This window comes from Centropristis striata, chromosome 13 (assembly GCF_030273125.1).
Source record: "Centropristis striata isolate RG_2023a ecotype Rhode Island chromosome 13, C.striata_1.0, whole genome shotgun sequence".
Classification (NCBI taxonomy): domain Eukaryota; kingdom Metazoa; phylum Chordata; class Actinopteri; order Perciformes; family Serranidae; genus Centropristis; species Centropristis striata.
Window position 1 is genome coordinate 6473121 of NC_081529.1, and position 54528 is coordinate 6527648.

Consider the following 54528-nt stretch of genomic DNA (forward strand, 5'->3'; position numbering starts at 1 on the left):
GAAATGAGAGGATTAGCTGTGCGTCATCGGCATAGCTATGATAGGAGAAGCCCTGCAAGTGGATGAGGGAGCCAAGGGAGTTGGTGTATACCGAGAAAAGGAGCGGACCAAGGACAGAGCCTTGAGGGACCCCGGTGGTGAGTGGACAGGGTTCTGAAACAGAACCTCTCCAAGTTACACGAGAGGTGCGGTCCTTGAGATAGGATTTGAGCAGAGAGAGGGCAGAGCCCGATACTCCAAGGTGGAGAAGGGTGGAGATGAGGATCTGATGATCAACAGTATCGAAAGCTGCAGAAAGGTCCAGTAGAACCACCACAGATGAGAGAGAGGCCGCTTTCGCCTTGTGAAGCTGTTCTGTCACAGCGAGAAGGGCAGTCTCTGTTGAGTGGCCCTTCTTAAAACCAGATAGCCGCGCCCCAAATCATATGATTTTTTATCTTCTATTTTCTTTTAAATTGGACCATTATTTACACTGTTAACATCATCTTGTCTTGAAGAGTATTTTTTACAAGCGTTTGAGACTATAGTGTTGTCTTAAAAAAAAAAAATTCTGAGGTAATTAATCAAGTGAGAAGTTTTCTCATTTGGTATTGAAATGAATGAACCCAAATGCTTCTGCAGCCGCTGTCAGCGCCCCCTGTTGGATTTTTTTGTTGAATGCAGCTTGAGGCACTTCCTGGTTTGCCTCCCTGCTCAGACCTGAAAGTTGCCGTCTGCTTGTTACTCATTAAACTTGCCTGGAAGAAAACATCTCACCTGCCTCTCAGGGCTTCCGTACTAAAACGATTACTGTCAACAACAAAAAAAAAATCTGTACATTTGCCAACAAGGCCATGAACAGGATGCACAGTGGTGCACAGTTGCTGTTCGTTGTATAAAGAAAAGTTTCCTGTCTGCTCTCACTAAGGCTTGCAAACCATGTCATCTACTGTATTACTTGAAAAATCAGCTTAGCACTTCAACACTAAAGCTATTATTGTTCCTTAATCAAGTTTAACTGTTATAATTTCTGGACATTTTTTTAAAAACTGCCCCTCTTAAGAGAGTGTTTCTACTTAAGAATGGGTGTTTTTGATCAGCACTCTGTCTAGATTCTCACAGATCCCAACCCTAAAACAAACGTGTAGGTTTCTTACACACTTGAAACATGTTTTATGTGTCCAGGTTGTGGTGTGTGTGTGTGTGTGTGTGTGTGCGTGTGTGTGTGTGTGTGTGTGTGTGTAAATACTCTGTGGCCGCTGTTGACATTTCATTTGCAGTCTCTGTGCTGGATGTTATTTACCATTTGTTAAAACAGAGAGATAGAGTCATTCAAACAGAAAGTGATTTGAAGCCCCAGAGGTGGTTGCATAATTAGATAATCCAAACCTCTGGCACTCGGCACTGCTGGATGTTTTGGCTGTCCTGTGAATTTGTCCAATTCAATCCAGTCTGCAGGAATTAAAGGCTTTGTGCACTCAAGACTAAAGACAAACGTTTCGAATGAGGGTTTAAATAAAACTCTACGACCACGTCTTTGTGTTTCACTCCTTAATTATCATCCACTTGTCTGCAGCAGAGGTGTGATATTAAACAGCGGCTGTAGTTTGTGATCACTAGGTGGCAGAGTGAGGTTGGGATGGCACTGCTGAACAGCCTGCTGTATTCAAAGTGACATTATTATCATGCTCAATAATGCTACTGTTGTATTACTGCATGATTAACTCAGACTTGTACATGTACATTTTCATATGACCTGTGCTGATAAATTACATACAGTAGTGTTCAAAATAATAGCAGTCCAATGAAACTAACCAGATTAAACCAGGTTTTTAGTATATTTTTTTATTGCTACATGGCAAACAAGGTACCAGTAGGTGCAGTAGATTCTCAGAAAACCAACAAGACCCAGCATTTGTGATATGCATGCTCTTAAAGCTGTGCAATTGGGCAATTAGTTGAAAGGGGTTTGTTAAAAAAATAGCAATTATATATTTAGAATATAAGAATCTGAGTGGACACGGTCCATTAGCCACGAGCTAACATTAGCTAGCAGTTAAAGTTGTTTTAATCACACTAAACTGTGACTAACTTCCTTTCGCTAAACGCATGCAGCTTTCAAAATAAGAGCGCAGTGTGTTAACAGAATCGACCACAGAATTTACAAGAAGACTGTCCAAATAAGATGCCTTAAATAAAATATACAAGAACCTTTATTCTCCTTTAAAATAATTCTTAAAATTTACAATGATTAAGATGAGTGTATATGATGGAATAGTTGCATTAGAGTGAGAGGCACCAAAGCTTAAGCTTTTATGGAAAAAATTCTAGACAGCTATTTTTCCACACTGGCTGTCTCCTCCATGTCCTATAGTGGAAAGCATGTTGACAGCAATTAAAAATGACACAGTAGGATAACAAAGATTCTATAATATGGTATCACCCGACTGTGAAATATGTTATGTGAGATCAGGGCCGGTTCTAGCCCATTGGCTGCCCTAGGCGATATTGAGATTTTGCGCCCCCCCCCCCCCCCCCCCCCAACCACATCCATTCCATGTATTCATTCTGATATAGGTACACTATGTTATATGTATTATGCTGTACACTAATATTTGATAGCAAGGTAATGGTCTCAGAACATTTTTATTATGCATATTATACACCGTTAGCGTGATCTAGTTCTAGTGTTTTGTGACTTGCAACTGCATCGTCATGACGAGTGACGACACCCATGCACGTATCATATTTTATATAATATAATATTACATTTTCATTCGAAATATGGGTTGGGGCATGTTCATTTGATTCAATGAGGGTTTTATTGCCCATGCTTTTTAAAAAATGTTTCGTTAATCAATGTTGTTAAAACAAAGATGTATGCTTAAGGGCGCCACAAGGGGGCGCCCCCTGCCAATTTGACGCCCTAGGCAGCCGCCTTGGTGGCCTGTAGGAATAACCGGCCCTGTGTGAGATGTTTGCTCTCATTTAGCTCTCAAAGAGCACAAGATTGATGCATTTTACTTCACAAGGAGATGTGTCTTTACCTGCTTGACGGTTTCAACTGAGACTCCAATCATCCTCAGAAGTGTCATTAAATAGTATAATAGTCCTTAAATTAAATTCATTATAGACGTGGACTTAAAATCATTTTTTTATTTCAAGGCCTTGCTTTCAAGTGCCCTGGCTTTTGGCCTTTGTGCCCTCAAAAAATTGACAACACAAAAGACCAAGTGGCCCCTAAAATGATGAAATTCCAGGCCTGATTACAGCAGTGTTATAATTTTGTAAAATCAGGGCTCATTTAATTACTTAATATACTGTTATGAGATTTAATTAAAAAATAAGTCTAATCACTTCAAATTGATTATATTTTATTTTAAATCTCAACCTGTAAAGTAAGTAAAGTTGTCAGCTAAAAATGCCTAAAATGTAAAAGTTACATAAAATGCAAATGTTACCTCAAAAATGTGCTTAAGTAAATGTACTTAGTTACTTTCCATTCCAAAATGGACACAATGAGTCGAAAATGAATTATTTGGTTGAACCTAACCCTAACCCTAACCGAGGGGAAACAGCGATTTACATACTATTCTTTTACTTTACTTTATACTTTTACTTATTTACAGACACCTCATGCTGAAATGTTTTATAAATATCTATACACTTTATGGTTACACTATGTATTTCTTGAGAAAACCAACACCACCCTGTTCTGACCATGTGTCATCTTCACACGTAGAAACCTTATGTAGGAGATCTGTACAGATCAGCAAGACGATTGGCGAGTTCCTCATAATTTCTGAGAACAAGAGGAAGGGTTTTTGTTTTTTGACAGGTCTCTAGAGAGAGCAGCTATTCTAGTCATATCTGGACTCTTGCCAAACCCACTGTGACATGCTCATACTGACAGCTCTGCAGCAACAGTTACCCATTGTTTGATATCTGTTTGGATTGCAATTGAAAAGAATGACAACCTTTGCATATTTTTAGAAGAAATAGAGGATGTGAGCCCCAAAGAATATGTTTTGCATCTATTTCGATGCAATAAATAGTTTGTTTATGACTGATTCTTGCAGATTGCTGCTCCACCCCACAGTAAAGACTTTACAGCAACGACCACTGGATACAGTTTTTCTCAGTCGCTTTGGTGCATTTCTCACATCAAAATTAAAATTTGCACAGTTAGTTCAACCTCCACAACATTTAGTCATTTGTGCTCATCATAGTAACAGTCTCTCATTCCTTACAAGAAATTACAAATGCTTTTGGACATGCATCAATTGCTTTCATACAACTCTCTGCTGTTTTATAACTTTATTATTTGCTTATGTCATGTCAGTCAAAATTAACTATACTTGTGATAGACAGACAGACAGACAGACAGAGAGATAGAGACAGATGGGCGGACGGACAGACTATCTCTATCTCTATCTTTCTGTCTGTCTATCTGTCTGTCTGTCTGTCTGTCGGACAGATGGCAAACGGAAGGACTATCTCTATCTCTCTATCTGTCTGTCTCTATCTGTCTAACCCTAACTCAGACAGAAAGAGAGTAAGGGTCAGTTTTTAATAACAAGTGGTGCAAATGAGGAAGTTGAGCTGGCACGGACTGGCTTTACAATCAGAAACAATAAATGAGTTCTAGTCTTGCACATCTGATGCGTGCATGTTTCCAACATGGCCTTAAACTGTCCTTTACATTTTTCATCTGAATCACATTCATTTTGCTGTTTTTTTTCTTCCCCGTGACTCAAAGAGCATCGAGACAAGTACACTGCAGGACCTGTCACACAACATCAAGACTAACTGAAAGGACAAGTGTGTCTGTAGCATACATGTAATGCACAGTGAACCTCAGACAGCCAAACCACTTTGTAGAAGAGTTAATGCTTCAGAGAAAGAAGATCTGAAAGGCGCGCATGACTCAAAGTCCCAGTTCAGTTTCTAATCTGTGTTTGAGGAATTAATATTGACAGGAAAGTGAAGTGCTGATGAAAAAAAGAACATTTTTATTTTAATACTCTGCTCCTTTATAATTGCTTTATTTATTTAAAAATATATTTTAAAAAGCATTAAACAGACGAAACAGGTGACAAGAGCAAACAGCTTTTACATTATTTACTCTGTTAGTGTGAAGATGTACTGTGTGTGATACATGTGTGTATCTGGATGAGTGTAATGAGTAGAAGTCTGGTTTAGTGAGAATGTAACCAACATGGCTGTTCTGACTCAATATGACTTTAGCTGAAAGTTTAGTAGAAAGCATAGAAGCACAATGAGTCAGTATCATGAACTACTGCTTTAGATTAACACTTTCCAGTAATTTACCAACATTTACAGTAAAAATGTCTTATTAGCTATTATGCTCATGGCTGGTATTCTGTAAAAATCTGATAGTGTAAGTGTAATATTGTTAACATAACGTGTGTGTAAGTCATATGAACTTAGAATTTAACATTTAACAGCAATTCAGTATTACATAAGTTATTTTTAATCTTAAATAGGACATAATAATAATAATAATAATATAATAATAATAATAACAATAATAATAATAATAGGTTTTGTATTATCATTAGTCTGCTTTTTATTATGATATATTTTTATATTATATTTTTTCTTTCTCTCCTCAATTATGCCACCAGCCACCGGCTATCGAAACGTGGATTAATACACCGATACACAAGACTTGTGTCTACTGTTTAAAGTTTAAATGGAGTCTAGGTGAAATTATGCCGGAGAAGTAGACGTTTGAAAATCTCCAATTATTGTTCTTTTTTGCTCATTTTTTTTCGGCCGTCCCATTCATTTCAATGCAAAATTTTGGGCAGTTTTTCGCGACTTATGTCGCGAAAAATTTGTATTCCGTAGAGAAAACTAATAGCTCACCGATCCCGATCAAACCGCACGTTTTGATATATAAATTGTCCTGCCCTTATTACATCATATTTTAGAAGCTGGCCATATGCAGTGGTGGAATGTTACTAAGTACATTTACTGGATTACTGTACAAATTTGAGGTGCTTGTACTTTACTTGAGTATTTCCATTTTGAGGCAAATATTAATATTAATCTTTTTACTCCACTACATGTAACTGCCAGCTTTAGTTACTTTTCAGATCAAGATTTAATATAAAAAAAATTACAGTGATTAGACATTTTTTTAAATGAAACCTCGTAACATGTATTAAGTAGTTAAAATAAAAATGGTGCTTACATAAACGCATCGATAATAACAATTTGAGTGGGGACACTTGTAAAGCACTTGGCACTTGGAGTGTTGGTTTGCATTTATATGTATGAAAAGCGCTATATAAATAAAGTTTGATTGATTGATTGACTCTGCATAACAAGTAAGTAATTAAGTAGATTTTGATGCCGATTCTTGAATGCAGGACTTTTACTTTTAGTGGAATAATTCTGCAGTGTGGTATTAGTACTTTTATTTAAGTAAGGGGTCTGAATACTTTTTCCACCACTGGTCGTATGTTCTAAATCTGTAAAAAGTACAATATTTTTCTCTGAAATGAGGTAGAGGCAGAGTAAGTACCTTAAAAAGTAAACGTACTAACTTTCAAGCACTGCAAATGTGCTGTATTATTTAATCATTTATAACAATTTATTGATATAAATCAGTTAATTTTTGTTCCACCATGTAGATAATTAACACCTAAACATATGAATATTTAACTTGTATGCTAAATTGTTTTACTGTCTTGTCAATCAAATGTAATGTAATGTAATCTAATGTCATATAATCTAATGTCATCTAATCTAATTTTATCGAATCTAATTTTATCGAATCTAATTTTATCTAATCTAATGTAATCGTATCTAATCTAATCTAATTGTATCTAATCTAATCTAATTTTATCTAACCCAATCTAATCTAATCTAATCTATTGTAATTTTCTTTTAAATGTAAAAAAAAAATTGTACATTTTACTATAATGGGGTTGTGAAAGTGTTCCCCCTCAAAAGAAGTGGGTGAAGCCACGTTCACTACACCCACCTGTAACTGACAGCAGCAGGTCATGGCACTCTGTGGGACGTTTAGAGTAGTTTATAGGTAAATGGAAAGTTTCATTTTAAGGAAAACTGGTTTAACAATAGTTTAAGGGACTTTACCTTAACACAACAATACAAATGGATAACTAACAATGTGTTTCAAAATGTAAACAAACATCCTGAGCGTCACATCCAACAAACAGGAGGTTTTAGCTGCATGTGGCAGAGCGACATAAAGGAAATGTGTAACTGCTGTTATCTCGAAGCGTGCAGTAGATTAACCACTGATACTCATGTTGAGCTGGCAGAGCTGGAGCAGGTAGCACCATGAAACCAAAATATATGACCTCTGTGACACCGGGGATTAAAAAAAATTGTTTGATTTATTGAATTCAAACAGGAAATGTAACAATAATGTAGTGAAATATGTATGATGAAGCCCAGTTCAGTAAAACTAATTATATTTACAGCTTTTATCATAAGTGTTTCCACCTAATTTGCCAAAATATCTTGATCTGGCTTCTGGATGATTCTAATATAGGTTCTTGCAGGTTTCATTTTTATACTGTATCCAAAATAACTTGGGTTTTCACATGAGCTTTTCAAAAAATGATCAGCTGATGGTGCATGAAAGCAAATATGACATTAAGTGTCACAGTGGACAGAAAGGGGAAACTGAAGTTGTCAGAGAGGAAACTCCCACAGACTTCTCGACAGTGTTGATGCTGACAAGAAGGAAGCAACAGAGACAGACGGACAGAGAGACAGACGGACAGACAAAGGAAATCCAGTCTTCATTATGTGAGGTAGGGAACTGGGACATTTACTGGTTGTTACATATGGCTCACTGTTCTACTTTGTTTTGTTTCATTTCAGATTGATTTTTTAGTCTAAATTCTGTAGATATCACTTTATAAAGGAGTTCATGTGTTGTAATATGTTGAGCAATACTTTTCTATGATGATATCAGGATATGATCATTCATCTAAAAGGTGGAAGTCAATGGCAGCTTCTGCAATAGAGCCGATAGACGTCATCACACGAATTACTGTGAATTTTCTTAATCAGACAAGAATTCAAAAAATCAGACTGTAATACCATTTCCTTAGATGCTTTTATAATAATAATAATAATACATTTTATTTGTAAAGCACTTTTCATAAAGAAATCCCAAAGTGCAACAGAAACCAGAAACAAAAGAAAACAAAAGACGAAGAGAAAAGTCAGACACGTTAAAATCGGCAGTAGATAAAAAGACACAGGGAATAAAGTACATTAAAGAAAACATGGATCCTGTCGTTTGCAGACACATGCAGGTTTTCATCTGCTTATATTCATATTTTAGTTGTTGTTTTTTTCATGTCAGCATCATTGACTTTTACCGTTATGCTCTGCTGTGTGACCCACTGCGCAACACATTATTTGGTTTCAAAGTCACTGTTGGATTCCCACATTCTCCTGACGGGGTTTCCCCCTTAAATCTGCTACAGTAAACGGCAGCTAAAACACAGATGTGGAGCCTGTCAAGCCTGAGTGGTCTTTAAAATCCCCCTTTGGTTTATTGTAATTTTACTGCTCTGGAATAATAACGCCTCTTTGTTATATTTCCTACTTTTTCTCACACCTTGATATATTTTTCACATGATTTCTCATTTATTTGATGTGATATATTTTAAAATTGTATTACTTTTGTTATATTTGAACTTTAAAAAGGGTTCTACACCCACAATGTTGCTTTAGTTTTCTTTTCTTTTTTAAATTAATTAAATTTTATATTAGTTGTTATTATTATTATTATTGCCTGGAATCTATTAAATATATTTAGAAATCATCATAAAATAAAGATATATTTTGAAATGTTCTTAAGTTTTATTTGAAGATACTTTACTGTAAAAAGGTCTCTACACTTGTGATTTTGCTCAAGTTCTGCTTTTTATATTCTAATTAATTTAATTACATTTTTTATTATTCATTATTATTATTATTATTGCCTGGAAACAACAGGAGAATATAAGAAATATATTTTAAAATCAGCATACAATAATTTGTATTTTTTTATTAGGATGCAATAGAGTTGAAAAAGTATTGCTGTTAATAAATAAATACAATAATAAAACCTTTCACTAAATATGTGTTCATAATATCTTAAAATAGTTTTGTTGTTACTTATTTATTTATTTGTTTCTGTCCTTTCAATTTCACTCTCTGGAGCACTTCAGCGCTGCATGTCTGTATGAAAAGTGCTTTTAAAAAAAGTGATATTGAAGTTTTAATATGTTGTTTAAAGTTATTATCAATTCCAATTCAGAAGTGTAAAATTGTTGTTATTCGTTTAAAAGATGTTATATTGTTACTATAATAATCAGAAGCCTATAAAGGATCGTATTGTATTCTTAATGAATATTTAGCATGCATGACTGATTTACATTTAAATGAGTGGGCCACTTACGGCTGCTTTTGGGTAAACATATTCAGATTTTATGGAAGAAATCAATATTAATTACTTTTAAAAATTGTACAAATGATATTTGTTTAAAGGGTGTTGTCTTTATATTATAATTATCAGAAGCCAATTAAGAATCTTAATGTATTTATTTGTATTTTTGTAGATCACGTGACAGATTTTCATTTAAATAAATGTGACACTTACTGGTGCTTTTGAATAAAGATAATCAAATTTTATGGAGGAAATCAATATAGCAAAGCAAAATAACAATAAATTGGACATAATTAAATGGAGACAGAAAAACATTATACTTTTGCAAATAATTTGATTTTTTAAAAGATCATATATCGGACTCAGACAACATGTTTAATTTTAAAATAATGAATTAGTGCATGGAAGTTGTGTAAAATGAGAGAATGTTTTCATATTAATAGTTTGAGGATCACTTTGGCCCCAGAAATCAAAATAGGCTTTTCTTAGTTGGTGAAGCTGTTTTAAGTGTTATATTATTACATTTGGTGTTTTATATACAAATATCAATGATTGCATGATTGATTATCCTTCAGCCAGGTTTTCAGAGACATTTTAAAACTGTTAAGACTTGCACAGTTTCTAACATGGAGCGCAATTGAGTTTCAATTTTCCAACTACTTGGAATGAGAATGGTGATAAATTTGGTGGAGCAATCACCTCTCTTTGAGGCCCTGGGTCCCCTCACATCGTCCCTGCAGAATGACACACTGCAAGGTTCAATTTGTACATCAAGTACATGTCAGCAAACCAGAGAAAACTGTCAAATGTCGACAAGTTGTGTTTTTTTATAATGGTACGGTGGTGGTATTTTCTTGTTTTTTTATCAGAAACTTTCACAGCCTGTCTGTAAAGGGTATACAGAGGTTGCAGCGTAGTGACACCTGCCTGGGACCTGCTTGTACTCTGTAAAAGATGATTTTAGTAATTGCAGTCAAACTGTCAAATTGCATCAGAAATAGGGCATAAAATTAAAAATTGTTTATCACTGTAGTAGACACTTAATTACCGTAAATCAAGGAATAGTACAAAACTTAAACTGAAAAAAAAAAAACATATATGTTATTGAGAAATACCATAATGTCACAAAAAACCACTCGCTGTGTTTTTATGGTGAAACAACCACAGCTACCGGTATTTTGCCGTAAATTAAACAGATTTTTTTTTTTTTTTTTTACAGTGAAGAGCTATAGGATAAACGTGAAAGAATCATTAAATGCATGAATAGTTTAGCAGCATGTATGGGTAATTGATTTCTAATATGTCTAAAATGAATTAAACTAGCTCTGACATTTTTTAATATCTTTCTAATATGTTTTGTTAAAGTAAGGGTTAGAATCAATGATTATGCCCAGGTATTTAAGATTGTCAACAATTTCAATCACCTCTCCCTTGACAGAAATATCAGGTTGTTGTTTTGCATTTCCCATGATGGAGAAACTGTTTTACTATACATTAAGAGTCAGACGGCGGTTAGTTAGCCAGTCTGAGACTTTGTGTAGCGTTTTGATGCAGCCTGTTCTCTATTTTAGCATGTTTATGAATGACTGGACATTCCAGAAAAATCAGAGGCAAATAATTAACATATAAACTAAATAATATGGGTCCTAAAATCGATCCCTGTGGGACTCCAACGGTACTATCGATGTGTTTTGGTCCCTGTCAGAACGTGTATTTTTCTATCACATGTGAGAAAGAGAGATAAGAGGCAGGCGGATGTGTGGTGACATCCCACAACATGTAGACTCTCAAAGAGGAAGTAAGGGCTGGCAATGTGGTCTGACTCATTTCTGCATTATTTCTAGTAAATGAGCTCTCTCTTTCTCTCTCTCTTGCTCACTCTCTCTCTTTCTGCCTGACCTCTCATCTACTCTTCAGACTTCTGGATCATGTGAATAAACACACCAGTTTTACTCAGAAGAAAAGGGGCTCCTGGCCCCGTCCATCCCCAGGTATGACGCCTCTTTTCTGGTTAATGTTTTGGTCAGTGCTCCCTCCCTCGACTCTCCTCTGCTGTCCAGACTCCTGTAACGTCGACGACAGCAGCAGCTTACACAACAGTACGTCTCAGCAGTATTCATCAGGCACAATCAGGATTTTCAATTAAAATAATTATTTCGATTTTGAGATTATACATTGGATTTATTTGCTCAGCTATCTTTTATTTTATTTTAATAATTTGTTTGGAAGTAGTCTTCTACTTCACCACATATCAGAAGATAATATCGTCTTTTTCTACTGCGGTAAATTTATCTGACAAGAAGTCACTTAATTTGCATGTTTTGCAAATAACAATCATTTCCCACACAAAGCATGTTTTCTGCCTCTAAAATATGATCACTTCCTCAAAGTCTTTCAAGTTTTCTTTCCTTATGAAAGTGGAAAAAGTGGGTTGTAGGAATCACTGCAAATTAAGCACCTGACACATGAAAGAATAAAGAAAAAGTCAACTTTTTCTTTATTCTTTCATGTGCCAGGTGCTCTGTAATTGAAACTTTTAAACAAGATCATTAATTTAGAAACAGGTTTATACGGAAGCCCTGAGATGCAAATAGAAAAAACATTTGGGTGATCCATTTTCTCAGTCTGATCTAAATTGTCTCTCCTGTGTTAAGGACTTGAGAACAAAAATTATTTTGCCATTATAATCTTTTTGATTTCTCCGTGCACTCTAAACATAAGCTATATAATACATATACCTCGATCTAACATCACTGTCATAATTTGATTTCAACATCAGTATTACAACAACAAACATTGAGAAAAAAAATCAAACTTTTTTTTTTAACCTAGAAAAACTATCTTTGCAAAACCTTTTTTCAAATATAACAAATGAAGAAAAAAGTGTATCATTAGAATATTTCCCTCGCTTGCTTCTAAGGGCTTCCATAGATGGATTTTTTTAATGCACAAATATGTAGTGGACATAAATTCCCCAAAACTAAAGTAGTTAACTCCAAACATGCTGTTCACACATTAAGACATACATAGTTATAATCTATTTATGCTTCTACTTGAATAACATTTTGAATGCAGGACCTTTACTCATGATTGAGTATTTTTAAAGAATAATGTTCCACCACTAGTAAAGTATATATTCAGCTCAAAACAAGAACATTTAGACTAATTTAGCACAGTAATTACCTGACAACACTTTCTCCTCCCTACTCAGTGTCTCCGCCGCTGAAATCAGTGCAGTGCCATAATGACTACATGTCTTATGTCCACTGCAAGTGGAGGGAACACAGAAACACAACACTGCAGCTCTGGTTCGATGGTAACAATGGTGACAACAGGTAACAACAAGATTAAAGGGAACAAAGAGGATGTGGAGCTAAAGGAAGGGGGATATAGGATTATGGATTTTGTGTCTTTTTGGCACCAAAGTTGTCCGTTCCTCAACTCTGTGATCATGTCCTTGCAGGGAGCAGTGTGTGCGTCACGGTCCTGAGGAGCTAGACACAAGTGAGCACAGGACTGTCCACTGTAGACATAAAACAGATGTCTTTGCCAGGACCATCAACCACACTGTCTTCTTCCTCAAGAACGGGACACTGAGCCCCTGCTCAACTGTCCCACACAAGCCTCTGGATCTGTCTCAGCACTGTGAGTTTATCTGTCAACCGTAACTGCCACCTTTACTGTGAAGATACTATCAGAAATATTCAGTAGCGTCATCATTGAACTGTTAGCTGTCTGTTTTTGTGTTGTACAGTGAGAGCACGTCCACCACAGAATTTGTCCACACATGGTGCAGGTGATGGAGGCAGACGGCTCAGGTGGTCCAGCCCCTACCCGTCCTCCTCCTCCCTGAGCAGGAACATCACATATCAGCTCAGCTACAGGACGGACAGACAGGACAACTGGACGGTTAGCATCAAATATATTTCGATCACAAGACACATTACTGGCATACCAAATTATGGAGTGGGTATTTAAAAGGTCATGAAATGGACGGAAATGTCAAAAATAAAACCTGAAATTGGATTTGTCTGTTTTTAACTGGACAAGAGAAGCTTTAATGGAAGCTTGTACAGTTGGAGTCCTCAACACAAAACAATTTAAAGAGCTTGCGGCTTTATATTTATTCTCTTCATTCATTCATTATCCTTAACTGCTTGTCCACACTCGGGTCGCTGGGGCTGGAACCAAACCCAGCTGACATTGGGCGAGAGGCGGGGTACACCCTGGACAAGTCTCCAGACTGTCACAGGGCTGACACATAGACAATCACGCTTTCATTCACTCCTATGGACAATTTAGAGTCACCAAGTACCCGGTGAGAACCCACACTGACACGGGGAGAACATGCAAACTCCACACAGAAGAGCCGCAGGCCGAAGTTGAACCGGTGATCCTCTTGCTGTGAGGCAAGAGTGCTAACCACTACACCACCATGTAGCCCGGCCCGCTTTATATTATGTAGCCTAAAACTAACAAAGTACTTATGGTGGTCTGTAAAATAACATCCATGCGCGGGTCTACAGCCATGCTAACAGCTCCGTGAGGCTGTCAACACAGGGCTGCTTTCAAGCTAAATGCTAATATTTGCATGCTAACACGCTCCAACTTTAGCTATCTAAAGTTAGCTTACAAGCAGATGGCTGTTAGCAAGTTGGTTAGTTAGTTAGTTAGTTAGTCACTAATTCCACCATGCTTTAATGCTACACTGGTTATAAAACTGGTTAGAAAATGAGCCAAACATAGTTATCACTCATCTTTCCTACACTGTGACAAGAATGTGTGGATGAAGCATATAATGTTTATGTGTTTAATGCCGTTTAGCAGCTGGCTCTCCATATATCATACTATTACACTGCTCATTTGGTCGTTACTGTGAAAGCTTAGTTACCTCACTTGTCTACAACTGTTGCAGTGGCAAAGGTACACATAAAAATGGCTGCTACGTTTGGTAATGTCTTTTCTAGTCCTATTCTAGATCTATGTGTTTACCATGTACATCATCTTAATTAATAGCATGTTAGCTTGCTAAATGTTTTGGCTGTCAAACAAAAAATATTTTATCATATATATATTTATGATAAGCATTGAAGACTTTAAAGAAGAATAAAAGTGTACTTTATTCTATATATCACCACACATTGAAGCAGAAACAAAAGTACTACTACCCAAAGTATTTATTTGAGAACCTGGTCTCACAGGAATCCGTGAAATAGACACGGATTCGCTTAACTCAAAATCCGTGGAATAGCCACGGAATCACCCAAATTTCTGTGACTATTCCACGGATTTTGAGTTAAGCAAATCCGTGGCTATTTCATGGATTCCTGTGAGACCATGTTGTTATTTGACCTTGAATTAAACTCTCTCTTTTCATCTTTTCCGGTCTCTCCACAGTCTGAGGACGTCACAAACACCAGTGTGAAACTAGAGAAGCGATTGTTGCTCCCGGGCTGCAGGTATGAAGCCAGGGTGAGGGCCCGGGCCAGCGTGGGTCAGTGGAGCAACTGGAGTCCTGTGGTGACCTGGCACACTGCAGCAGGTGAGTCAAAGAAGCATTCAGCATCATTTAAACCCATTAACACAATTGTGATTACTTTTGTGAGTGTGTACAAATTAACTCTGACATTTCTGAGTAAAACTATTTGGCTTGAATGTTTATTGTCCTGGATCATTTTACTGCAGAAGGTCTTTTCTTCTGACACAGACCGTGCTCCTTATCTCCTGCCCTCACATTTCTAATCTTCTCCCTCTGAAGATTTTCATGGGAAAGTCTGCAGCTGTTGTCATTAGCGCTCTCTCTCTCTCTCTCTCTCTCTCTCTCTCTCTCTCTCTCTCTCTGGCTCTAGACACTGGGCAGATTCCCAGTGTGCACTGTGTGCTGGATGGAGAGAAGGAGGTGACGTGTAGCTGGGAGGTGAACAGAGAGGTGGCTCACTTCATTACCTACCAGCTGGCCTGTCGACACAACCAGGCGGCCCCGTAAGTCAACAGTAATACCACCTGGTTGATGCTGAAAAATGCATCCAGTTGTCACCAATTCATTTCTCTCCCCTCCTCTCTTTTTAATCCCTGCCCTCAGGTCTGAGAGATGCTGTGTGAATCCAGCAGTCAGCTCTGACCACAGCAGGGCGGCACTGAAGTACAGCTGCTCCATGACTGTCGCAGACCCTGCACGGCTGCTTATAGAGCTCCAACCAGCACACGCTGCCAAGACTTTTGTTGCCTTCCAACATGGTGAGTGGACACGAGACTGAGGGCACAACATTATAGGAGAGACTAGGGGGAGGTTTGCTCTGAGCAGAGTCAGGAGTGGAGATAACGTGTTCTGCCAAATTAAAAACACAGTGGGGCGATATAACTGCAGGGAGCTGTGCAGACAAACTGTGATGTGATTGAGTGCCCCCACCTAGTGTTTGAATGGCACAACTGCATCACTGTCTGATTATCACCAGGCAATAAGATAACATCAGACGGTTTGGTTTGGTATTATTATTTCATAAAAATACACGGTCGGTCGCCCATAAAGTTGGAATAAAATAATTTTTAACTCTTTCCATTCTTTATTCCTGACAGATAAAGTGTATATCTTCTCAAAACTTTATTAATCTCTTCCAAACATTTCACAATGAAAATGAAACTACAATTAACTGAGGATTGTGTCTGAAAACACATTGATTCCAACTTTATGGGCAACATCAAACGAAAATACAAATAGAATTTTGACAGAATTGTTTAACCTATGCTGATCTTTATTATGCCCAGACACACGACCCTGGTGCTTTAGTCATACATAATTAGTCATACAAGTACAACCTCAATAAATTAGAATATGATGAAAAGTCTATTTCCAGTAGTTCAAGTCAAATAGCCCCAACCAAGTATTGAGTCATATACAGTAGATGGACATACTTTTCAGAGGCCAACATTTACATATTAAACACACTTTTTAAAATTGGTCTTTTGTAAAATTATTTTCTTTTGAGACACTGAATTTTAGGTCTTCATTAAATGTAAGCCATAATCATTATAATTAGAAGAAATTAAATAAATTAAGACATGAAATGTTTCATTCTGTGTGTAATGGATCTATATAATGTGTTATTTCCACTTTTTTAATTGAATTACTGACATAAATAAACTTTCTATGATATTCTAATTTATTGAGATGCACCTGTATATTGCCCCAGCTGGGCTCTTGAATATGAATATTATGCTAATGTAAAGATGTAAACATTACGAAACTTTTTTTTTCTATTTAAATTAGACACATATTGGAATTCTGGACATTTTTTTTAAACACTGAGTTGCTAAGTAGACTCATTCCTCAATAAGATAAGATGTTACTGTGGGGAAAGAAATGCTGCTGCAGAAAAATGGGGGAAAAAATTAAAAGTTTTCCATTCTGACTAATTTAAGCTCTTTTGTTGCACAGTCCATCCTAAACCACCGCAGCAGGTGAAGGTGAGGGAGGAACTGGATCGTAACTGGATCGTGGCATGGACTGAACCAAGCAAAGCTTTAGAATTAGGACTGCGTTATCAAGTGTGCTATTACAGGATGCAGGATCAGGTGAGCTTTTATTAATTATTAATTTGTGGGGTTTTTTCCCTGTCTGACTGTACACTTCATACTAGCAATGAAACAACATTTAAATGATTTTATATGCTTCCCTTTTTTTCAGGGATCTTCTGTCCTGCTGAACACGTCACAGGTGTTCGTGGGCATCCTGGGAGCCTCTCTGGCCCCGTCCCAGCGCTACCAGGTCATGGTCAGGTCGCTGGTTGGCCCCGACTGTGGAGGAATCCCCTCTGAATGGACCGATCCTGTGGAATGGACCTCACATGAGGGTACTTCACAGTACAGCATGCACACAGATACAGACAGCGTTGCTGCAAACCACACATGCATGATCTCAAACACACAGAGCACTAGAGGTGGGGGAAAAAATTGATACAGCATAGTATCGTGATATTTTGCGTGGCAATATAATATTGAGCCCTGCGATAGTCTGGAGACCTGTCCAGGGTGCTCAATGTCAGCTGGGATCAGCTCCAGCCCCCCACGACCCGAGTTCGGATAAGGATAATGAATGAATGAATGAATAAATGAATATCATATTGATTCATGGCTGCCAAGTATTGATATTTAGCGTTCCGATTTTTCACCGTTTTTGTTTTTATAGCGGGCTGGGGAAGTTGTCGAAATATCGCTGCAAAGTTAGGCTTTTTTTATGTTTCATTCGAAAAAATTCAGAGCAATGAAGATTAAAGTTGAGGAAAGTTTGATAAAACGCTGCAGTTGTTGTCGTCCATACATGTTTGATATCAGTTCAGTTTGACTGAATACTTTGTTGGTCAGTCTGTGGGTTTGACTCTCATTGTGGAGAAATAAAGAGACTGAAGTGAGATGAATAGACTGAGAATTTTCTCTTATTTGACAAAACAATTCTTGATTGAATTTAATTTTGTGAACACAAAATGCAGTTAAACAGTGAAATCGCAATATATTGTATCACAATACTCAACATATCGGAAAATGCTTAAAATCGTAATAATATCGTATCGTGACTCAAGTATCAGGATAAAATCGTATCGTGGGGGCTCTGCTGATTCACACCTCTACAGAGCAGGTTTCACCTGTTTTTGTGTGTCCAGTTTATTTAACATTATTTATCTATCTATCTATTTATTTATTTATTTATTTATTTATTTATACAATATGGAGCAAAACCAGGAGTTATCATCATTAATTCTGTTTTCTGTCCCCCGACAGCCACCTGGTCCCTATCAACCCTGATCTATTCCTCCATCAGTGTGTTTGTAGCTGCAGTCTTCCTCACACTGTACTGCACCATCCCAGCCTGTCAAAGGTACTTTATTTATTTATCACTGTGTTTGTGCTTCTTCCTTTCTCTTTGAATTTGAGATGGTCTGAAGTCCTGTTAAACCGATTAGCAGATTTTACTTAAAAGCCAGAGAATATTTTATAATTTACAGGATGTTTGCTCTTTTATTTCATTTTTGGAAAACTCTCTTTTTACATGGTGTGTTTTGAACAAATAGGAGGGCAGTTCTGTGGGTGGACTCTGTTCCTTCTCCGGGCAAAAGCAAAATCCTGTCTGAGATCAAGGTGAGACTTGATAGTTCGCTTGAATAATTTCTATTTGTGACGCGTAATGAAATCATTCTGCATATGTGTGTTTATCTGAGTGTGTTCTGTGATGTGTAAGTCATGATGAATGTTTTGTGGCCCAGTCTACCACCAGCAGGTGCCTCATGCAGAGTGAGAGCACCACTATCTGCAAAGTGCTGCGTATGGACAGCGTGTCCACATGGTAATGCATTTCACACTTGACATTTCAAGATAGATAATAATATTTTTTTAAACTTCTATCATAGATAGATAGATAGATAGATAGACTGACTTTATTTATCCCAAGCTGGGAAATTACAGTGTAGCAGCAGCATTACACACAGAGACAATGACAACACAATAAAATAAAAAAGAACAACCTAGGCATACTTCAAGCAATAAAATATAAAAAATACAATAAAATACAATAAAAAATAAAGTGTCTAAAGAAGGAGTATGTATTAAGGAGTAGAATAGAATTCCAGTGCAGAATAAATATGAATATACAGTATTCATGGAAAAATTCATGGAAGAAAAGATGGAGAATGTGAAAAATGAACGGATACATTACAGACAGATTCCATCGTCTGCTCTCTCAACTTCGCAGCTCCTCTGATGCTTTACTTTGGCCGACCAAGGACACTGAAAAGAAATATCTGGAGCAGGACGAAGGCTGCTGGACGTGTGATAACCTGCTCTCCCCCGCTAAGAAGGTCAACGTCTCTGACACGTCCGCCTTGAGCTTCAGCGGGCCCTACATCTTCTGTCAGGTCAGTTACTCACAATCACTGTCATTTGTCACAAAAAAACACGAATAGGTCATCTGTGCAGGCAGCTAATTATGACCTCTGTGGCCGTAGTAAATTGTGACGGAGGAAAGGAAGAAGTGAGGTGATGTAGTCAGGAAGGAGGTCAGGGTGGATCGAGGGATCAAACAAACACAGGACTTTGACCAAAGAGACCACTGCTCGTGTCCGGTGTAAAAGTCAGCGCTGGATAACTTTAACAGTTACGAATTAAGTTAATAGAGTATCTGACAAACAAGTCTGATGCACTGCAGAGCACACTGTAGACAAGATTTACTCATAGGAATTAGAGATAGACCGATATATCGGTCAGACGATATATAGGGCCGATATTTTCGTTTTTTACTCGTATCGGCATCGGCCGATGCGTGCGTGCGTTCGCCGATCAATTAGCCCATTTCACTGAGCCAACAGCAGGCAAGGCTCGGTGCAACACCTGCCATTCTCTGGTGAGCTGCTGCTGATACCGGAAAAAAGAAAATCACATCAAATCTGTGGATCATCTGAGGCGCCACCACCTCCAGGCCTATAACAACATACACATTGTTTGCTATCCAACTTTTAATATGTTTTGTTAATAAATGTTTCTTTTTTGTTTAAATTGAGACTTGTTATCATTGTGTCATTTTCTATCATGTAAATGGAGGGAGAAAAGGCAATATCGGCTTTAAAAATCGGCCCAAAAAATCAGCAGCACATATCGGGGATTGGTTAAGACTGATGTCAAAATAATTGGTATCAGCATCGGATATCGGCATTGGATATTTGCATTAATGGACAGTTAAACAGGTGTACCTAATAAAGTGGTGGGTTTATTCAGAAAATTACATTGAGTAGAACGCTTTATTATGGCTTGAGTACTAGAGCAATATAGTGGTAAAAAATAGCAAATAACAATAAAAATATAATATTCATTAGTTTTTCAGGCATTAAGTGTCACATTGTTTCTATCCGACAGTCACCAGAGCCGGGTCCCAAGTCAGTGGATGTCAAGTGTGAAGAGAACGAGAGAGAAGAAGAACCACCGTCAGATGACTGTGCTTCTCATTCATCTGAGAAATTCACCCTTTTCGGAGACGGATATGTGTGTCTCCCTGGCCGCAGCGTCTCCAGGTCCACACAGGATCTGACCTCTCACAGCGACATCAACACAAACACAAACACACAAAGACACGACGACATCGCTGAGCAGGACCAGCAGTGCCCAGAGAAGATGGCCGTCCAGCCAGGGCTCAGTGAGCCCACAAGCAGCCACCAACTTCCAGCCAATACCTCAGGACCTTTCACTGCCTGGCCTCAAGGGGGCGCCACGCAGGCCTCGGGGTACTGCCACCTCCCCCCAGCCTTCATGGGAGCAGCAAAGTGACCTGCAGCATGCAAATACCAAGGGGGACCTATAAGGCTTTTACAATCTTTGATTTCTTGTTTTTATATAAGCTTTCCACTTATTTTAAGCTACTTATACTTCCATGTGGAAAAAATGTTTATTTAAAAATGACAAAGAAACCATCTGCTTGGTTTTATCCAGTGGTGGAAAAAGTATTCAGATCCTTTACTTAAGTAAAAGTACTAATACCACCCTGGTAAACTACTCCACTACAAGTAAAAGTCCTGCATCCAAATCTTACTGAAGTAAAAGTAGAAAAGTATCAGCATCAAAATCTACTTAAAGTATGAAAAGTAAAAGTACTCGGGTTATGCAGAATGGACCCACTATGATTGTTTTATATATTCTAAATATATTATTACATTATTTGTAGTGATGATTTAATGTAGGCAGTGTTTTAATTTTAAAGATAGGGCTCATTTAATTACTTAATATACTGTTAAAAGATTTAATTAAAAAAACGTCTAATCACTTTACATTGATCATATATATTATGTTAAATCTCGACCTGAAAAGTAACTAAAGCTGGCAGCTAAATCCTAGAGTAAAAAGTACAATATTTGCCTAAAACTGTAGTGGAGTAGAAGTAAAAAGTTACATAAAATGGAAATACTCAAGTAAAGTAAAAGTACCTAAAATTGTACTTAAGTACAGTACTTGAGTAAATGTACTTAGTTACATTCCACCACTGGTTTTATCTGACCGGGTCAGGTAGAGGTCTGACCAATAGAGGGCAGTAGTGAGCTGAGCCTATGTGTCCAATACAAGTAGATCTAAGGGATGGATGTCAGAATGGCAAACAGAACAATTCTCTATTTGAGCTTTTGTTTTTTTTTACACATTCAGGTCAGAATTAAGTAAAAAGAGCAGCTTGCAATCTTATATAATGCAATTTAACATCCCTGTGTGAGACTGTTGTCAAGTTCAGGTTCTTTTATTTTGTGGTCAGAGAGCTTTTCAGAAAATTAATAATTTCCTTCCTTGTATATTCATCAAGGATTTGCACAGAATGTAAACGTCTAAGCACAGATTTGTAAGAACTGTTGAAATGCTGTGCTTTTTATTACTTCCTTAAATGTCCTGTTTCTCAGAAAGCAGAGTTATGTAAACTGAATTTCATGGGAAAAGTGTGTAAGTTTGCTGACTTCCATGTTCGCTGCGGTCATGTATGCACGTTTGCACAAAGGTGTGTGAGTTAGGACCTTGTTGTCAATGTTGAAGCCTATGTGTTGCTGAATGTATATATACAGTATGTGTGGGACTGTCACTGTGTGCAAGTTTTTAGTTAATAGTTTTTAGAAAAATGACAAGGTACTGAAAATATGTGAAATGTTATTAAATGAGACTTCCTGAAGTGTGTTACTTACAATACAGGCTTATATTGATGTCATGTTATGTTGATAATACATTAATTCATGAATGGCACAGTCATAACCGTGATTTTAAAGTTTTTAGGCCACCTGGCAAACTGTGTAACATACAGTCTTACACACTTTCCAGTTTATTAGGTACACCTATACATAGCAAAAGTGAATGTAACCTGAAATAAATCCTTCCTTCTTGCTACTTCAGCACATCAACCAGTGTGATCCTTCTCTTTTGTCCTCTCCACACAGACTGTTTACCTTCAGGCCATATTACTTGACTACAAACAGAAACCACAAAGCTTCTAATACCAATATATTGTTGCGTTGATTCTAAATTGCTATAGAGATGACAGAATTCAACGGTCCTAGTCTAGTATTTTTCCCCCCCAAAAAACACCATAATATAGTATGTCAAAAAAACGTAAAGAACAGTCATTGTCTAGATTGTTCAAAAATGCCAAAATACGCTTTAGAATAGAATTTTGATCATGGTAATAGAATAGTATGTCTAAAAAAACAAACAAACAAAAAGCCATAATGGAGTATATCGAAGAACTGTCACAGAAAAGTTTGTTCAAAAACACCAAAAAAGCCATTGACTAGTACATTCATCATGGTAATAGTACAGTTTGTCCAAAAATGGGGGGAAAACACTATCGGATAATTTCAGTGGTCCAGTCCATCTGTTTAATAGCTTGACTTTTTTTGAGGGGTCAGTTTTTTCGCAATTTTTGGATAAACTCCACTACTACATGTATTGAGTATAATTGGGCCATTTGAAGCATTTAAAAAAAAAAATTTGACCTCATGACAAAAATCAATATGACTTTTTTCAGTTTTTGGACATCCCATAATATGGTGTTTTCTGTCATTTCTGGCAATATTATGCTCTAATATGTATTAACAGACTTTAATTGACCTATTTGAAGCAGTTTGGTCTATTTCTGGAAAAACTCTACTACTAAATGTATCAACAGACTATAATTGACCCAATTTAAGCATTTTTAGGCATTTTAAAATTTGACCATTTTTGACAAAAGTCAACATACTATATAGTATAGTATAGTCTGTTTAATGGCTTGCAACCGTAAACGTCTCTGTCTAGCTTCAAAAAGCGTCTTTGACAAAAGTAATCGATATGAATGAACACCAGGCTTTATTAAAACTTTTTCTGTTCTGACATCCAGCAGCACAGAAAGACATCGTTACCCCTGAAACTCGTCTGTTTTCCTGTTTCCTTATTGTTTTTATAGATCACAACTGTTTTCCTCTGAGTTTTTTGTCCAAAAATGGCCAAAAACCCACCAGTGAATAGTACATTCACCGTAGTAATAGTATAGTATGTCCAAAAATGAAAAAAAGAACACATCATCAAAACATGTCTAAAAAAGTTTAATTTTGCCCAAAAAATAATGGCATGTTGATGATCAACATGCTATTATTTTTGGATATATTTGGATTTTTTGATATATTTGTCCAAAAATATCAAGAAAACACCGCATTAGACTCTGTCCAAAAATGAAAAAAAAATGCCATGTTGAAAAAAGTTCTCAAAAAAAACAGTCAAAGTGCAGTTTGTCCCAATATGCCCCAGCGTACCTCATCATTCACACCAAATCTATTTTGCTCTTTCCGTCTCTATTCTATACAGACTACAGACAATTACTACAGTAATTTGGCAGCAGAGTTCCAGTCAGAAGGTGAATATCACTGTGTCTGCAGAACTGTGTATAGTTAGACTCACACTCACACTCACATGCACACAGGCAGACATTCACACTGTTACCTAATTAACTGCTCTGTTTATCTGCACATCTGTCTAGCCTGACAGTGCTGTGCTGAGTATTCAAGCCTGGCTGTTTCTGGAACCAAGTGTGAGTGTGTGGTGAACATGCATGTATGAGGGTGCAGTGCATTATTACTATAACACATTTATATCATGAACATATTGTGCGTAAGCGATGCACAAGTCTTTCTTGTCTCTGCGGAGAGAACACAATGCTGGAATTCTAGGCATGCTGATATCAACTTCCTGTGTTTGCAGCCCATCGCTAGGTGCAACTTCCTGTCTGATGAGGTTGAGGTGCAGTTTGACACACACCAACTGAGTCATGATGCCCGCGAAGCCGCTAACCCACTCCTCTATTTGGCCTTGACCGTGGTAGTGGAAGGCGAGGGGAAGGTGATTTGATGTGTTTTCCCAGCATTCCTGGCTTTTTCTGATGCTCAGGCCCAAAAAACAGTCACATTCCTCACAGTCTCCGTCAGTCGGCTATTGTTCCCTGAGAGGAGAGGGTGCTTTGAGTGAGTGAGTGAGTGAGTGAGTGAGTGAGCGAGTGAGTGAGTGAGCGAGTGAGTGATTCATATTGGTCTGCACCGATGAAAAGAGCAAACAAAGGCCAAAGGTGTGTGTTGATGGAAAGTGCTTGATGACAGAGTAGCTGTGTGGCCGTCTGTGTACAGCATGTCCCTGTCCTTTGTCGTACATAAAAACAGGAAAATAAAAGCGCTGGAAGGTGTAGGGAGTGCGTGGCGCCACACGGATGCTTGTGTAACCTCCTGTTCAAAGGCCTCCTGTTTCCTCACTACCGTACATCAGGGAATCCAGGTCATACCGAAACACAGACAGTTATGTCTTCGGAGGAAGTTTGTCAGGGCACTATGTGTGTCGTTGTTGTTTACATACTGTACATTTGTTTTTCTAGAGTCTGAAATCTGAAAACAAAGCATTCTTTTAATCCACAGATGAATACTCAGTAGAAATTTGGGTAACGCTTTATATTAAGGTCCTTGTAAGAAGGATTAATTAACAAGTAATGAGGCCCTTGTAAGATGCTTATTAACATTATTGTGTGTTTATAAGCTTATATAAGTGTTAATAATGGCATTACAAACACCAATGACTCACCCATTATGTATTTGCCATGTCTTTATTAATCTTATTTTGTTTGCTTTTTGATATTAAAATATACTTTATTGCTCATCTATTATAAGTTAACTATAAGTTAACTATGCTTTTTGCAACTACCAGATCTAAAGCGAGAACAATGCCTTATTACTTGTTAATTAATGGTTATTAAGGACCTTATTATAAAACGTTACCGAAATTTGTATACTTCAGAGTTATTTTTTTCTTTTTCTGTGTGTGTTTTTTTTTTTTTTTGTTTTTTTTGAAAGCTCGGCTCCTTTTATCAGTGTATAATAATAATAATAATATATTGTGTATCCAAAATTCAGACACTCACTCGGGACAAAAATGTCCCCATTGAAACACATTAAAACTAAAAATTTTGATCACATGACCATTACAGCATTAAATAATACAATGTGTTATATCAGGCTTTAAGTCAGAGCCCTGGCTTCAAAATTTTATTATTATTTTTTGTCATTTTCCACCAGATTAAGACATTTTCTTATGTTTGCCCTATGAGGCAATACATGCTATTTTCTTGGTTTCCATTTGAGTTGTTGCTGCTGTATAATGTAGCTCTGCAGCATTTGATGCAATGCATCAAAAACATTGTTGTTGCTGATCACTGACAAATCCCACACTGTGTTTTTAAAAGAGAAATAATATAAAATCACACCTAGCAATTAGTATACAGAAAATACCTTTTTATTTAACAATTAAGTGAACAAACTGCCAAGGGTTAAAATGTATTAATATTCGGTAGGGATGATCAATACTGAAGTAAGTTGAAAAAATCAACTCAGTGAAAACGAAAATAAATATTTAATATATACTTTTATGGGGGTTTTTTTGGACGGAGACTTTTTTGTTCTTCTAAGGTAACAAGAGGGCGTTTTTAAAGTCTTGCACAAGGAATGATGCTCAGTGACATTTAACTATTCACTGTGACTAAAGAGATGTTTTTTCTGATGGAAAACACCTAAAACAGAGGCAGTATTTTATGAAAACAACAATGATTCTTCCTCAGTGATGTTGGAAGTGAAATGTTGGTTGTCCCACGGCCTCTGTTCAACGAGATAAGAGAAAAGAACAAAAGTTTAACAAGCTTTTAGTTAAGTAACGTAAGAGCTTCTGCTGTTCTGCATGGATGCACATTCCCAGAGGCCCACCACATGTTTCAGAGCCTGATTTCACACACACAAACTGGTTTCCATCACTTAGGAGGACATTGTTAATTCTCTCAGGACTCAGCAAGACTTTTACCCAAATCCTTATCCTCAACTTACAAAACTTTAAACTAACCCTTAAGCCTTTGGGGGGGATGCTGTTTGTCTTGAAAATGGGATGAGTCCCCACAATGTGACTATGTGACATACAGTCATGGAAAAAATTATTAGACAACCTTTTTTCTTCAATTTAAGAGCAGATATCAAGCCATTTCTTAATGGAAAACCATGCTAATGGCTAGATATCACCTCTTAAATTAAACTCTCATGAGCTTTTTTTGTTGTAATCATTATATTTGTCCAAACGAATGAACCTTTAGTTGTACCAGGCATTAAAATGAACAAGAAATTGAAGAAAACAAGGTGGTCTAATATTTTTTTTCCATGACTGTGTGCCGCCACAACGTCAGCAAAGACCAAACCACCAATGAATCCCAACACAGTTAATATAATGGAAAAGGCTTTGATTGGGGCTAACTAATGATAACGGTTGGGTCATGGTTTGTAATCAGGTTGTTAAATTGTTCGTCAGGTTCTGGTCCTGATGGGTCATTATATTGTTCCAGTGGTTGTTTGCTGGTTAGGTAACAGCGTTGTTGAGACCCAACAAGCCATATCATCCTTTAAGGTCAACCAGTGAGCTATGAACCGTCTCATGTCTTTAGTCACAGTCTCTGGTCCGTCAGAGACCCTCCCACACTGTCATGGTGGTTGACCCCTGTGTGTGTTTGTCACAGTCAACAAGCCTCCACGCACTCTTCTTTCCCGCTCTTGTTTGAAGTCCGTGGGGGGTGGGGAGCTGCTCGGACACCCGCTGAAAAACAGCCATCCCACCTCCGTGCTGAATTTGGAGATGGTCTGCTGTTTAGAAGTAGTGCGTCTGTGTGAGATTGACAGGAGGGCAACGGGAAGTAATGCATGAACACCAGAATACACATTGCATTTTAGGAGTCACGTACAGGGGGATTAAGGGTGAGACGCAGATGCTAGCACCTTTCTGCAAAATTGTTATTTTGTGCAAACATTGCACCTAGTGATTTATGCACATTATGTCAAGTCAAGACAAAAAGAGCAACTCTTTAAGCCTTAAATGTATAACCACCATAATTAAAACAGCCTACTGTACATGTGAGTGAGCCCCCTTTACTATAAATATGGTTTAAATCTGAGGTCATTTATCGTGCTTCAAAGCCATTCCTCGTATGATTCCAGTTAGACGGCAGAGCAGATGACTTCTGCACCAGATAATTAGCAGACATGGCTGTGCGGCTGGCTGCTGAGTTGGGGAGTTTTTGCAGCCAAGAGTCAAGTGGGTAAATGTGAAAAACAAACCAGCAAGCGTGTGCCAGAGTTCACCTACAGCACATTGACTCCCACTCTTTTTTCTTTTCTCCCTCTCCTTTGTCAGATGGAACAAACCGCGTTGTGCATCTGTGGGACTAACGCTCGATACCAACTCATAAGGAGTCAATATGATGTCTCTGGGCAGATGCTCTGAGTAGACACAACACGCCAAACAGGCTTAGTAAATAAATCCATCTGGGTTCACAAGGTGAGAGAGAAGTCAGAGAGTTCATGGTGGCAAAGGAAACTTTTTAAATCTGTTGTCTGTTTTGATTTAGACTTCTGAATATCTCAATTATTGGATTAATTGCCGTTAAATTTGGTACAGACATTCATTATGTGTAGAAAAAAACCTTAATGACCCTGGGGATCCATTGACTTTACCTCTATTGACGTCATGAGGTTGATTTATTAGGGTTTTAATTAAAAACCACACAGGCCATTTGAAAATGTATCCCTATTTTATGATATTATGTCATTATTTTTGAGAGACTGTCACACTATTTTAAAATATTATGTTGTGATTTTGTAATACTATTTATTTTAGGAAAGTTTATTATTATTTCAAGGGTTTTTTTTTTTACAATGTTCATATTTTCAGTTATTATTCTTGTATAAGACATTATTTTAAGAAATTGTCTCATTATTTTTTAGATACTTTTAGTTATTTTTCTAAGGTAGGTTATAATTTAAAGAAATGTTCTCATTATTTTTAAATACTATGTCATTATTTCGAGTTAAGTATGACATTATTTTGAGAAACTGTCACACTATTTTGAGATAGTATGTGATGATTTTGTATTTCTACTTATTCTAAGAAAGTTTTTAGATGAGTCATTACTTTAAGAAATTGTCTCATTATTCTATAGTTACCATGTTAATATTTTCAGTTATTATTCTGAGATAAGTCATTATTTTAAGAACATTTTTCATTATTTCAAGATACTATCTTAATATTTTCAGTTATTATTCTGAGATAAGTGATTATTTTAACAAAGTTTTCCATTAATTTAAGATACTTTGTTAATATTTTTAGTTATTATTCTGAAATAAGTTGTTGTTTTATTAAATTTCTCATTATTTTGTGATATTAAGTCATTGTTTTGAGATACTATGTCATTATAATGAATTACAGGATCTGTTTTTGATCATATTGGTGTAAATGTGCTTCCATAGAAACTGATGAAAAGGAATAAAAACACAAAACAAAATAGATTTTAAGCACATTAGCTTCTTATACCCATATGGAAATAGCATTAGGTGTCAAAGTTATCACAAAAATTCTTTCATCATATCTCATAATAAAACAGACAAAATCAGTAACAGTTGTAAGTTGGCATGAGGAACGAAACAAGCCGTGTTGTTCAATAACTTAAGATGTTTGGCTGATTATGGAATATTGGACACAAATAGCATCACCACGTTGTTACTAATGGGAATATAAAGGACAGAAAAACTACATTTGGTGACTTGTTTTGACCCTTTTTAGTTTCATAAAATTGAAATGTCAAAAACAACATGTTGTAGATTAATAAAAAAAACAAATTCATTGGGGCACATGAAGAAGAAAAAAATGTGTTGTAAGTATGGGTTTGTTTAAAAGGAATGTGACTGTTTCAGCGGAAGAGAGCCATGTCTTTATCAAAGAGAAAGAGTTAAATGCTTCTACATGAGTTGCATGATGGAAGTGCAGGTGTGGGAAAAGCACTACATCACACTCATAGATGAACAAAACAAACACACTTTTCTGACACAGAAGTTAAAAACTGCATGATCCTGAGAGGACTCAGAAGGTTTGATCTTATGTGAGAAACTTGTTCTTTCTGTTTGAACCACCCAGCCATCATGAAGCACTGTTACACATCTCACCCACATCTTGTTTGCAGTATTTGTATAAAAAGTTAATCCACAGTAATGGCAGAGATAAATAAATAGGAAACATAGCACAACATGAGGTCACAGGTGTAACGCCGTCACCTCGTAGTCAGATCTTTTTCTTCACACCTGTGGTGAGACTTGCAACAATTGACCTTTTTGTTCTTTAATCACATCTGTGTAAATCCAGTGTTTGCAATGAGTTAAATATAATTAAATATGGTTAAAGAGAGACTGTTTAACAGAGCTAATAAATGATATCAGGCCCTATAACAGCTTTATGTTCCCTCAGTATGTGAGTCCAATCACACATGGAAATACTGCTTGTTTTAGTCAACATCACTTGTTGCAGTCTATTGATGATTGTCTCTTGGATTATACAATTACAATACAACAGATTGCTCAACGACACAAAAGAGTTATGTCCATTTGTCCGTCCATTCTTCCACCAAATGCACTTTGTCGTCCGTCTGATTGTGGTTATCAAAAAAGTCTTTCAGCAACAATCTCTGTCATTTAAACCCCATGTAGACTCGGTTGTGTCAGCATGTAAGTGCAGTTTCTCTCTGTTGATATCAAACGTGGTTTCAAGAAACGTTTTGAAATTGCACCGTCGTCCACAGTTCTACAGCGATGCAGTTTCAGTCCCCCACAGGTTCTGTGCTTTCACACAATTTGTCCCATTGTTACTTCACACCAGCAACTGTCGTCGTAGAGGCAAGCGTTCTCTTGACACCTTTTATTTATATTCCATTTTCTTCTTACCCTCCTCTTACTCCACATAGGTGTAGTTACAGGTTCACCAGACAGTCATTAGTAGTGTTACGGAGGAGATCTCACAGGACGAGCAGGTTACTGACAAGTGAATAAATACTTAAATGAGGGGAGTCACTCAGCTTCACCTCATGATCCACCGAATACACCAAGATCACTTTGTGTCCCTGAGGGGGGAAATATAGAAGACGTACTTTAGGCACAGTGGCATAAATATACATTTATATTCAGAAAATAGAAAATTACTTTTTTCATTCACTCATTTTTCTTATATATTCTGTGAACTCACCTGGCTTTATTTTCGCTCTACATTAGCATTGCTCTCATAGCTGCCTTGCTGATCCGTTTGCGATTCTTTCTCATCCTTTTCTTTGGACGGGCTGGAGGTCTGGGGCCTGCTGGAGCTGAGGGCGGCCGCGTGGTAGTCGTAGATGTTGCCGCTGTGGGAATGGGATTTACATATTACTAAATAGTAGCTCTGTGGTGTTGTGAGTTAAAAATCTACAATAGTTCATTGAAAAAATGGAGAAAAGCTTCCCCTTCCTTTAAAAGTTCAATAGGTAATTTTTATTTAAAAAAATATTATTACATTTGTTTTTTACAACGGAGTATTAGGGCCACATTTAGAAAAATAAAATAAAATTTAATTTGGAGAATAAAGTTGTAAATATTGAATTAATAACGATAATTAAGTCGAAAATATTGAATTAATTATGAGAATAAAGTCATTAATATTTAATAAATTAGATTTAATAAGGCAAGCATGGCGTCTCCGATGTTGGCAGTACACCGTTTAAGTAGAACAGTCTACCAATTATGTAAGACTTTATTCTAGTAATTCATTAAATATTTTCTCAACTTTATTCTCGTAATTAATTAATTTTTTTCTCAACTTTATTCTTGTATTTAATTAAATATTTACAACTTTATTATCAGAATTTTTTTTTTTTAATCCAAAATGTGGCCCTACTACTCATCGTAATTTTTAGAGTAATATATATTATATAATCCTCATTATTATTATTTATATTATTATATTTTTTCTTTTTTCTTTTCTAGTTTTTCCAGAAACGCTCATTATTTCCTGACAGTGATATGAAACAGAAAATCCAGTCCCTCTGGCCCCTCTTAGTGCCGATAATGGCATTTGCTAGAATCCAATGTGTAAACAAAAACCCCCAATCAGAGTCAGGTGTCTCTCAGAGTAGCGTGAAAGTGTTAGACTCCCCCTGGCTGTTTTCATCCAGACGCGATGGATTCTTGCAAATTATTTCACAGATTATCCACCTCATACTACTGTCAGGATATAGTGACAGTTTCAGCAAATATGACAAAAGGTTACTCTAGGAAAAGTTACCTACTGAACCTTTAACGTAAGGAAGCAGAAGTATTCTTATTTGCGTTTTTATTAGCCCAAGGTAGCATACCTGGTGTTGTTGTTTGCAGATGATGATGATGTTTACCATGCGGGTGGTGATGATTATCCCTTTCCTTTTCTTTCTGCCGTTCTTCCTCTTCACGTTTCATCTGCTGCTGTCTCAGTATCTCCTTCTCTTGGTCCAGCCTCTTGTGGAGAAGTAGAAGCTCCTTTCTCTCCTGCTCCAGTTTTTCCTCCTCACTCTGTAATATCCTCATCTCCTCAGGAGTCTCATTGTCTCTCCGTCTCGCCTGTTCTCGAGGTTCTGGATTTGGTTCTTTGGTCGGTCGGAACCTGGTCCCGACCCTGTCGCTGGGCGCCTCAGTGGGACTGAACTTGGCTTCAGGATTGTGAGTAACAGAGTGAGATGAACCACTCGTGTGGCTCTTTGACAGTTTGGATTTGTCGTCTTGCCATATTGGACTGTGTGTTTGCGTGCCTTCGTCCCTCCTTTCCTCATTAACTTTCCCTTCCGTGCTGTTAAGCAGCAACCCCTCCCCACCTTCTACCAGCTTGTTCTTTACATCAACATTATCCACTGAGGAAACAGTCCTGTTGCCATCTGAGATCCTTACATTCTTCCTCTCCACATTTTCCTGATTCTCAGTTTGGTCTTTAGTCCCAAGGGGCCTGCTGGAGTTATGTGCCCAGTGTGGAGCAAAAAGAATCGCCTCTGCAGTGCGGGATGTGTCCTCCCCAGCCAGGCTGTACCCTTCTTCAGGCTGAGTGAAGGTGTCTCCTCGGGGGCTCCAGTGCTGCTCCAGGAGGTCCTCCAGGTGGGCCCTCTGGTTGTGCTTCAGCTCATCCCACTGGTGGAGTTCATCCTTGGAGTGCACCTTGACCTTTCACAATAAAATCAATAAAAAATTAAATTCAGCTAAATCTAAGCCGGATCCATTGATGCTCAAACAAAATCTTTATCCAACACATTTAAATTAATTCAAAGTTCCAGTCACGAAACTGTATTATCTCCAAAAGTAAATCAACCTCCATAGAATGCCATGTTAAAATTTTCATCTTTACAGCAGAAATTAACACATTTACTAGAGGTGAGGGAAAAAAACGATACAGCATAGTATCGGGTTATTTTGTGTGGTAATATTATATCGATTCATAGTCGCCAAGTATCGATATTTAGCTTTTTCACCTGATTTTTTGGAGTAGCAGGCTCACTTTTAGGAATATACTGGAGATAGTTGGGCTTTTTAGCTGTTTCATTCAAAACAATTCAGAACAGTGAAGCTAAAAGTTCATTGTGGAGAAATGAAAAGACTAAAGTGAGATGATTAGACTGAAAATGTTCCCTTATTTGACAAAACAATTGTTGGTTGAATTTAATTTTATGGACACAAAATGCAATTAAACAGTTGAATTGCAATAATATCGTATCGTGACTCAAGTATTGTGATAAAATCACATCGTGGGGCCTCTGCTGATTCACACCTCTAACATTTACATCCTGGTATGAAAAAAGGATTTTTTTTTCAAAATGCCTCATGTTTACAAATGTCACAAACAAAAAATGTTAAAGATTGATTAAGCTAAAATCATAAAATGTGCCAAGTGTTGGGGTATATACAACTAAAACTTAAGGTGTGCAGTAGATATACATAATTATTACTCCGTGTGGTTAAAACACAACATCCAACAGCACGTAGCATGCAACAGTATTCATACTGTACCTGTCCGTGTCCGTGGCTGAGTGTCTGGTTTCGATGCTGGTGGTTATGCTGTCTGCGAGATGATTTTTTCTTGGGCGCAGGGGGGCGTGGAGCGGGCTGACACCGGCACTCCACGTGATCAACCACTGACACCACTGCTTTAGCGTAAGTGGGTCTTTTGTTGATGTACTCGATTTTCATGACCTGGAGAGGTTCAGAAGAAGATGAGAGTGAGAGGGGATAATACAAATACAGTACTCATGTGCTATAAATTTCTGTGTGTGTGTATTTGTTTACCTGCAAGTATCTAGTGTGCGTGACGACGGGGACACACTGCAGGCTCTTGGTGTTGCAGCATCCAGAGCAGCGCTGCACCTCGACACAGGGCGGCCATAGCAGGAAGTTAGCGTTGCTGCGGTCCAACATGGCCCTGGTGACCTCGACCACCTCGGTACGAACCTTACACAAAGCCTGCTGAGCTGGCTGGGCATCTGATAAATGAGATGTGACTGAGTATGAGCATGGAGGGATTAAGTAACAAGGTGCACCTGGGCACCAACTCTAAACCTCTAAATATCTCAAACATAGCAAAATAATCAAAAAGAAAAAACATGTATCATCATTCACTTCCGTCATTTTGTGTTCTTTTTTTAGGCAATTTGCATCTCTTTGTGGTCGCTTTGTTTTTGTGCCAATTTGTAGTTGTTGTTTTTACATTTCTAGAGATTTTACAGGTCTTTGCAGATGATGCGGTCATTTTTCAACACTATGTAGTTGTTTTTACACCTCTATTAGTTTTGCATCACTTTGTAGCTGCTCTTTGTCTCTTTTTGGTGATTTTGCTTCTCTTTCTATGACATTTTCTAGATGAATCCTAGGGTGTACCCTGACTCCTTGGCCCCTGGGCCTCATTAATCCATCCATAAGTTTCAATATGACTGGTTGTATTTATGTCTGTTTTCACGCTGGTATTCAGAAAATACGGTATTCGAAAAATGAACTTTTACTCTATTTAACTCGACAACTAGCAACTGACTTCAGAAAACCCTTCCCTTTGTGTATGTTATGTCATAAGTGAAAGACAAATCAAAATGCACAGGGGACTCCTCATGATTTCCCACAGAAATCTAAACCCTCCCAAGTTGCTAAGAGAGGAGCATCTGGCAAACATGAGAAGCCTAATTACTCCCAATCCCATTAGGATGACTCATTCATGTACAGTGACTCACCTAGCTTGTTTGCTTGAGTATTTAGAGCGATAAGAAGCTCTCATCATTTAAGCCCAATTTGTCCTTTTATACAATTGTAGCTTTTGACTTTTGCAGTTTACTGACAACTATCCCTCATTTGCACCACAGCATCCATTTCTAGCTACTGTGGATTATACTGTGAAACTCATGCATTTCAAATGAATAGATATTAGAGGAAAAAAAATCAATACGGCATAGTATCGCATTATTTTGTGCGGCAGTATTATATAGATTCATGGCCAGAAAGTATCAATATTTAGCGTTTATTTGGCTTCAGTATTTTCACAGTTCTTTTTTTTTTGAGGCGGTAGCGTGCTCACTGGAGAAGCTTAAAGTTAAGGAAAGTTTGATAAAACGCTGCAGTTGTTGTCGTCCGTACATGTTTGATATCAGTTCAGTTCAGTTTGACTGAATAATTTGTTGGTCAGTCTGTGGGTTTGACTCTCATTGTGGAGAAATAAAAAGACTGAAGTGAGATGAGTAGACTGAGAATTTTCTCTTATCTGCCAAAACAATTCTTGATTGAATTTAATTTTGAGGACACAAAATGCAGTTAAACAGTTAAATCGCAATAGATTGTATTACAATACTCACCATATCGCAAAATGCTTAAAATAATATTGTATTGTGACTCAAGTATCAGGATAAAATCGTATCGTTGAGCCTCTGCTGATTTACACCTCTAGTAGATATGCTACAACTTCTTCTAGTCAGGCTTCTTTTTGGATTATTTTATCATATTGGTCTGTCAAAACACAAAGGAATTTAATTCCACTTTGCCTCTCAAAGGTTCAATTAGATTGTTCTGTCTGAACATACAAGGACGAATATAATATCGGGCGTAGTTTACTTTATATGATGATTAATGTAGGGCCATTAGTATCTCCTCATGCTAGAAGAAATCTAACAAAGTCACCTAAACTGTTGTTGATTGGTTTCTAGTAATTCAGACATCTGCTTTATCAGGATAGCGAAAAAAGGTTAATGGGAAGGATTTTACCGTGTCACCAAAGCCATACTTGTCACATTAATCAACTCCCGGGAAGGCCGACTGAACAAACCGGCAGTCCTCCACTAATGAGGATGGAGTACTTTTACATTCATGAGGAGAATCAGGAATCCTCCATGTCAGCACTGCAGCCCTCTATTAACCTATTTGTACGTATGAATACATGGATATGGACCCGTCCTATCCAGCACTGGCATCTCTGTTTTCCATGGAACCTGGTCTCACAGGAATCCGTGAAATAGCCACGGAATCCCTCAAATTTCCGTGAAACTGACACGGATTTCGCTACAATGCAAGTTAATGACAGTCATATCCCGTGGCTATTCCATGGATATTTTTTCCTATTGGTTTGTGTCCAAGTCACGTGACTTTCAAGGTCCCGGCGGTCAGAACAAAAAAACATGGCGGACAGTTCTCTCATTTTTAGTGAAAAAATCAATATTTTGACTTAGTTTCGGCATAAAAATGGATTTTGATCACATTTCTAGCGAGAAATGTATGTTTTATTTTCTAAATATTCACTCAGTGAATGTACATAATCACTTTGTATCTTGTAATAGCCACGGGATATGACTGTCATTAACTTGCATTGTAGCGAAATCCGTGTCAGTTTCACGGAAATTTGAGTGATTCCGTGGCTATTCCACGGATTTTGAGTTAAGCAAATCCGTGGCTATTTCAGGGATTTCTGTGAGACCATGTTGTTTCCATGATATATAATAAATGTATATCTTAAGTCAGTGTGCTGGAATGAAGGAAGGAGGGGGCTGAGCTCACCGAGGCTCCTTGGTAGTCTGTGACCTCCATTGGCTGCAGAAGTCCCGTCCTCCTCCTCATCTGAGACAAAACAATAAACAAACTTATGTAAACATGGCAACTGATTTATGAATGGCATGTATATTTTATTCTAAGGCCTTCTAGCGCCCTCTGCATGTATAGAGATAAAACATGAGGTCAAGAACTCGCATGTGGGCAGAGGAGGGCGAAACAAAGAGGGTGTGGGGGGAAGGTAACGTCACATGTGAGGCTGCTTATGAGCATGCACGTGCAAACAGAGAGAAATAGAGACTTAGCTTAAGTCATGGTTGCACTGTTATAATTCTTACTTTTACTGTGTATGTGCATGTTTTGAAGATCGTCTATTCTCCCTGCTTCCTGTTTGTCCATTTGTCTGAGTTGGTTTTATTACTGTTGATGTTTACAGGTCGCAATTAGGGTAGAAAAGTAGCCACTTGCTGTTGTTTTGTTCGTTTTCAGTTCATCATCGCACACATTTTATGTGCCATTAACTTTTTATTAGAATTCACTGCCATTAGGATATCATCACAAACTATAAATGGCAAAGTCAGCAATTATGAGAAAGCGTTTTACGTAGGTCAGCATATTGAGTTTGTCTGTGCATCATTGGCCTTGATTTCAACGCATTTTGCACTGGGTAAGGATCAATACTGAGACTGGTTTCAGCATGTGTATCAACAGTAATATCAGAATGCGCTGGTCTTTACCTACGGAGTCAGAGAGCAGCAGCAGCTGGAGGTCCTCTATGGACGAGATGGGGCTGTTTCTAACCAGCTCCACCAGGGCTGCAGGCAGAGGTTCCCCCTGAAACACACAAGTGTTTATAAATTAGTATACCACAGCTTATAAACTAGACACACTGAACTGTTTTAGAAACATGATTATGTGAACAAAAGGGAAAAGTCATGCAATCATTTGGACATTTTTTCAGCAGTTCACATGAAGAACAGTTGTTTGAGAATTTCCCACCCTGCATTAGACATGACGACGTTTTTCTCTGAGAAAAAGGAATGACGCTGTTTCTGTGTCGGCTCGGCTGAGGCACAATAGGTGATTGAAATATAAACAAAATAGTATCCCTTCTTTAGATAAACAAAAAAAACCATGCAACTAACAACTAAACTAGTTTGTAATGTTTACACTGAAATCTGACCGCTGTTAAACACTAACTTGTTCTGTTTATTGTAGTGGTAAAAGATTAATTGGGCTGATTAATGCAATTTGGAGATAATTGTCAATATATATATGTCAATATATATATATATTATATTATATAAAAATTATAATTTTTTTTATTATATTAAAAAATGTAAAATTTGTAATAACTAAGAGCAAATACATATATATATATATATATATATATATATATATATTATTGCATTAATCATTTTTTTTGTTTAAAAAAGGTGTACTGCAAACACCTTTTCTACTTAAGCAAACATAGGCAATATAGTCAATAAAAGTGTTAAAAAATGTGTTTAATTTGTGGTTATTATTACAATTTTTGTATTATATAAGATGAAAAAAAGTATATATTGGCATTATGTACCCTGCCCTCTGAATATCAACCACTAAAAGAAGCCATATCTGTTGCCCACTAGTTTATAGCAATGAAGGAATACATTTCTTCGTGCAACAGTACGGCTCTTTAATGTGTTTTAATAGTTTTGAAGACAATGGAGGCTATAAACAGTATCAGGTTGTGGCTCCACAGGAAATACCTGATAGTAGGAAAATTCATTTCTGGTGTAGATTTTTCTTTGTTGATAATAACAAAAGGAAAACCCCACTCTTGTATTTAAACAACAAGCATTTTACCAAATACTTCCATATAACCAGCAACCTAGCAGCAGCTCCACATTGTGATTCCATGGAGTGACTGTGGGTTTAACCCCCCTGGTCATTAATGGGCTGAAGGGGTGAAGGGGGGAGTATTAACCAAAGCGGACACACAATGGTCACTAAGAGCAGGGTGAATGACTATTGGCGTTGTGTCTTCTCATCTGCTAACATTTAGGGGTCAAAGGAGCCAGGAAGGAGTCAGGAAGTGGGGGAAGGAGTGATATGGATAGGAGGAGAGAAGGGAGGTGCATCTAAAAAAAAGAGGGATAATAGATGAATAAAAGACGGGTTTAAATGGACAAAGATCAGACGTGGGTCGAGACACTTCCTCACATCGGTTTAAATGCTGTGGATGGGTTTCAGTTGCTTTGCAGTCTCATTGTGAGATGGAAGATGATCCCAAAGAAACCAATGTGATCACTGTCTTATAATTAATATATGTCAGCAAATACATAATACGTGACATGTTGCACATCCTTTTAGAAGTACAGTTTAATTATACAGTCTAAGTTTAGTCCAGCAAACTGTGTGTACAGTTCCATTCAGGTTGTGGAGAATATAATGAATCCCTACGGGAAGCAGGTTTTAGCCAAAGGAAGCAGCCATCCCTGCATGGACATGTATTCTCATCCTGCCCGTACTATACACCATTGACTTTCCCCCATTGTTGGCCGGCTTTCAGAGAGTCAAATAATACAGCAGGGAAATGCCTGCTGTATTACACTTACATCTCTGCTGCAGAGCTGTCGATGCCCCTGAGGAGTCATCGTGATGATTTTCTTCCCTTCACCAAACGGAGCAAACCGGCCTGCTCGGCTAATTGTGTCTGATGTTAATTATAGCATGTGCGCCTTTGTTCACAGTGGTGCCTGCTGTCATGCCGATTTGTGTCTGAGCAGGAAATACTAAATAAACACTTCATTTCTGATAAACAAAACAGATGTAAACAGATTGAAAAATCCACAGATAGAACGTGTAAACACACAGTGATGATGTGCAACATGCAGCCATGGCATGACGACGACGATACGTTCAAGTAGGGATGTCAATGATTAATCGATTATTAGCTGAACCCATTTTTAACCGTCAGAAAGATTAGTAAACTATCAGAAAATGTTGTGTAGATTTGCTGTAATATGCAGCTGCACCACTAGGTGGAGCATCTTACTTTTTGTGCTTGGTGAGCAGCGCCTAAAGTGCCACACCAACTGTAAAACAAACGCACCGCCCTGCCCTCAGAGGAGGAAAATAAGTTGCAGTGTGCCTCATTATATCGATATATATTCGAGATGGTCGAGTTGTTGTTTGATGGTTGTGCGGTTTAGCTATCTGAGGCAATCAGGGCAGTGTCGCTCATTCAGTTCAACACAAGTGTGGCGAACTAAATCAGCGGCACTGCCCTGGTCTCTTAGTAATTGTTTTTAGAGGTGGCGTTAAATGGAAAGATAAAGTCGGCAGTCGTCCAATGGACATCGTGAACAACAGTCAGTCAGCAACACATCAGTCCATCATGTAGATCACATATGCAGATTATTTTCGCGGCATTAAATTGTAAGTGTGTGACGCAGGAGTTTTCTCACTGAAAGTTATTGTAAACACTGTAATTGGTTTTATAGTTGAGTTTCATATTAAGGCTGTGTACTGGCAAGAATCTGGAAATATCATGATACAGGAGTCACTAGGGCTTTTGGTTATCGTAATAAACTGTTGTCTTCCCCTGGTTTACAGTAAAATTATGACATTTTCTGAACAGACTATTCTAGCTGTTCTATGTTTTACCTATATGTTGTTAACCCTAACATATCAACTCAGCATCAAGGTATTTGGTCAAAGATATCACGATCATTGACTTTCTCCATATTGTCCAGCCGTGGGGGGTAAAATTCAATACACTATATATGTCACAATACCATTCCAAATTAAGTGTTGTGGTGTTCATATTCTACAGACTTAAGAAAAAGAATTTTTCTAAGAAAAAATTTAACATAGTTTCCATTACAATTGGAATAATGATGCAAATATAACTATTCCCTCAAATAAAATATTGATTAAAAATTGATACTGTGCTTTTGAGAATCGATACAATATCACAATACATGTGACAGCATCATGCCAAGTGACCTGATACTCTATTACACTCTATTACATATTATCTACACTTACAAAAGTGTAAAAGGATGATATCAGCGATGATATGATAACAGCAGCTGCCTATTGATCATGAAAGAGACAGCTGTTAGGCATCACAAGGTAATGTTGGCAAACTGTTATTCTACAGCAGCACAGAAGACTGTCAGCAGCACAACTACACAGAAACTGTATCGGAAAACCAAACTGCTCCCTATATATACATACAATAACATTCCACTTTCAATATCATAAGAATTGAGTTTGTCCTGTAGACTTTTTGCCATCGTCTGAGTTTGACATAATCCAGCACTTATCACCTGGAGCGTGCTCCCATCCCCTGAAGGTCTGTTGGACATATTGAGGAATGCCAGGTACAGGCAGCGACTGCAGTGGGCAGGCAACAGAGGGAACATCTAATCGTACATAATTAGGGGGTCAGGTTTGCTGCCGGCACAGCAGCAGCAGCAGCAGCAGCAGCACACGTGTGAAGTTTCACATGTAGTCTCTGAAACTGCGCCTACACATGCGCAATACTGGAATGTGTGCATAAATGTGACTTTAATTAATTCCTTTGTCATAACTTGATTTGGAAAGTCGCCTGATGCAATAAGGATAATGATGAGTTTGTGTTCCTCTTTGGTGGTCCATAATTGAATGTATATGCGCTTCATATATAATGCTTTAAATTATATAGACTAGATCTGTTTTAGAGCCATTCTCTTGTGATAATGTTGTTTTTATAAGGGACGTGATTGAACCTTCCACAGACTCCATCATTTCACAGCTGCCGTACTATAACTTTAACATGAGACAGGGGGAATTCCTGGTTGTATACCTCAAAGCCTTTGTAACTTTCTCCCTCTAAAACATGTGGCCTGTCAAATTTGAGTTTTCTTTTACATGTGGTGCCTACAGAGGCCATAAAATGAAAAGACAGGTTGATGACAGGAACTTAAAGCAATCCATCATAGCTGTGTGTTTCACCCTAAATCTACATTTATGTGAAGTAGTCATGGTGACTTTAGATGCGTGCGTATACACTGAAATGTATGGGCTCAGCAAATTAAAGGAGGAATGAAAGATGCCAGTTCACATCCTGCTGAAAGTCTTTTGATTTTTGTTTTTCTCTTCTTTTGTATAGTTTAATTGAAAGCTAATAGTTTCCAACAGGAGTTACTCAGTCCTGGGTGCAGTATTGAATACCACCCCCCCTCCATCTGTCTGGATGAAAAAAGCAAACCCACAAAAGGTTGTGCCCTCGTTTTGACTTGTTTAAGTATCCACTTCCCATGACTGACTTGTTAACTTTTGTGTTTTAACCCCATTTAGTTTTACAAGTGGCTGACAGTGGTGTTACATTGTGGATATGGATTTCCTGTGTTGGAAACAGAGATGAAATCTCAACAGAGGCAGAAATACAGATCTGAGCTACTTCTCTTGCCTTCATTTAGGCATAAAAAAAGTTTTGAATTTTTTTTTTTTAAATGAACATAATGTCAGTTATCATGGAGCATCACTTGACCTAGATGAGACCCCCAGTTAAGTTTCGTCTTCCTGTTTGACCTCAGCAGACGGTCAGAATTTGCCCATTGATCTTGCAACCACACAGAACTTCACTATTGTCGGCTGATTTTCACAAGTTTAAAGATTGTTACTCAGACAGATATGTATTAAATGGAGCAGCGGTGCTTCACAGGAAGTGGAAATGGCAGTAATTAGAATGGCACTTAGAGAGCGTAAACCTCCGCCAAGGTCAATGGAGTATTCACATGCTCCGTTTCAAATGGTCCAACTTCCTGAGCTGGGAATTTGTTCTTCCACCATAAAGTGGAAACAATATGGACGCTTCAAAGATGCGTTGTTTTTATTGCTCAGAGCATTTGAATGTTTCCAGTTTATTCCAAGTATTTCAATATCACATGACTGCAGCACAAAAGTGAAAAATAATTTGTGTATTCGCCACCGTGATTTGGATCCGCCCCAAATTCAATCCGGATTTAATGAGTTCTTCCTTGGACCATGCTACAGCCTTCCACTAAGTTCCATGAATATTTGGCTAATAGTTTTTCTGTAATCCTGCTGATCAAGTAGTGCATCATCTGTTTCTAAATGGCAATATCCCTAGAACAAACCTATTAACGCAATATTTTCAACTGAAAATGTAATAGAGTCTCCATTTAAATATCAGTTATCTATATGTGTTTGTGTATTTAGACACCCAACATTTGGCAAGACAAGTGATTTACATTGAGTTGATGCATGACAAATAATTGACACCACAACACATCATCTTGCCTCCCAGTTATATTTCCCCCTGGGTGTCTTAATTTAAAAAAAAGGAAAATGTGACACTACAACTGAGGTCTCCCCTGGTTGTCTCCTGTGACTAACATGTGGCCTCTGCAGCATCCTGTCACAGCTGACTGATTTATGGACTCCCTCCACATCTGGAGCAGCATCCATGAATGCATCACTTCACCACGTGGAGCATCCAGCTGTAACGGAGCCTATCATGGCAGCCTCTGTTTCCTGGCTCATCATCACCCACAGAGGACGACCTCTGCATGTGTGTGCCCCTGGGCATCCATTCATAACGCCAGTTAATGGGAGGAATAACAGTTATTTTCTGCGAGGATCATCCCACCCCTTTTAGAAGCAATAAGGGAAAGACTGGGTTTTATTAGGAGGCTAGACTGGAGCAGGTGCACTAACTTGAAAGCTATAAAAAAAATCACCTGGTGTTTTGTTTGTGAGGGAGGAATAAACTATTGAAAGTTGGTTCAAGCTGCTCAGAGTTTTATATTAAAAATAATAATAATACATATGTGTGTTTAGTGTCACAATTTTGGTAATTTTATGTATTTTTTTAGTCATTTTGTGTCTCTTTTGGTCCTTTTGTGTCTTTTTTGGTCATATTGTGTCTTTTTTTAGTCATTTTGTGTCTTTTTTTGTCATTTTGTGTCTTTTTTTAGTCATTTTGTGTCTTTTTTTGGTCATTTTGTGTCTTTTTTGGTCATTTTGTGTCTTTTTTAGTCCTTTAGTCCAACATTAAATGTGATTTTGAATCTTTTTTTTACTTTCAAAACACTATCATGCTCAATACAAAATGTTAAATGTTGCAAATGTGAACAAAGGTTGCAAATATAACATATAAGAGGGTTACATCCAGTTCTATAATTTTATACAAAATATATTTGACCTTGTCTCCAGTTTTACTTGGTATATCATCATCAAACAGAAACTGGCCTCGTGGAGTTTACAGCCAGGACTTTAGAGGTAAATTTACAGTAGGGCTCCACGTTTTTCTAGTCTGAATGTGATGAAGAAGTCATGCTTTGGTGCTTTTGGAGACTCCAGAGGTTAAAGGTGAAGCATTAAAAGAGTTGGTCAAACTGTGACAGAGCAGACTCACCTCGGTTACGCCAAACTGCAGACACGCCGCCAGCACCGCGAGCAGCAGCTGTACCCACGAGCTCATCTTGCTGCCCAGCCTCGAGCCTCGGACCGGGCATTTATGGAGGCGCGAGGTCCCTCTCTGCTCAGCACTGCGCGCGGGGGGAAAGCGGCTCGCCCTGTGGAACTGCGCGCGCGTAGCCGGTCTGTCCACACTGTGTTTCTGCAGCAGAGATATCCGAAGAAGAAGAAGAAGGAGAAGAAAAGCGCTCGTGTTGGGTCAGCGGCACGCAACTTTGAAGTCCCCCTTGTTAAAAAGAAAAAGTAGTAGAAGAAGAAGAAGCTCCACCGTCCTGGACAAAAAAGAACCCTGAGTTTTAATTAATTTCTTCAGTCTTCTCTATTTAGTTCACCTTGCGCACAAGCGTGCATTTCGGCTAAAAAGCGCAATACATTTAATTAATTTACATTTCCAAGTCACAAACTTCACCAAACAAAAGCTATCCAGGACACTTAGAAAGTAAGTAAAGTTTCAATTATTCCAAGGATGTCCATTAAAATCCAATCCAATTGACGTGTCTTTTTCCAGTGGGTCTCTTTAACCGTGACGCGTCCCTCAGCCCAGCTCACAGGCTGCACGTCTGCAATAACGTCGCAGGTCCTCTTCTTCCAAGGAGTCTTATCAATAAGCACAAAGCTCTGTGTGGCTCGGTGCGCCTCAGCCCTGGACCTGCCTGATTACGCAGCGGTGGTGGTGGTGGTGAGGGGAAGAGCAGATTTCCAAGAGTCTCTCTCCCGCCCCCTGCCTGAAGAATGGGCGATAATCTGCGCACAAAGAAGCGACATTAGTCCACAAACGACCGCCTCACAGCAGCAACTCTGAGCAATATTTCCTCTGCCGTGAATCATTTATGCAGATATTCCTGAGCCCGGGCCAAGTCCTGTGGGTTTGTCTGTTGATCTCAATTCTGTTTCTGCCACGTGATCGGGTTTGAAATGTTAGTATTATTAACTCTCAGGGTGTAAAAATATCAGCCCAGTGTCAGTGTTTATGAGCAGTGGTCATACTAGTTGAGTGGTCTTCACAGGTATTTGATGTAGTTTACTCAAGTGGGTCTATTTCTACTCCACCACTTTTATTTAACAGCTTTAGTTGGCCTCATCTCACCTCTTCTCAGATTAAGCTTTTATTAATAGTAGTGTATGCAGTGGTGGAATGCAAGTGTACTCAAGTACTGTACGTACACTGTAAAAGAAAACTGTTGTTTTTATGGTTAAAAAAACCGGCAGCTGTGGTTGCCAGAACTTTACCGTAATAAATACGGTGCACCTTTTTGTAATATTACGGTAAAATTATATTAGCATTTTTGATTTCCCGTTTAAATTGCCATTTTATTCCATATTTTACTGGAAAAAAATAAAAAGTTTTTCCATCAAAAGAAACGCTGTTCTGCCATATAATTGAAAAGAAGGAGATTTTACCATTAAATATTACAGTATATTTCTCTGATATGGTGTTTAGTACATTTAACAGTGAGAAAAAGTATTTTTTCAAAAAATAAATGCAAAAAATGATGGCTTGTATATAAATTACAGTATATTTTTGCTACAAACACGGTGCCAGTGTATTTTACAGTGGAGTAATGTATTTAAATAAAATAAAAAAATTAAAAAATAAATAAATAAATGTGTACCTACAATTTTTGTACTTTACTTTACTTGAGTATTTCCACATATGTAACTACATCACTACATTTAAGGGGCAATATTGTACTTTTTACTCGACTACATTTTGCCGACAGCTTTAGTTACATTTCAGGTCAATATTTAACATATATTTAAAATGATTACACATCTTAATAAATTAAACCCCTTAAAAGTATAATAAGCTAGCCCTACCTGGACATCAGCAAAACGCTGCTTACATAAATGCATCTAAAATAATAATACAATAATATTTGTAATGTATATATAACAATCTGAGTGGGTCCATTCTACAGAACAAGTACCTTTACTTTTGATACTTTAAGTACATTCTGATGCTGATACTTTTACTTTTTAAGTTTCGAATGCAGGACTTTGTAGTGGTAGTGGAGTAATTCTGCAGTGTAGTAATAGTTTTACTTAAGTAAAGGATCTGAATACTTTTTTCACCACTGATTGTATGCACGGTACATGAACAGTATACAGGGCAACCTTCCAAATTGATGAAATAAAATAGCTAAAATGCTACGTGCACATTAATTAATCTGTACAATAACCCAGTAATATATGATCATTTTAAAAATATTTTTGGGGGCAATTTTATGCTTTTGTCGTGGCAATTTCTCAAGAACTGAATTCTCTTTATTAGACAGTGACAGAGAGAACCGGATAGAAACCCGGGTCAGCTGCAACAGGGACTCAGCCTTAGTGATGTGTGCTGTACCAGTGAGCCACCAGGACACGCCAATATGATGGTTAACACTGTCTTCAAAAGATAATGATAACAAAACTCACATTTATGAACAGTGAGAAATTTTACTGTGTGAGTTTTGAAGAAAGAAACCCAGGCATGTTGCATTTCTGCAAAAGGGACTTGATAAACCTGCATCAACTGTTATAATTCATGAAATTTATGTAAAACAAACAACACTTTAAGCAAAGTGAACACTTATGAATAACCCATGACCCTAAATTCAGCCTATTGCATAACAGACCTTTATGCAGCGACTATTGCTGGAGAGGTCACGGGGATAGTTGCCATGCCAACTGACTCCTCTTGTTACCTCAGCATCGCGGCTAGCTGGACTATCAGGAAACAAAAGGTGTTTCTAAATATCACAGGAGTTATTCTCAGAGTCCTGACCTTTGACGGTCGCTCATGTTTAGGGAACATTTTTGAACAATGCCCGTCGGTGAGTCTGCATGTTCAAACTGAGCTGACCCAGGCCCAAAAATAGTATATCAGCCAGCCAGCCTCATGGATTATAATGATACGTGACGGGGGAAAGAGCAACAGAGTTTTTATCAGGGCAAAAAATATTTTAAAGGTGAAGTGCATTAAAGAACAAAACTGCTCAATAAATTCATACATTGTTTCTGACTGGAGGTATTTCAGACAGTTTTCTCAAACACCCCTGTACTGCAGCTATGAACAATGTCCCGACAGTTAGTCAAGTCTTTTCTTCCAGTTCAATCATGGCCCGGTGAATAATAGGATGCCATTGTTTTTCTAACAAGAGTCAATGGAGGAAACAGCATGAGCTATGGAGCTATATTTACACTCTGTTTCATATTCGCACGTTTGGCCAAGGCCGCTGGCAGTATGGGGTAACAATTGTGACTTAGGATACCGGTGCATTGCAGCACTAAGGAAATGTAAATGCTGATGTAAAGTGAAATGATCAAATTGTGCGGGAAATCTTTTTTTGTAGCTATAGATTTAAAATGTTGCCTATGTTGCCATTTGACTAAAATGACAAAGACACTTCCAATTTTTAAAAATCAAAATATTTTTAAAAACATAACATCATGGGATCGTTTTTTACTCAGTGAAGTCTGTGGACAGTGACAGACTCAGGCTGTCTGAGGGGCAGGGGAGGGGAAAAAGGGGGCACCAATGTGCAGGAAGCTTTCTAGCAGTCTATATGGCATCATATTTTCTAAATTTTAGGGAACTTCAACACATTTTCTCCACCACCCTAAAGCACATTATCGTGTTTTCTCCAATGGAAGGGTACCTTTGAGGGTACTTGATCAAGAATTCTCCAATGGATTGGCACCCTCAGGCACTTCATCTTGTTTCCCGCTAGAAGGATACTTCTTCACGTTTCTCCAATGGAAAAGGCACATTAGGGCACTTCATCAGGTTTTTTTCATTTGAAGGGAACCCTAGGGACTTTATCAGGTTTATTCACCTAGAAGGCCACCTCATCGTGTTCCTCCACTAGAAGGGCACCTTGGGCACTTCATCATGTTTTCTACACTAGAAGGTCACACTAGGACACCTTATCATGTTTTCTCCACTGGAAATGCAACTCAGGACTTCATCAGGTTTTCTCAACTAGAAGGGCAGACTAGGAAACTTCATGTGTTCTCCACTGGAAATGAACACCGGGGTACTTCATTGTGTTTTCTCCATTCAAAGGGGACCTTAGAGAGCACTTCATCATGTTTTCTCCACTGGAAAGGCAGACTAGGGAACTCCATGTGTTCTCCACTGGAAATGTCCCCTAGGTTACTTCATTGTGTTTTCTCCACTGGAAAGACAGACTAGGGCACCTCATCAGGTTTTCTCCACTAGAAGGGCACCTCATCGTGTTGCTCCACTGGAGGGGGGCTCCTGAGAGAACACATTATCAGCCCCACTGAGTCTACCAGTGTCTGCAGATATGACCACAATTTGTAAAATGTGGGTTTGATCTCCATCACTTACACAACAATCTAATCTAATCTATAGTTAAATCTTTGAAAAAGAGAATATTCTTCCTATTAGATGTGCTATCAGTGTTGCCGGTTTTGCGACCACGTACACTGCAAAACATATTTTATCACATGTTCAGGTTGTGGCTCCCGAAACGTGAGTTTATGGTGTGTTTAGTTTCTAAGGAGAAGGAGGAGGGGAAGGAAGAGGAGGAGGAGGAGGAGGAGGGGGAGCAGGTTCTTGACTAGAGGTAGGGATTTTCCCACCAAGACCTGCGTTTCACTGAACACTGTAGCTGACTTTCTCACACAGACACATGCTCACACCTGCGACTGTAACATCTCACCACAATCCCACAGGGAGAAGACCATCCATCATTTTATAGAGAGAAGAAGAATCATTCATAAAAATACTGGATATGCACCTCAAGATAGTGTGTGTGTGTGCACACTTTAGTTAAATTCTTATACAGGCATGCAGATACACTCTTTCACACACAAATACACACAGACTTAATGAAATTGCACATGAAGAGCATTCACACATGTTAAATCACTGTTGTGTGGAACAGATCACACCCCCACATATATTGGCTCACACGCACACATGCACACTGTCCCGAGCTGACAACTAATTTCACCATGAACCGAGGACAGAGGGCCCTCTATGCTTAACAATTGAGTGAGAAATGACAGCACTCGCTCAAATATTTAAGAGCTTTTCAGAAGATCCGGAGAAGGTCACAGCACCCTGAACTAATTTCCTATTGAACAATGATGCCATTTGATTTCATGCGTTTTTTCCGTCGTTGGCTGAAAAGCTTCAGTGGTTAATTTGACGCAGTAATCGCATAGCTGGGCCCTCTCCCCCTCAGTCAGCTTTTCTAGATGAAAAACATGAATGTACTGTATTTGTGTTGTACAATGGGACCATGGGTCTGTGCGCATGTGTGTGCACTTTGGGCTGCTGTCACATGCATCAGAGTTAAGAGGGGAGACAATTGACCCTCGATTAGTTGTGGGGATAGACTCTCTCCAGCGCGTGTCTCAGAGATAATAGAGGATCATGTAGACCAAATGGACTAATGGGAAGTCATTAGTTGGCCCCTCGAGCCTCGAGTACGGCCACTCACCCCAGCTCTCAGGTTTCCCAATCCCAGGAGGAGGAATGTGGCTGAATTGGATCAAAAGACGAAACTGGGGTAGATTCAGGTGCAGAGACCAGCGGCTGATCTATTTATTCATATTCAGCAACAGCATAAGCACAACAAAATGCAAAAATGAAATACTCTCTCTGAACAGTCAGATCAAAGTACTAATGCAGCTTAGATGTGGGATTTTTATCATGATTGACCAGTGATGAGTTCAACAGAGTTAAATCTGCTTTATGTCTCAGCAAGGATCTGTCAGCAGCATCTAACGAATGGGTCTGAATGAGAGAGAGAGCAAGAGAGCGAGAGAGAGAGACTGACAGAGAGGAATTGCTGGAATGTGCTCTATTGAGACAAGGACGGAGCAAGAGGACGCTGTAGAAATTGAAAGACAGACAGAGACTGAGATATGCAAAGTGACAGAAAAGATTGAAACCCATCAAAAAGAAAGAGGAAAAAAACGGCTGATAAAAAAAGTCACAGTGAATCTATGTGAAAATATATTGGGGTGCATGTCTGAGAGAAGAGTTTCTCTCAGGGTGCCGCTGGATTAGAGCCAACTGCAGTTTCTCTCATGTTTATAGCCCAACTGCTGCAACGGAGGTTAATTTACAGTCATATAACTCTCATAGCTGATATAGACTCTGCATCCCATGCCCGTCTGAACTCTTCATGCACTTAAGGTCACGGTTGACCCGACATAACTGTTCCAAGTGGTGCAGTAAACATTTGTCAAGTGCAAAGAGGATACCTAAACTTCTGCAGCTTATTATTCCATACACAAATGCCTGGATTACTGAACAGGAAAACCTGGCACAAAAAAAAGTCACTCAAACAGACACGTACCAACCAGGACGAGACTCAAAATGACTGCAACAGATGCAAAAAGACAACAAAGACACCAAAACTACGAGATATAAATGCAAAACAATTACAAAGAGACATAAAACTACTGCAAAAAGACATTAAACAAATAGAAAGAGACATCAAACAACTAGAAAGATACTTTAAACAACTAAAGAGACATTAAACCACAACAAAGATATGAAAAACAACTACAAAGAGACACAAAATAACTTCAAAACGCAACAAAAAAAACTATGAGACATAAAACAACTACAAAAAGCAACAAAAACTACTGCAAAGAGTAATAAAACAACTGCAAAGAGTAATAAAACAAGTACAAAGACATGTAAAACAACTACAAAGACACAAACTACATAAAAGGAACAAAAACAACTATAAAGAGGGATAAAAAACTACAGAGATGAAAAACAACTACAACGAAACACAAAACAACTACAAAAAAGGCACACAAAAAACAATTAAAGTTGACAATAAACACACAAAAAAGACACAAAATGACCACAAAGAGACACAAAATCTGAGCTCCCCAACAACACAAACAACAAAAAGACACTAAACAACTATAAGGTCAGTGTGTATAGGACAGATATGGGGGCCTTTTGAATGTGTGTGCTAAGGGGCCCATTGTTTTATAATTCTGGAAATGCAAAGATGGTCTCATACAGTATCAGTGTGTAGTCTTAGAGACAGCACTGACTTTTAATGGCTGTCAATACTGAGCCAAAATAGTAGCATTAGTCAGGACATGTTTTTTGGCTGGACTGATCATAGAAAATAGGCAAAGCTTGACGTGTAATGCATGTGATACAAGTCTAAAGAAAAGGTATACTAGGGAAAAATAACCTGAATTCTACATTGAAAATGAATGAATTTGCAATATTATTATTTACATATGCATTAAAGGCCACCTGAGTGAGAGACTATAACATTTTTTAAAATATTTCTGTTGTATTTCTCCAGTAGCAGGTTAACGGGTTCGTACTGTGATAGTAATTCACTCACTGAAATCAACAGACTCTTTCTTCAATCTTGCCAATATAGGGTGTATACGACCTTTTTTCCCATGGGCAAAACCTAGCAGTTCACATCATGTCAACAATTCATTTCTAAACTTGTTTTATTTCTGTTGGATGAGCATGTTGCTGACAGTGACATTATGACACTAACAGATCGAGTGAGGATGGACCACACCACGCTGCAGAGTATAAACACCTCCATGAGGAATGCCTGGTTTTGTTCAGCTCCAAGAGGCTGTATACGGCAGCATTCCTCTGCCAGCCTCCCCTCCCTGTCCTTGTTCACAGGGGACTTCCCTGCTCTCTACTGTACAGAAACTACGCAAATGAATTCCACATAGACTTATTGGACTGTAAATATCCATATAATTGATATCACCATGCACAGGGTCTTAATGAAATATCTCTGTCCTTTAAGTGATTTATTTTCACTGTGACATTTATCCACAAACAAACGATTCAGTGTACTGGAATGAATTTATTGCTGCCATTCAAGTGTGCATGAGTCTGATCCTTTATTCTCAAACATACTGTACATGTGCCAACTTGTCAATCATTAACCACATCTATCACCAATGGGCCCACTTATTGGCTAGTCACTCAATTTTATAGACCACATTGCGGTAACACATAAAACATGAAAGCATCAGTGCAAACTTAATGTGACAAAAAATGTTAACAAATGTATGAAAGTGTCTCAAATTATGTTCGCTTTCATGATCATTTTTTTGCCAAGCTATGGCTCTATAGCAATGTCCGTCAGCTGGTCGATACACTTTGGTCCGACCATAAACCATAAAAGAATTGGACGTTGCCACTATAATGTCACCCATTGTGTTTGTGGCTCAGGTGTTGTTAGCAGAGCAAATGCGAAATTAGCAGCTAGCTAGCTTGGTTAGCAAGGTGTATCTGTAATTAATGTTAACCTTAAAATGAATTAGGATGACCATTTGGCTTGCAAAAAACATTCTGAAAACACTTAACTTCCTGAGTGTGTCTTTCGGTACAGCCGATACTGAACAAAACATTTTAGGCGACCAAAATGTTGTAATTTACTTTCATGAACTGAAGACACACTGTGAAAGTGTTTAAGTTCTAAGACAAAAACACAGACAACACCTAAAAATATGTTCAGCTAAATGTACACAGTGGAAGGATACGCATTGCTAAATCTCTGTCCATCTTGACAGGTCACCCTCGTAGCGACTTGATAATCACAAGGTAGCCACGCCCTAAAGCATTCCCTGCTTTGTCACAAAATGACCATCATGCTGTATGGGAAGAACTAAGACCAAAATCTCATCAGTGAAATATTAACTGACGCCACACAAATCAAGGAAGAAGTAGGGTAATTTCTCACAGACTTCTATACAAGCTGACTCCACCACCAACCTCCATTATCAGGTCGAAACAATTGCCACTTAGTTTATTTTAACATGCAAAACCAAGATGGTGGCCATGTTAAACAGTAAACCCGCTAAACATCAGCCTGTCAGCATGCTGAAGTTAGCATTTAGCTCAGCTCATAGGGCTGCTAGCATGGCTGTGTTCTGCTTTTTTTAATGACATTTAATGTACCGTATTTCCTCAAATAGTAGCCGGGGATACTAAAATCAGTTTGGGACCCGGCTAATAATAGGGGCAGGCTATTATTTGAAGGAGGCTTTTATTAAAAACAGAAAATCAGAGCAGCTCTGACCAGCACTTTTTAGAGTGTTTTACACAGCGCATTGTAGCCAGTTACCCAGATGTCGGCCATATTGGAAGTACTCGGATGTAAACAAACAATGAACAGCACGCTGAATGTTCATTTGAAGCAGGATTTAAAATGTCTGAACTACTAAAAAGCCCAGAAGAACGTGCGTAAACAGCTCGACTTTACAGAGAATGACTAGGACAGCGGGAGAAACAACGATATTTACCTACAGTACTAACTTGTGTGGCGAAACTTCAAAATACAGGTGTTGTGTCGAAATCTGTTACTGTCAAATTATGTTTCCTGAATGGTTTTCTCCGTAGCATCACCTCCACGGTTGGAGTTAGGATTTAAGTTTAAGGTTAGGCCTTGTAGAGAGAACTGTTTGGGGTTAAGGTAAACTTGGGGTCATGTTAACAACTTAAAGGAGGACTGGTTGGGGTCAGGGGTCAGGTTGGTGCAGGTTAAGGTAAGGGGGACACATATCAACAGGGGAACAGACTTTGACATAACACCGTATTGACATAACACCTTATAAAAGAGGCCGGCTTTTATTTACTAAAAATAGTTTTTACACCCGGTTACTAAATGACGCCGGTCATTAACAGGGGCCCGGCTTTAAATTGAGGATATACGGTATATGAAGCAAGTTAACATAAAACATGATTCACCAGAAAGTAAAACATATGCAATGTGTTATCACAAAATAATATATAAAATGCATGTATGTTATTTAACACAGATAATCTATCTGTATCTTGATTTAGTTGTTTTGTTGGAGATAAATTAAAGAAAAGATTATTAAAGAGCCATCAGAGCACAGGGATTAAAAAGGATAAGTGAGAGTCAAACATGTGAGGGAGTAAAGGGGGACTCGTGTCAGACAGACAAAAAGGCCGCCGGATTCATCACATCACAAAAATAGATGGGAAACAGAATTAGAAAGGGAGGAGGGAGGGAACAGGATTACAGGTGTATTTGTAACGGTCAATCTAAAAATGCCTCCATGAACTTTGTTGCTCTACGTTTTTTTTTCTTCTGCAAAGTGGCTGAGCCTCCTCCCAGTCGTTCCTGTTTACAAGGTTGCTTCCTGATGACGTTGTGCTGAGTGTGTCATGGTCCGTCATCTGGTATTCCTCTCATAGAGCAGGACTCATGTATGTATACTGTGTGTGTGTGTGTGTGTTTTAGATTAATGATCCTCTAGTTGCTCCACAGGATGCCTTTACAAAGATCTCAGATAAATGCCATCAAGCCTTTGGTGACATGTTCACTTTTCCTGCAGGCTTCAGTTGTCCTGTCTGTAGGTTAGACATCTCCACATCACGGAACAGAGGCAGCCTGTTCTTCCAAGCTGTCAAATACGGCAGCTTGGTCAGTGACACTACGCTTCAAATTATGACCCTCTACATGGCTTTAGATATGGCGGGAGTAAAGAAGGACGTCAGGTGACACAGTATAAACGTAGTAAACGGGAAAAAAACAGGACTCTCAACCAGGAGACAACTGTTAGTGTCCTGTGAGAAAAAACAAAAACTCACTAATTTTAAGTTACGTACATTAGTTAAAGTATGAAAGGCACTTTCCTAAATCTAACTAAACAGGTTTTCTTGTCTAAATTATACCAAGGTGTTTCCTGTGA

General features: G+C 38.1%; 2 protein-coding genes across 2 annotated transcripts; one reads left to right on the top strand and one right to left on the bottom strand.

The window, feature by feature from the left end:
* Window positions 1-7666: 7666 nt before the first annotated feature.
* On the top strand, window positions 7667-22290 carry csf2rb (colony stimulating factor 2 receptor subunit beta). Its single transcript, XM_059347207.1, has 15 exons — window positions 7667-7796; window positions 11345-11526; window positions 12639-12762; window positions 12891-13072; window positions 13182-13336; window positions 14825-14969; window positions 15277-15409; window positions 15510-15664; window positions 16863-16999; window positions 17112-17277; window positions 18203-18299; window positions 18493-18559; window positions 18685-18764; window positions 19170-19332; window positions 20327-22290. The coding sequence occupies exons 2-15, from the start codon at window positions 11421-11423 to the stop codon at window positions 20732-20734; spliced, it is 2118 nt and encodes a 705-aa protein (XP_059203190.1). The 5' UTR covers window positions 7667-7796; window positions 11345-11420; the 3' UTR covers window positions 20735-22290.
* Window positions 22291-28725: 6435 nt separating this feature from the next.
* On the bottom strand, window positions 28726-44449 carry pdgfbb (platelet-derived growth factor beta polypeptide b). Its single transcript, XM_059348203.1, has 8 exons — window positions 43772-44449; window positions 37095-37191; window positions 36367-36426; window positions 33628-33821; window positions 33352-33534; window positions 31680-32511; window positions 30542-30692; window positions 28726-30419 (listed from the first exon to the last, which is right to left on the bottom strand). Exons 1-7 carry the CDS (start codon window positions 43835-43837, stop codon window positions 30559-30561), a joined length of 1566 nt encoding a protein of 521 aa, XP_059204186.1. The 5' UTR covers window positions 43838-44449; the 3' UTR covers window positions 28726-30419; window positions 30542-30558.
* Between the last annotated feature and the right edge of the window lie 10079 nt (window positions 44450-54528).

Bases quoted from the DNA above. Each gene is read 5' to 3' on its own strand.
- csf2rb (XM_059347207.1), top strand. From the start codon at position 11,421: ATGACGCCTCTTTTCTGGTTAATGTTTTGGTCAGTGCTCCCTCCCTCG. The intron at 17,000-17,111 runs GTGAGCTTTTAT...CCTTTTTTTCAG, and splicing joins ATTACAGGATGCAGGATCAG to GGATCTTCTGTCCTGCTGAA. The intron at 18,765-19,169 runs GTAATGCATTTC...TCAACTTCGCAG, and splicing joins ATGGACAGCGTGTCCACATG to CTCCTCTGATGCTTTACTTT.
- pdgfbb (XM_059348203.1), bottom strand. From the start codon at position 43,837: ATGAGCTCGTGGGTACAGCTGCTGCTCGCGGTGCTGGCGGCGTGTCTG. The intron at 36,427-37,094 runs GTAAAGACCAGC...GTTTTGTCTCAG, and splicing joins GCTGCTCTCTGACTCCGTAG to ATGAGGAGGAGGACGGGACT. The intron at 33,535-33,627 runs GTAAACAAATAC...GAACCTCTCCAG, and splicing joins CGCACACTAGATACTTGCAG to GTCATGAAAATCGAGTACAT.